The sequence below is a fragment of the Mustela lutreola genome, chromosome 8 (genome assembly GCF_030435805.1).
Source record: "Mustela lutreola isolate mMusLut2 chromosome 8, mMusLut2.pri, whole genome shotgun sequence".
Taxonomy (NCBI): domain Eukaryota; kingdom Metazoa; phylum Chordata; class Mammalia; order Carnivora; family Mustelidae; genus Mustela; species Mustela lutreola.
Window position 1 is genome coordinate 141,227,977 of NC_081297.1, and position 64,168 is coordinate 141,292,144.

The 64,168-nt window shown below is 58.7% G+C and overlaps 4 protein-coding genes across 8 annotated transcripts; 3 read left to right on the forward strand and 1 right to left on the reverse strand.

Moving 5' to 3' along the window:
• Positions 1-228: 228 nt before the first annotated feature.
• GGA1 (golgi associated, gamma adaptin ear containing, ARF binding protein 1) lies at positions 229-18,876 on the forward strand. 3 transcript variants are annotated; one of them, XM_059186913.1, is made up of 17 exons: positions 234-596; positions 4,336-4,420; positions 5,628-5,703; positions 6,692-6,790; positions 7,754-7,877; positions 8,287-8,387; positions 9,052-9,132; positions 10,150-10,290; positions 10,374-10,455; positions 11,575-11,688; positions 12,457-12,609; positions 15,156-15,220; positions 15,625-15,827; positions 16,287-16,480; positions 17,243-17,412; positions 17,657-17,767; positions 17,855-18,876. In XM_059186913.1, the coding sequence occupies exons 1-17, from the start codon at positions 554-556 to the stop codon at positions 17,963-17,965; spliced, it is 1,953 nt and encodes a 650-aa protein (XP_059042896.1). In that variant the 5' UTR covers positions 234-553; the 3' UTR covers positions 17,966-18,876. The 3 variants fall into 3 exon arrangements, with proteins under 3 accessions (XP_059042898.1, XP_059042896.1, XP_059042897.1); XM_059186914.1 differs by having other exon boundaries at positions 236-596; positions 15,661-15,827; XM_059186915.1 differs by lacking the exon at positions 17,657-17,767 and having other exon boundaries at positions 229-596.
• Positions 18,877-22,017: 3,141 nt separating this feature from the next.
• On the reverse strand, positions 22,018-24,942 carry LOC131839454 (uncharacterized). Its single transcript, XM_059186921.1, has 2 exons — positions 24,529-24,942; positions 22,018-22,966 (listed from the first exon to the last, which is right to left on the reverse strand). Exons 1-2 carry the CDS (start codon positions 24,925-24,927, stop codon positions 22,763-22,765), a joined length of 603 nt encoding a protein of 200 aa, XP_059042904.1. The 5' UTR covers positions 24,928-24,942; the 3' UTR covers positions 22,018-22,762.
• On the forward strand, positions 24,820-46,659 carry LOC131839450 (chronophin). 3 transcript variants are annotated; one of them, XM_059186912.1, is made up of 18 exons: positions 24,820-24,960; positions 26,149-26,191; positions 26,434-26,538; positions 27,555-27,631; positions 27,948-28,059; positions 28,149-28,225; positions 28,690-28,834; positions 29,350-29,418; positions 29,580-29,670; positions 30,030-30,172; positions 31,326-31,437; positions 31,809-31,890; positions 31,981-32,061; positions 32,718-32,834; positions 33,728-33,825; positions 34,359-34,554; positions 35,597-35,691; positions 45,264-46,659. In XM_059186912.1, the coding sequence occupies exons 1-18, from the start codon at positions 24,902-24,904 to the stop codon at positions 45,578-45,580; spliced, it is 2,019 nt and encodes a 672-aa protein (XP_059042895.1). In that variant the 5' UTR covers positions 24,820-24,901; the 3' UTR covers positions 45,581-46,659. The 3 variants fall into 3 exon arrangements, with proteins under 3 accessions (XP_059042895.1, XP_059042893.1, XP_059042894.1); XM_059186910.1 differs by lacking the exon at positions 45,264-46,659 and adding an exon at positions 37,013-37,931; XM_059186911.1 differs by lacking the exons at positions 24,820-24,960; positions 26,149-26,191; positions 26,434-26,538; ... (12 more) ...; positions 34,359-34,554; positions 35,597-35,691 and adding an exon at positions 40,392-40,991.
• An 8,030-nt stretch (positions 46,660-54,689) lies between these two features.
• On the forward strand, positions 54,690-58,040 carry LGALS1 (galectin 1). The gene is made up of 4 exons (XM_059186922.1): positions 54,690-54,828; positions 56,095-56,174; positions 57,411-57,582; positions 57,836-58,040. The coding sequence occupies exons 1-4, from the start codon at positions 54,820-54,822 to the stop codon at positions 57,980-57,982; spliced, it is 408 nt and encodes a 135-aa protein (XP_059042905.1). The 5' UTR covers positions 54,690-54,819; the 3' UTR covers positions 57,983-58,040.
• Positions 58,041-64,168: the final 6,128 nt, after the last annotated feature.

The following is a 64,168-nucleotide window of genomic DNA, read 5'->3' on the forward strand; positions in this document are numbered from 1 at the left end:
AAAAGTGCTTAGAACAACGCCTGGAACACTGTAAGCCCGCAACAAACTTTGACTTGTCATTTTCGCCGCGACCAACGTACGTCATTGCCCTTTTAAGGGCCCCTCCCACTTTCGCACCTAAGCGGAAATAGCCCCTCAGGGTTCCGGAAGTGACCTCAGAGCCCCTCAGAAACATGGCCGCGGAGCGTTCTTCCGGAAGCGGTCACGGGCATCTTCGTGACGCAGAACGAGTTACAGCGTCCCGTGAGGTTTCCATGGTAGAGCTCTCGGCCCCCAGTCCCTGCGCTTCCTCTTCGACTTGAGCGCCCTGAACGGGAAGGCAGGCGCCGGGTCCCTCCCGCGCCGTCAACTCCACCTGGGGGGAGAAGTTAGGGGAGCTGGTGACGCTCTAGGCGAGCTCGTTCACGTCTCTATGGTGCCGAGCACTCCTGTGCGCCGCTCCCGCGCGTCGGGGCGGACGTTGCCCCTTTAATCGGCGGAGGGCGGTGCCGAAGAGGTCCCGCGAGAGCAGCGGGGGGCGGGGGGCGGTGCCGAGGCCGGGGGCCCGTGGCGGATGGAGCCCGCGATGGAGCCGGAGACTCTGGAGGCGCGAATCAGTGAGTGTCCGGGAGGGGCGCGGGCCGGACCGGAACCGGAACCGGGGGCACGAGGCGGGCCCCTTCCCGGCGGGGGCGGGGTACGCGGCGCCCCCTCCCCACGCTCCGCCTCCGGCCGAGGAGAGGCGGTGCCGGGAGCCGGTTCTTCCGACCCTGGGGTGAAGGAAGACCCCACTAGCAGCGCGGGCCCGCGGTGGGAGCGGGCACCGCCCCCCCATCCGACCTCTGGGCCGCGACCCTCGGGGAGGAGTGAGCTGCGCCCAGAACCCCCAGGACGGAGACAGTAGTGTCTAAGCCCCTGAGGCCCAGACTTCTCCACCGAGTGTCGGACCCCCAAGTCTTTCCTTTAGGCCCGGGAGGGGGAAAGCCAGCGGCCTTAGGGCTGCACATCAGCAGCCCTAGGGCTGCATCTCCCCGAGGGAGGGACCCTACTCTCTCCGGGCCCAAGTCCTCCACTCTCTGGCTCTGCATGGCGTGATTCCCTCCTATCCGTTCCTTGATCCTGGAGCTCCTCTCAAATTTGCTCGTTTCCTCGCCCAGGAAAGGAGGACTCACTGGCCCATCAGATCCTCCAAGCTCTGGCCACACAGTGAGAAACCCTTAAACCACACAGGCTTAGGAGGGTCCCATTTGAGACTCCAGAAGTAATGTCAAGTTCTCTGTCACTACCCTCAGCCCAGCCCCTCAGGTTCTGTACCTCCACCCGAGACCCCATTCCCAGCCCTTGCTGACCTTCCTCCAGAGGCCCCTGAACGCTTTTCTGTGTGTGTCCTCAGGCAATGGTTCCTACTAGTCAGACCTCCTATCCCATATTGCTGATGGAGCTCCACGGCTCTCGCAGCCCCACGCAGCCCCACGCTGGACTCTCCCTGGGCTAATGACAGCTCCCTCCCAGGTCTCTTCTCTCCTGGGTCCACGTCAGTGTCAGGGCCTCAGGGACCCGTCGGTCATCTACCTTCAGTTCAGCTCCTTGGCCCTTGGCACACCAGGGAGCTATGCAGGGTGATTTGAGGTCACAGTCAGCCCTTTTTGAGCTAGTCTTGAGCAGAATTGAACCCTGAGGTTGGCCCTGGAACCGCCGCTTTTCCAGGCATGTTTCAGAGTCAGTCTAGTCAGTGGAGGGGGATGGCGTGGAAAGGAAGCACTAGGTGGCCCTCGAGACTGTTCCAGAATGCCACAAGTGTCCAGCTCCCAGCAGCAGCTTGGGAGGATGGGCAGGGCCCTGGCTGACAGATCTGACAAACCTCAGGACTTGAGCTGAAGGTGATGCAAAGCACTGTCAGGTTTAACAACAGTGGGGATTTTCTGAGAGTCCCAAGTCTCATCTGAGAAACAGGAGTCAGGACACCCGGGTTTGGCAGTAGGCTGGATTTTCAATAGACTGAGGCCACAGTCATTCTCTCTTTTTCTTCCCCTTTGTGCCCCACCCAAATTATAAGCTCTTCCCTCAGCATTGGTTTGGAGGTAAAGAGTAGTTTCTGGTAGATAAGTGATGATATTGTCACCACCGTGGAGTGACAGGGTAGAGTCGTGCCCTATTGTGAAAGACTTCCCTCTTGCCCTCCCTGGGTGTTCTCCCTTGCTTCCTGCCAGGGAAAGTGCTCCCCCCAGGTGGAGGTAAGAGGGCTGGGGGTTGGGGCCCCAGGCCACAGAGGTTGGTCAGGCCTTCTTGGACCCAGCAGTTCTCACTCTGAGCCAGATGCAGGGGAGAAAGCTGATGTCTCGTGATGCCCTCGCTTCTTCCTCACTGGCTTCTGACTCGGGAACAGTTTCTAGAATTAGCTTCTCTGTCCTCACTCAGACTCATGTGTCCGATACTTGTACGGGACTTCCCGTTTTAGGGTCTCCCTGCCAGTCCCATTCTATCTTTCTAACTCCAGAAGGGTGTGCCCCAGCCTCTGTCCACACTAGAGGACTAGAAGGCAGAGTAGTTGGGGTAGATTGAGTAGATTGGTTGGGGGTGGGGCAAGAGCGTCTGTTCCTGGATCCCTGGGCAGTCAGCAGGGGCTTCATCGCCCAGGGACAAGAGGGCTCTGCAGGGCTCCTGGAACAGAGATTTGTACCCAGAGAAAAAATGTTTCATTCAGATCTCTGCTCAGCTGTGCCTCCTCCGAGAGCTCTGCCCGAGAGAGCAGCCGCCCCCCTCCCAATCAAGACACCTTCTATACGTTCTCCTTGTTTTGATTTTCTTTATGGTGCTTAACAGCAGCATGCAGTGTCCTGTTTATTTGTTTGTCTGAGTCGTTGGTGTTTCTCTTGCTGGGCTCTGAGCTCCTGGAGAGCAGGAATTTTGTCTTTTTCACCTCTGTGACCCCAGCCCTCAGAATATTTCTTGAATAAATAGGAATGGACTAAACGGCTGCCAGGCACTGGGATCCCAGAGCTCTGGGCCTCCCACCACAGCATAGAACCCAAGTGGGCAGGCGCCACACGCTGGGTCCCCAGCCTCCTGCCATCCACAGATCCTTCTCTGTCCCACCTGCTAGGCTGTGTTCCCTCCACACCCCGGCTCAATGTCAGGCTTGGGCAGAAGAGGCCAGGATAGGGAGAAGCTTAGAGACAGGCTTCTGGGAAGGTGATAAGGATCCAGCTCTGGCTGTCGCCATGGCCCCACTTTATGTCACGAGTTTTGTCCTCTAAATCAGTCCACGTTTCACTCCAGTTTTACAAATGGAGAAATAGAGGTTCAGGGAAGTTATATTAGCTACTTGATTGTTTTCTAACCAGCGCTGGGTGTCAGGGAGGTGACTGTCTGGCCTGGTGTGTCACCCTCTCCTGTAGGCCTGTATCCTCTCCTGGCCACTGCCTGTACCTGGGTTCAGACTCCCCCAGACCCCGCGCCCACCTGCCAGCAGCTGAGCTCTCCTTCGTTCATTCGGTTGCCGAGGGGAAACGGGCTTGTGCCCAAGAGGCTGGGATGCCGCACAACGGCGGGCTTGGGCCCTCTGATGAAGGTCAGAGCTGAGGCATGCACGAGAAAGAGCTGATCCGGCCGTGCCCCCCTGGGCAAGAGCCTGGGTTAGGGAAGACTTCGTGGAGGAAGTGATATTTGAGCCGCATTCTTTACCAAGGTCCTTCATGCCCTGCTCTGTGCCCAGTGATCCACATCTCACCTCTGCCTGCACAGCCCTTGTGCTATCCCCAGCCCCGTTAACTCCTGCTTGAGTGTTGCCTCTTCCGGGCAGCCTGCCTGGCCTCAGGCCCAACTGAGTCCCCTGCTCGCGGCTCCCTCACCTCCCTTTTTTCACACTGTGTTGAGAACCTAGCTTCCCTTGGCCCACTTCCCAGCCACATGGCTCCTTGAGAGCCAAACTATGGTTTTGTTTTTTTTCTTACCTCTGGATCTGAGTGTGTAAATTCCATGAGAATTGTGAGGACACTTTCTGAAGCAGAATCAGAGGAGATACAGGCAGGCAGACGGACAGGCATGCAGCTGCGGAGATGGGAGCCCTGGGGAGCGGGGGAACTCCACCCCGAGCACCATCTCTACAAGTAGGGCTCTCCGGGGGGAGGCCACAAGGGGAAGCCCATGTACGGGAGCTCATCTGTCCACTGATCCAGCCGAAAGATAATCGCTCAGGTCTTGAAGCTTTTGGGCCAGGAAGCCAAGGGGAGTCTTTTTGTTTTGCTCAGTCCTCTCTCCCCGTCCCCTACCTGCCAACCTTGCTGCCAGAGTAGGGAGCGGGAGAGGCAAGAACCCTTTCACCAGGCTGCGGGGGCCCTCTCTCTCCTCCTGCAGACAGAGCCACCAACCCCCTAAACAAGGAACTGAATTGGGCCAGCATCAACGGCTTCTGCGAGCAGCTTAACGAGGACTTTGAGGGGTAGGTGGCCTCCTCTTTTGCTCACGTACTCAACAGAATCCACCGTGCGCCTGCGTGCCCACTCCACACCCTGGCCTGAGGCAGAGACTTGAGTGGGTTGCAACTCCATTTTCATTCTCAACGAGCTCACAAACTCAGGATGGCACCACTACTGTAAGGCGCGCCCCCTGTAAACCGGGCCTCGCTGAACCCATCGTACAAGTGAAGAAGCTGAGGCCCAGGGGACTCGGGGGTTCCCCACAAAGAAAGTGGTAGTCCTGGACCTAATTAAGCCCAGGTCCGCCTGAGCCCTAGCCAGTGTTTTGTTGGGACATGCCCCCCAGCTGAGAGGAGGCCAGCGGGCCGTCTGCGCAAGGGAGAGCGAGAACCACCAGTGTTAGAACCACCAGCGTTAGAATTAGTGCTTGTCATTAATGCACATTTGGGGTTTGGTGCAGGCAGGGGCTAGAGTGACAGGTAGCATGGGGTGGCTTTGCTAGCAGGCTCCCCAGGTGGTGCTCAAGTCTGGGGAGCACAGCATGCCACCCCGTGCAGGCGCTGTGCTCTGGGAGGCCGTGCATACAGCATGATGGGCGCGACCCGGAGTCTAGCTGCTGGGGTGCGAGTCTTGTCCCTCTGTCGGCTGAGTCAGCCAGGCAAGCTTCCATATTTTCTGTTGTAAAATGGGGGCGAGAGGGCTGTCGACTCTGAAGGGCCCCACTGAAGGCTGTGCAGGGAAAGGCATCTGGGGTGCTTCATCCATTCTAAGCACTCTGTCCATGTTCAGTGTCATGGTCACCGGTGATGGGTCTTTTGTGATCTAGTAGATGGTATCACCACCTCCACTGTGAGCTGCTTTGCCTTCGCCCAGCAAAATGTCCCAGGGAGCTCTGTCTGCCTGTCTTTCATGGTCCATTGTCATGGTGTACTCCCAGACCAGGCCCTTGGAGGCCGTGGCCCCCTCTCCAGCTCACAGTTCTCAGCAAAGCCAGCTAAGAGGCTGAGCTGATGCCTTTTGAAGGTCCCCGGCTCTGCATCCTTGCTTGGTCCTTCCCTGTTGGGCCGCCATCTCTGGCCCCATCAGACCAGAAAAGAAGCTGGGCCTTTGCATCTCCCTGCCCCGCTGATGCAGCCAAGGACTGCGGTCCCAGCAGCGTGGTGTGGCAGCCCTCCTCTGGGGCGCCTCGGACTCTGGCCATTTGGGATCTGTGCTGTTCCTCTTGTCCAGGCCTCCACTTGCCACCCGGCTGTTGGCTCACAAGATCCAGTCACCGCAGGAGTGGGAGGCGATCCAAGCCCTGACGGTGAGAAGGGGAGAGAGGGTGCCATCTGGGCCCTGACCATGGGGATGGCACCCGGGGAGGCCACGATTGAGGTTGGTTTGGGGTCCCGACAGGCTCTTCTTTAGAACCCAAAGGAGTAGTGCCAGAATGGCCTAGACTGGGAGTCTGGGCCAGCCCCTAGGGGCCCATGGCCTCCTGCGCCAGCCCCTACACAGTTAGGCTTCTTCTTGGGGGGAAAGGCCCTAGGATCGTCTGGCCCAGGGGTTCCCTGCTCGAGACCTGTGTCAGATCTCCAGGAGGCTGGGCAAATGCTGAATGAGGGCTGCACCCCAGGCTCGGTGAACCTGAACTTCAGTATCTGCTCCCAGGAACCAGCATATTCATAAAGGTCCCAGGAGCAGTGTGCAGCCTGTGGAGCCCATCAGGGGTCTCCAGACCCAGGACGGTGCTGCCCTTCCCATGACAGTTTGAATGCTGATGCTGGGCTCAGGCCAGAGCTTTCAAAGCTGTATCAGCGGAAGACTGGGTTGGGGGGTGCGCTGTGGCCCCCAGGCATGGGCCACACGGCAGCCCACTGTAGAGCATGGCTGATCTTGGCTGGTAAACAGTTTTTCTTTTCATAGTTCCGTATTTATTTTGATGGAATAGGGTTTTCTCAGATATATCTGAGGGCACGGATGTGTAGGATAAGGCAAAGTAGATGGTGCCTGTTGAACTTTTAAAAAAATCATCAAAGAAAAATCACAGGAAAATCATTTATAAGCAGTGCTGCTCCATGGGCAGGCTAAAGCGGGGCTCCCCTGGCACTGCTATTAGGTATCACCAGCCCTCGAGGTCGCGTTGGGGTGTGGCAGTCAGGCTCAGGGCTCTGACCCTCAGAGTCCTCTGGTCCTCAGGAGTCATTCCCCCCTACCTTCCAAATGCCCACCCCTGAGCTCCTGGGCCCTGGCCAAGGTGTGAGGGGAGGCTGTCTCCTCTGACTTCCCTCCCTGGGATCCCCCCAACCCAGGTTCTGGAAACATGCATGAAGAGCTGCGGCAAAAGGTTCCATGACGAGGTGGGCAAGTTCCGCTTTCTCAACGAGCTCATCAAGGTCGTGTCTCCCAAGGTGGGTGCTCGGAGCCCCAGCTCAGGCCTGCACTGTCGCTTGGGGGAGTTGGGGAAGGAGGACCCCTGCTCGGCCCCCGTTAGAAGTTGGCACAAACACTTCACAGCGAAGTCCGGGGCAGCGTGGGGTCTGGGACGGGGGCTTCCAGGCCACCTGCTGGCCGGCGGCTCTGGACCTGCTCACAGATGGGGCTGCCCAGGCTTGGTGAGGGGTGACTGCAGGGCATGCACATAGCTCGGCCACCCCAGCTCTGCTCTCTCCCCACGGACCTGACTGCAGTGCCCCCCACAAGGGTCTAGTGGAAGGTCTCCCTGTCCCCACCTCAGGATGCTGAGGCCCCACACCTAAGTGGGGAGCCGCTAATGGGCCCAGCCCCAGCCTTGGCCTGGGGGGTCCTCCCATAGTACATGCACCTGTTTGAGGCCCCTTGGATGAGACCCCAGTCCTTCGGCCCCTGCTTCGCTCGTACGCCCCTCTCGACCAGAGCAGCTGAATGTCCCTGCCAGCCCCGCATTCTTTTCCCACAAAGCAACTGGTGTGAGAGCCAGCTGCCACAGCCTAGTCTGCTGCTAAGAGACTGGGAGTGGGACCCGCTGAGTGGTGCCACACCTGTCCCTTCCCTGGCCCACCCCCAGCCAGGTGGCTCCTCCTTGCCGAGGTCGCAGGGTTAAGCCCTAGATGAGCTGGCCTCGGGCACTGGGCTCTGCGCCTTCCCCGGGTCAGCCTGCATCCTCGCTGTGGTGCCGCTGCTCTCATCCCTGCTTAGCAGGTGGGCCAGCGGCGCTCGGAGGTGAGCTCAGTGTGCACTGGGCCACTCGGGGGCAGGGAGGGAATGCCAGGGCCCTGCAGGCTGAGCTTTCCAGAGGGAGTCCTGGGGAGGCGGCCAGCTCAGGCCGGGGGTTGGGGCTGCAGCGAGCGGGGCTGGACAGTGGCAGCAGCCTCCTCTCCCCTTGGTCTCTGAAGTACCTGGGCTCGAGGACGTCAGAGAAGGTGAAGAACAAAATCTTGGAGCTCCTCTACAGCTGGACGGTCGGCCTGCCCGAGGAGGTGAAAATCGCCGAGGCCTACCAGATGCTGAAGAAGCAGGGTGAGGGCCCAAGGGTGAGGTGTGGGCAGCGCCTTCGCCCCTCCTCCCCGAGCTGGGGCTTCTGGCAGCTTCTGGCAGTGAGGTCATGGGGCTCTCCTTTACCTTTTCAAGAAGCTTTAGCTAGTGGGGCCTTTCTATGGCTCTGTCTGAAGCTAGGTTGGGTGGAGGGAAGGTGAGTTTGGGTCAGACTTCTCCTCAGAGAGTGGCCCCCACAGAGTGGCCTCAAAATATGTCTGCCTGGACTCCGCCACGCAGTTCGACACTGTAGTTCCGAGCCAGCCCTGGCCCACCAGAGTCCAGAGCCGGCAAGCTGGAGAAAGACCCCTCCTGCCCTCGCCTGCTCCCCCTTCCCATCCCCCACCCTGGCCCGAGGCCTTTTTCACAGCCTTCCCACCACCGTCTACTCCAGGGATTGTGAAGTCTGACCCGAAGCTTCCAGATGATGCCACCTTTCCTCTTCCTCCTCCACGACCCAAGAATGTGATCTTCGAAGACGAGGAGAAGTCCAAGGTGCAGCTCCAGGGGCGGGTAGGAGGGGTACAGGAGGACCTTCGGGGCCTACGGGGTCTGAGCTCCCGGCGCTGGCTGCCCCGCCCCGAAGCAGGGGCTCATGAGGGCCGGGTCACCGAAGTGGGTGACAGGAGGGTCGGTGAAGCACTTCTGTGCTCTGAGCACATCCCACCCAGAGTCCTAGCGTTCAGTAGACACGAGCGCACGTCTGGTGTCCCTGGGATTAGTTTGAGGGCATTTCATAGGTTGAGCAAGAGTTTGCATATTTTTGTCTTGAGTCCTTGTGATGATAATTTTACTAACTTCATGTTAAAGAAGCATGTGCTCACGGGCAAGAAACTAAACACTATGGAGGAGGTAAGATAAAAAGCAAATATCTTATCTCATCCTGACCTAGAGAGTAAGCACTGTTGAGTTCCTGGTACATCCTTCCAGAAGATTCTCTGGTGAGAATAACATAACATTCTGTACCATCTGTCGAGGATTTTCTCGGGGAATATTCACATGCAGTGTTTCAGTGCTCCCCAGTTAGGCTTCGGGAGATGCTCACTGTCTCACAGAGAGCTTAGTACGTACCCCACAACCCCCAGCGAGGACATGGGGAGCCGGGATAAGACCCCAGGCCCAGTACTGGTGTCCCAGGTGTGCCCCTCTGTCCCTGCAGATGCTGGCCCGCTTGCTGAAGAGCTCCCACCCCGAGGACCTCCGAGCAGCCAACAAACTCATCAAGGAGATGGTGCAGGAGGTGATCGCCAAGCCCACAGTGCGGGGAGGAGGAAGAGGCGGGATTTGAGCTGGGCCACTGAGGGGGGGTTGTGTATGTGCATACGAGAGCCCTGTGGTAGCCCCGTAAAGGGCTGTGCCAGCCAAGAAAGAGCTCACTGGGGGAGCCCAGTGGGCAGAGCCAGGACCCACGTGGAGGGAGAATTTCCCAGCAGCCGAGCTAGCCTGCTCTAGCTGGGCTTCTGGGAGGCTGACGGCCTCTTCCACAAGAGGTAGAAATAAATGAGGCCTCTCTCTATGTAAGGTACTTCTGTACGTATATTTATCACAAAAGAGAGAAGCGTGCGTGTTTAAGTTCTAAGTGAGTGTACGGACGCTGAAGGTGCGCACTGAAACTTTTTGTGTGGACGAGGGCAGGTCATCCGAGCTTATGGTCTGGAGACCCACAGGGCAGGAGTCCCAGGCTGTCTTCCAAGGGCCAGCTGTGCGCCCTGACAGTGCAGCAGGAGGTCGGGGCGGCCCCCCACAAGGAGGGTGACTGTGGCACAGCACAGCACAAGCCCACCTTCCATCCCTCAAGGAAGGAGCTTATATAGTCAGCACAGGGGGCCTGGGGTGGGAGGTTCCCTGTCCTAGCTTCTGGTTGTACTGGATGGCCTAGTGGCCCCCGTTTTCTCTCTTGAGTGTAGGCTCCTCCTTTCAAAGGACAAACGCAAGGAGGGCAAGGGTCACGGAGAGCCACACGTGTGGTCTGCAGCTCTGGTCCTCCAGAAGCACCTGGGCCAGATTCCTGAGTGATCCTGGAGGTGGTGTCTGAGGGCCCCAGCCGTTCTGACAGCCTCATGCGGAGGCCGGGGGCGAGGGACCGTCGGCAGGATGAGAGGAAGTGGGCATAGGGTTGGCAGAGGACTTCTTGGTCTAGAGGGCCCTGTGGTGGGCACGAGCCCCGTGAGCAGGGTCACAGCAAGCCAGTGCGAACTCTAGAGTGCGTGGCTCAGAGCCGGCGTGACCTGGGCTCCCCGGGTGGTGGCCTCCCTAGGACCAGAAGCGGATGGAGAAGATCTCAAAGCGGGTGAGCGCCATTGAGGAGGTCAACAACAACGTGAAACTGCTGACCGAGATGGTGATGAGCCACAGCCAGGGCGGGGCCTCAGCCCGCAGCAGCGAGGACCTCATGAAGGTGCGCCTCCTCCTCTGCCCAGCCCCTGCCCTCTCTAGGCCTCTGCTGGCCTGACCCCCCCGCCCCCAACCCTACTGCCCCAGGAGCTGTACCAGCGCTGTGAGCGGATGCGGCCAACACTCTTCCGACTGGCCAGTGACACAGAAGACAATGACGAGGCCTTAGGTGAGCCCCTGGCTAAGTCGGTCCTGTTCCTCTGCCTCCTTCCCTCTCCTTTCCCAGGCCTTGTTAAGTATCTGCAGTTGGCAGGAGCTGCCACCAGGGGGCCCCCTTCTCCAGCCCTGACCTTGGGTTCCTCCACATCGAAGAGAAAGCAGAGAGCAGGGGCTGATAGGGTGACGGGACCGCCCAGGGGCCAAGTCCCTTCTCAGGCATTTCATGTGCTGCTCCTGAGCTGAACAGCCTGGAATGGGGAGAAGGGACTGGCCCAGGTCACCGAGCCTGACAGTGGCGGAGCCAGGGTATGCTGGGGGCTCTCCCCAGACACTGCCTTCCGGGTAAGGGCCAGAAGCTGAGCACAGATCCCACAGACCAGAGCAGTTCCAGAGCTGGGCCCCGTGACTGCTGCCAGGGCCACGGATCAGGTTCTCGTCCTTATTCTCTGCTGCTGTGTCAGCCAGAGTCTCTGGGGCCACAGTCTGGGGACCATCTCAGCCCCTGACTCCTTGGAAGCCCACTGAGGGCCTCCCTGTGCCAAGTGCATGGTCCCTGCCCATGGGACTCACTGCCCGGACCCCTCTGAGCCCGGCCCCTGAGGGCGTGATGTTGGTACGGGCCTAGTCTATGCCGGGTGCTATTTTAGTCCCTGGGGACGTGGTGTGCTTAAAATGGACCAAAGCCACGTCCTCAGTAGAGCGTGTAGCCTAAGGAGAGGGGATGGACAAGAAACCAAGGCCGTGAGAATGGTCGTTTCTCAGGTGGTCATCAGGGACGCAGAGACCAGCCAGCAGGGAGTGGGCAGAGTGGGGAGGGGTGAGGAAAGGCCTCCTGAGGGTACTTAGCGTGAAGACCTGAAGGCAGGCAGGAAAGAAGCCACGCAGAGATGCACGGGGCATCAGAGCAGCAGAGCCAGTGCCAAGACCTGGAGGCCAGAGCGTGCTGTCATGGTCAGGGCGGCAGGGACACTGGACAAGGGGAGGTGGCAGAGGGTCCGAGGGAGCAGAGCCGTTGGGCTGCTCCCGGCCCCACACCCTCACACGAGGGTTCGGATGGGCACAGGGTGTTCTTCTCCCCCAAGAGCCCCCCACCTTCCTTCAGCCTAGTCTCTCCTCCTGCGTGTTCCAGCCGAGATCCTGCAGGCCAACGACAACCTCACGCAGGTGATCAGCCTGTACAAGCAGCTGGTGAGGGGGGAGGAGGTGAACGGCGAAGCGGCAGCCGGCTCCGGCTCCCTGCCTGGTGAGCGGGCGGCGGGGGCGCCCGGGAGGGGCCTGGCAGTGGAGCGGGGCAGAGCCCAGAGGGGAAGCGCAGGTTCTAGAGCCTGGGGCTGGGACTGCCAGGGTGACCCTGCCCCCTTAAGATGGGGAAGGCCTCTAGGGAGAGAGCTGGAGGGCGTCTATGCCCAGGCTGCAGCTGTTGTGGGGAGGAAAGTGTGGACGTGGGGCAGAGGGGGTTGGGAGCCAGGTTTTGGCAAGGACAGAAGAGGGAAGACATTTCTTTCATTTGATAAATCTGGTACCTGTTGTGCAGGGCTGGATGGCGCCCTCCAGGCCTAGTCACTTCTCAAAAGGTGGTTGGTGTGAGGGAATGACACACAGAAGTTGCGGGCTCGGCTCCAGTCAGGGTGAAGGGACAGCCATGGGGGTGTCTGTTCTCTATTCTAACCACAGAGGTTAGAAGAGGCCCTGTTGGGGCGTGGGAGGTGCGGCGGGGGGGCACCACACAGAAGCAGCAGAGTTCAAGCAAGATCTCAAAGGATGAGAGGTCGTTGGCCAAGTAGAGGGAAGGAGGAAATAGGTTCTGGACAGAGGAACACCATGGGCTAGACAAAGGGCCTAGTGGCAGATTTGGGAGCCAGGGCAGTGTGGCCAAGAGGGGGAAGGAAGCAGGAGGGCTGTGAGGGGAAGGGGTGCAGCTTGCTGCCTCCCCCCGCCCCCCGCAGGCACCTTGGCTTCCAAGAGCCTTACTGTCCTTCATCCAGGGCATGCCTGACTCCTTTCCCCACAGGGAGCACCTCAGCCTTGTTGGACCTCTCTGGCCTGGATCTCCCTCCTGCGGGCACCACCTACCCTCCTATGCCCACGCGCCCTGCTGACCCGGCCAGCCCTGAGCAGCCTAGCACCTCAGTTTCCCTGCTTGACGATGAGCTCATGTCTCTGGGTGAGGAGGGGGCGGGGCCTGGAGGAGGGCGGGGCAGCTGCAGGAGTGGGTGAGGCCTCTGGAGGCTGGGGTGGGGGTTAGGCCCATTTCACGACTGAGGAGACTGAGGCTCAGGGAGGTTAGAGAGTTGACACAAGTTCTCAGTCCGTGGGCGAGGCCAGCCAGCTTCTAAACCCACCTCCGGTGAGCCTGTCACAGCTGGGCTCCTGTGGCCCCCGGGAAACCAGTGGGACTTCCCTGCAGCGGGTTAGAGCCAAGAATGGGGCACAGGCTGGCAGCGGACCCGCAGGGAAGTGGGGAGCCATAGCTGGCCCTGTCACACCAGAGCCCCAGGCACCTTGTGCCCTATGCTGGTCCTAGACCATAGGCCACGCACAGGGCTCCAGAGCCCATGGGGAACTGGGCGCACTCCTGGGGAAAACAGTTGTCAGGAGTCTAGCTTTCTGGTGCAGCGGCCCCATCTGAGGGCTTGGAAGTAGAGGACCGTAGTGACAACCTGAAGTTATTAAAGGCAGAGAGAGCTTGAGCTCTGTCAAAAGAATCTGGAAGGTTTTGTTGGGGCACCGATTTGGGAGGCAAGAGTCAGACTGTGTTCTCTTGAGCCAAGTCTGAGGTTAAAAATCCAACCTGACGGACCGGAAAAAGTGCTCATGTGCCGGGGTCCTGGGCAGGGTACTGGGCAGGGGGCTTCCCTAACAGCTGCTACCGCACCGTCGTATCACAGACCATCCTCCAAGGAGCAGGGGCCACCGACGTCCCCGCTTCACAGATGCGAAGCAAGGCTTGGGAAGGTGGGGTGACTTGCCCTAAGGGGGGCGCGCAGGTTAGAACGAGGCGCTCTGATCCTAAGGCCTCTCACTGAGCCTCTCTGCTGCTTGAACTCCCCTCCTCGGCCAGGAAAGGGACATAGGGACTTGGAATGGGACACAAAGGAGGGGGACAGTGGACCACCAGCAGACACCCTGCCTAAGAGGGTCTGACCACAGGATGTCCAGGCTCAGGTGGCCCAGCAGGGCCGGCACCCGGTGGCCGGTGCCCCACGGGGCAGTTGGAGAGTGGGGCCTGGCCCCTCGGTGACCAGCAGGGACCGAGCTGCCACCTCATGAGAAGCAAGGTGTGCCTGGTACTTCCTGTCCAGCCACTGAGCGCCTGCAGCAGAGCCCTGAGCCTCCAGCTTCCGTTCATTTCTACTCAAAGGCAGAGAAAATGTGGGAACAGGAACCGCAAGTGCCAGGGCTGCACCCGCCTGGCTTGGCGGAATAGAGGAAGCCCCAGGACCACAGAGGGGGCTTGTCCTAAACGGTTCTTTGTGGCAGGAAGGGTGAGGGCTGGGGGCAGGGGAAGCCACGCGGACTTCCCACCCGCCAAGGAGGGTGTCCCGGCCCTGCTCAGGCACTTCCTCTGAAGGGCTGGTTTGTCCTGGTCCCCTCGTGCAGACGCTGTCATCAGCTTGGTTTTACAGATGAGGTGCAGGGAGGTTGTCACCAGCCTGAAGTCACACAGCCGACTGGCCGGGCTGCGTTCCAACCCCTATAAGGAGGTTACAAACTCCGTTCAGGCCCCGATACTGCCCCTTGCCGGCCGCATGGCCTGGGGCAGATTCCCTGACCCCTCTTGGCATCCGTTTCCTCAGCCTGGAAAGAGGGGTGATATCTCTACACCGGCTTCCATGGCTGTTCGAGGAGTCAGTGAGCCCCGTGCCTGAGGAGCCTGACGTGTCAGGGGCCGGGGGTACGCGTGGGAAATGTTAGCGGCCACCCCCGTGTCGTCCCGGTTCTCGGGGCCGTGCGCCCGGAGGAGACCGAGTCTTCTGAGCTGCCTGCGCCAGGCTGCAGCTTGCTCCTGCAGGATTTGCTAGAAACAGGATGACTTGTCTTCCCTAGGTAAAGCCTGTGGTGAACTTGGTAGAGGTTAGACTGGTTGGTGACCTGCCGTACGGCAAGCCGGCGAGCAGAGCCATGCGGAGGGCTGCCGGCTCCCCTCAGCCCCAGCCAGCCCGCGCTGTGGGCATGGGCCAGGGCAGAGAGGGCCTGTAGGGTCTGCGCCAGCTCCGCCGGCCAGCATGCACGTGGGGACACCCCAGCCCAGCCAGGGGAGCTTGTTCAGAGTCTGGGGCACCACCTGCCCCCCAACCCGGACGCTCAGAGGCCATTGTGGGGGGTGGGGGAGTGCAGAATGGTGCCTCCTGTTCGTAGCTCCTCACCTGGTGTCTCCCACCCTCCCTCCCTCCCCACCACCCCTACGCTGGCCAGCCGCCAGCGTACTTTGAAGACAGAATTCTGGGGTCCAGTGGTGGAGATGGCTTTAGAGTGGCAGGCACGGAAGCATGAAGGGTTGCGGGGAATGGGCCTTTGGGCTCTCTGGTTTCTGCTTCTGCTCTGCCACTGGTTCCCTCTAAAAGTGGGTTCTCCCCTTTGAGCTAAGCCTCTCGGGGGGAATGCAGGCGGGCAGGCGCCAGCGACCCCCAGGCCAGCACGCAGCACCCCCAGTTCCTGTGCTTCTGCTCAGGAATCTGTCTCCTTCACCTCCGTCTCGCTTCCTCGCAGGACTCAGCGACCCCACACCTCCTCCAGGCCCAAGCTTGGACGGTGCTGGATGGAACAGCTTCCAGGTAGGAGGGCCAGGAAGCAGCCTGAGCCGTCCCAGGGGGAGGATGACTGGGCCAGGCAGCCTGCAGGGCTCAGTGAGGAGGGAGGACCACGTGGGGGCCCTGGGCTAAGGCACTGTGCGCGGATGGTGGAGGGCCGGCGTGCTTCCTCACCCCCGCACCCTCTCCCTGTGTCTCCGTGTTCAGTTGTGATGGGGTTCCCCATTCTTTTTCTCTTGAGGGCGACTTTAAGGTCCTTGGAATATGATGGTTTCTAGACTAGAACCCCGGATCAGGCCAGCCCACGAGAGGGGTGTGGGCCAGCAGGAATGTTGTCCCCTTCCGTGCTGCTGCTTCCCCAGATGTCACCTGCCAGGTGGAGAAGGGGCCTCAGGGCAGTTCCAGTGACTGCTCCTTCTCCAGCACAGCTCTACCCGTCTGCACGCTTTGTATATGCCCAACAGTCCTCCGATGGCGCAGAACCCCCAGCCCCGCCTCGGGTCCCCAACACGGACAGCCAGCCCTCTGCGCAGACGCCCCTGCCAGCGAGCAGTGGTCTGGACGACCTGGATCTCCTGGGGAAGACCCTCCTGCAGCAGTCACTGCCCCCAGAGTCCCAGCAAGTGCGGTGGTGAGCGCCACCCCCACCCCCCCGGGCTGACGTGGGGTGGGAGTCACACCCATCCTGTCCCCCACCCATCCCCATGGGTGGCAGCTTCGGGGCTCTCCCAGGCCCAGCAGGGAGAGACCCGGTGCCTGTGTGCTCCTGTGAGCAGCAGCTGCTGGAGGACCACCATGTGCCTGGCTCTGTGCTGGGCTAGAGGAGGTGGTGGTGCCCAGGGCAGGTGCAGGGCCCCTGTCCCGTGGAGCACAGAGGTTATGGGAGAAGGGGGATCTGCGCCCTACAGGGCAGGGGTGGTGGGCAGGAGAGCAAGAGCTGCCTGTTCCAAGGTAAGGAGACCAACGCCCAAGAGACAGGAGGCATCTGAGCTGGCTATTGGGGATGGTCAGGAAGCACAGCCTTTCCTGTGCCCCTGATCTCTCAGCCCCCCCCCAAGATTCACACCCCAATGCCACATCCCCCAACAAGGGAGAAGCAGCAGCCGGCCCCCCGGCTCACACTTCGGGACCTGCAGAATAAAAGCAACTGCAGCTCACCCAGCTCCAGCGCCCCCAGCCTCCTCCACGCCGCCTCCCCCGAGCCCCCCGGGCCTCTGCAACAGCCCACGACGACTGATTTCTCACTGGCCAGCATCACTGTGCCCCTGGAGTCCATCAAACCCAGTGAGTGGGCTGGGGGCGCCGGCGGGTACGGGCTGGGCCGGGACCCCCTCGCCGTCCACTTGGGAGCTCTGGGCAAGGCCCTTGCCCTTTTGGGGCCTCTGCCAGAGTGAGGGCAGAGCACTGCGCAGAGCCCGGGCTCCCATAGGCAGGAGGACATTTTTTGCTATGTGCGCCTTCCCCAGAAAGGCAGGGCCAGGACAGAGAGGTTCAGGGTCTCTCTAAGATCGTGAAACTAAATGAGGCTCAAGCTGGAGGCCCAAGCCTGAGCTGCCCCTGCCCAGGAGCAAGAGGGAGGCCAGCCTAGCCCAGGCCGTGAACAGACCGATGAAGACGGGCAGGTCTTCTCGGCTTTGTCCCTCTCGTGACGACTCTGTCACCAAGAGCCTCACCCCCAGTGCCCCCAAGAAGTGGGGAGTGGGAGCACCCTGAACAGCAGGGTGACCATCCCGGGGTCGCGTGGCGAGAGCGTGACCCCAGCTAACCCCTTGGCCTGCACTCCAGCACTCCGGGAGTCCTAGCTGCGACCCCGTCTGGAGTGGGTGTCCTGCCACCACCAACACAGTGAAAGTGTCCCTGCCCCATCTGGGTGCCAGCCTGCAGCCCCTGGCCGCCCTGCTACCCAGGGACCTGAGCTCCCGGACCCATCCACCCCTTCCCAGCAGCTCGGCGAGTGCCTGCGGGGAGCTGGGTGTGAGGAGTGGGCTGGTCTGGCCCGGGCTCGGGCCTAGCACCACCCATCAGCCCTCCCTTTCCCCCTGCCAGGCAGCATCTTGCCAGTGACGGTGTATGACCAGCATGGCTTCCGGGTCCTCTTCCACTTTGCCCGAGACCCGCTGCCCGGGCGCTCGGACGTGCTGGTGGTGGTGGTTTCCATGCTGAGCACCGCCCCCCAGCCCATCCGCAACATCGTTTTCCAGTCAGCTGTTCCCAAGGTGACACACGCATGCCTCCCTCCTTTGGAGGCAGGGTGACTTGGGGCTGGAAGGGAGCCAGCTGGCGGGGCGGGGGGGTGGGCAGGGGACAGGGTCCCTCTGGGAATTAGGGGATAGAAGAGAACCAAAGGACAGAGCCCCGGGACCCCCAGAGGAGGAGCTGGCAGGTGGACTGGGCCCGGCCCACCAGGATGGGGCCAGGAAGCCGGGCTAGCCGGGTGCCGTCCTGCCCTACGGTCTGCAGGTCATGAAAGTGAAGCTGCAGCCGCCCTCAGGCACGGAGCTGCCAGCATTTAACCCCATCGTCCACCCCTCAGCCATCACCCAGGTCCTGCTCCTTGCCAACCCCCAGAAGGTGAGGGGCCTGGCTGTGACTGCGCACCGCTGTGGGGGTGGGGCGGCCTCTTCTCTCCCCCTGACTCTGCCTTCATCTCTGCCTCAGGAGAAGGTTCGGCTCCGCTACAAGCTTCTCTTCACCATGGGCGACCAGACCTACAACGAGATGGGGGATGTGGACCAGTTCCCCCCACCCGAGACCTGGGGGAGCCTCTAGAACAGGGAGGGGGCGGGGAGAGGAGAGGGCAGCGGGACCGGGCACCGTCTAGCCTGGGTGGGAGGCTGTGGTGGCCTCGGACACCCTTTATTCCCGTGGTGAGATCCCTTGGGCCTGGTGCTTCTCCCCTCACCCCTGTGGCCCCCCTCCTTCCTGGTCCCCCTCCCCTGCGGAGCTGAACCCAGCAGGAGGCTGGGCCTGGGTTTTCACTGCTAGGGACCTTCGCCACAGGGGGGAGCGTGGAGCAGGGAGCAGCTGTGTGGCCCTGGAAGGACCTGGGGTCATGGGGGAGAAGCATGGCTGTCAGGCAGAGGCCAGGACGTCAGGCCCAGCCCCGACCTCAGCCCGGGGTGGGGTCATCCCCACCTTTCTCTTATGCCTTATGGGAAGGCCCAGCCATAACTCGGGGGGCCATGCTGGTGCAGGAACCAGCTCAGGTCTCCTCCATAGGAACCGGGTGACTGGGGGGGTGACGCCTGCTCCCCCAGCTCTTTGCACTCTGTGGTGTGTGGTTTGACTCTTTGCTTTTCTTTCTCCGTGGCCCTGTGGTCACCATCTCAGGAGGCCCAGTTGGGGGAGCCTCATGTGCCCCCCACTTCTCATGGGGGTTTCACTCCACTCACCTGCCCCCTTTGCCGTCAGGCCTCCTGAGGAGCTGTGGGGGCTGTGGCTGCTGGCGCAGAGGTTGTGGCGGAGCCGGGTGCCCCAGGGCTCCTGGGCTCCAGGGCTCCTGGCCGAGGGAGGCCCTGCACTGGAGCTCCTCAGTGCATCTCCTTCGGTCGCCAGCCTCTGCTGGGGCCTCCCATGGGTGCCTCCCCTCTGCCCATCCATCTGTCGGGGGGCTGAGTGGGGTGGGTGTGTGAGTGAGAGCAGGAGTATTTATGGAAATAAAAACGTCCTTTTTTCCTGTACCGGCTGCCCTCCTGGCCTTTCTGAGGTGGAGGGAGATGAGGGTCCAGGAGCTGGAGGGCCCTGGGGCTGCCCCGCAGGCTTCTCTGGCTCAGTGTTTGGAGCTCCAGCCCCCCCCCCGTCTCCCCGCCCCCCATCATCCCTGAGCCTTTCACCGGAAGAGGCCCTGCGTGGGGGCCTGTGGTGGTGCTGAGTCACCAGAGAGGGCCCAGGGCTGCGGTGGGCCCAGAGCCGTCCCAGCTGGAAGTGAGTGGCCGCTCAGGCCTGCCAGGAGCCCCAGCTGCTGCAGATGCTGAGTGGGAGCCGAGCCCCCCCCCCCCCCGCCCCGGCTGCTCACAACTTCCTCCTGCTGCTCTCAGCCCTCCAAACACGACTTCGTGGAGGCCCCAGAGGGCCCTGCCTCGCCTTCTCTTCTCGCTTTCCCCAGAGGCCGCTCCCAGGAAGCAGGGTGCTAATGGCAGCTCAGTTCTAGAGAGGCCTGGGGATGCTGCACTGGGCCCCCTGCCAGGCCCAGCTGCGGCTGGCTCACCCCCCACCCCACCCCCAGTGCTACCAGAGTCCTCTCTTCCCTCGGAGGCTCCAGTCCGGTCCCCGGGAACGACTCAGCTTCTCAGCCAGCAAGGATCGGAGTAAGGGGCGGTTCACTGGGGGGGTTGCTGAGCCGTGTGGGGCCAGCCCTCCCGTGCTGTTCTGCAGGCAAGGCTTCCCCTCGAGCCTGGGCAAGGCCGCCCACCATTTCCCCTACCAAGCACATGATGGGGAGTCCTATACTTCAAAAAACCAGTTTCACTTTGCCTTACTTGTTGTTTCCCGGGCTGAACCCCTTCCGGCAGACGCCACTGGGACGTCTTCCCAGAGCCCAGCATGCTCACTTTTCCATCCAGCAGGTGAGGAGGGCTGCCTGTCTGCCCCAGGTCTTGCTGGGTGCGCGTGGGAGAGCTTCACGTCCCCGCAGAACCCCCACCCCCACCCCAGACACAGGCCTCCTGCAGTGGGACTTCCGGGTGCCCTGACCCCTGCACCCCCCCAGCCGCGTGGCTGCTTCCTGTTCCCTTCCCCAACAGGCCAGACTCCGCGCGGACACCTGTGATGTCCCTGAAAGACTAGTAGGAGGGCTCTTGTAACCCAGATGAAACCCTGCTCCTGGCGCTCCTGCCCCGGGGTCCCGGAGTACCAGCTGGGGCGGGGGGCGGTCTCGTGCAAACCGTGCTAGGGCTGCAGAGTGAGATGGGCCTGTGCACAGCCTTGGGCTGGGAGTCTCTCTGCTCCCAGTGGGGGCCCTGGCGCACTATGTGACTTTGAGCGAGGGGCTGCCTTTTCTCGCCTTTTGGTTCCTTGTCTGTAGTGGGGAGGGACCCAGGGAGCTGTAAGGCCCCCTGAGGCCTTCTCAAAGAGCCCTTGAGCAAACTGGTTCCCCAAGGTGTTGGCCTAGAGTGACCCAAAGGTGACAGAGACAGGGATATCTTTTTCATCTTCCCGACCTACCCCCTTCCCTTTTCCCTAGTCAGTCCGGCCATCTGCCATGCTGCAGGGGCCTCTGAGTGGCCCGCATGGGAAGCAGGCCCCATGGTTAGCTCAGAGGCCAGCATGGAACCCATGAGCCGGGAGCTCAGCATGTCACACAGCCCGGAGGGACGTGGACCCAAGGGACCCACCACGGGAGCCCTGCTTCTGTCCGAGGGGCTGGGGTCTGATGATGGGTGATGGTCCTCAGGCTCCACTTGTGGAGGAGTCCTAACCAAATAACACGTGTCAGCTTGGCCCACGGTCGGGGGCACCGAGCAGCACACAGGAGACCCAGAGCCTCTGGAGCCCTCAGGCTGGAACTCAGAACAGGGAAGACGCATTCTCTTGTCTCTCAAAGGGTGACCCCCAACCCCCACGCTAGGGGCAGTGGGACTTCCCGGACCCCAAAGTCACACTTCCACTTCTATTCCTGTGGCTAGAAGCTGCCGCTCGTTTGGGTTTCTCTTTTGACAACCGCAGCACACTGCTCCTCTGTTGGTGGCCGCCACTGGCCACGGAGGGGCCGCCACCCGCCGGAGAGCCTGTCTCCACCGCCATCCTGCTGCCCCTGCCCCCAGTCTCAGGCCAGGCGGAGACCATAGGAGCTGGAGCCTGACCAAGGCCCGGCCTAGCCCTGTGGCAGGCCTGCTGCTCAAACCCTCCCCTTCCGTCCTCAAAGGCCTGCAGCGATGAGAAATGGAGGCTCTTGGAGCTTGCCAAGTGCCCAAGGACACATGCTAAGGCTGAGGCCAACCAGCAGTCCCGCCAGGTGCCCCTGTGGCGGCATGTTGCCCCCCCCATCTCCCGAGCCCCCTCTCCTTGGCCCTCCATGGGCTGCCTTCCCTTGGAGCCAGGGTTAAGGCTTGAGGGCATGGGCTCTCAAGGGCTGTCAGGACTGGGATGTCCTGGCTCCGCCCCACCCAGGGTTTCCTTCTAGGAGAGCCCTTCTGCCTTGAGGAGGAGACAGGCAAGTTCTCAGAGCCCCAGAAATCGCACCCCCATAACTGGCTGCCCTGGGCAGCAGCCTCTGCTCAGAGCTGGGCACCGAGAGGACTAGACCACAAACCAGTGACGCGTCCACAGTGCCACATTCTTGCTCAGTCCTGTGGCTGCGCAGCTGACCCCTGCTCCCACCCACCCCACCCCCCAGCCTCTGCACCAGCCACCGGGCCTCCCAGCCCGAGTCCTGCTTGAGCTTCACCTGCGGGCACTTCCCAGACTGTCCCTGGTCGGCCCCAGCCCTGGGGATGAAGGAAAGGGCAGGGGGCAGCCTTTCTGGAGCCTCCAGACTGCGCCACCCCACACAGCAGGAGAGCACGTAGGAGCTTAGAAGCCTGTCAGATCAGCTTTCTAACTTGGCCCCTACCCCTTAACCAGCGAGGGCCCTGGCACCCTGAGCCTTGGTGTATTCACCTAAAAATGGTAATAATGACTCCAACCTTGCTGTCAGAGGGGGTGTGCTCAAGTAGGTGACAAAGCAGCCTACTGTCCCCAGAAGGCAGCAGGACACCTGGAGGGGGCAACTAGGCAGGCCCAGGGGCAAGGTTCTTTTCAGGCCAGATAGTACAGGCTGGATAAGAAGAAGCAGAGCCTGTTCTACTCTTGTTTTTGTTTTTGTTTAAGATTTTATTTATTCATTCCACAAACAGCACAAGTAGGCAGAGAGGCAGGCATAGGCAGGAGGAAGCAGGCTCCCTGCTGAGAAGAGAGCCCGATGCGGGGCTCGAACCCAGGACCCTGGGACCATGACCTGAGCCAAAGGCAGAGGCTTTAACCCACTGAGCCACCCAGGTACCCCTGTTCTAAGTATTTTACATAGAAACTCTGGTCTACAGAGCAGGTCAGGTCCCGGTTCTCATTCTTCTCATCCGACCCAGGACACTGAGGCTCAGACAGGTGAACTCCCCGGCCCAAGGTCACCCAGCTAGCTAGAGGCTGAGCCCAGCTGGCCGGCTTCTTCCACACACACTCAAGCTCTGTTCTAGCTGTCTCTGGGCTGGAAATAAGCGTCCATTGATGCAATGCCTTCACTTGCATTCAAGTCAGCCCTGTCTGTTGAGCTCCTGTGCCCCTGGCACGTCGCTAGACCATGCAGGATTCGGCACAAGCAGAGGAGAGCCAGCCAAGCCAAAGAGCCCTCCCAACGCCCAGTGGAGAGGTCTCCTGATCGGAGATGGTGTTGGCCGGTGATCTCTGATGCCCCCTTCCTGCACCTGCAGCTCTCAAACTGTGATCTTGACATTTCCCGATAAAACCTCATAGTCCAAAAGTCTCTGATTACAACATCCTTCGAAGCCTATGATCCAACCTTTGGGGCTTCCAACCCTTTATGATTCAGCATCCAAGTGTGCTCAAGCTTAAATATAACCTAAAACATACCCCTCACCCAAGCCAAGAGGCACAGCAGCCCCACCCAGGCCAGTCAGAGAAGAGCTCTTGGGTCAGGCTGGAGGGGAGCCCGGATCCTGGGTGAGAGGCCCAGAGCTCCACTGGGCTGATCAGACGGCCCTTTCTGGTGGTTTCCAGCCGCTGCTTCTCCAGGTCGGGTGTCCTGACCCTTGTGCTTGGGTTTAGGCCTGGGCAAGCCTAGAGGGGATAAAGGTAGAAGCCAGACCATGCCCTCAGGCACCTTCACAGCAGCTAGGGAAGTGGACAAGCCCAGACCCAGTGTTCCAGGCTGGAGGCAGGGCTGAAACAGGGTGGGGACACCCTGTAACCCAGGATTTCCCAGACAGCAAGGCAGCGGCACCTGGTGTCAAGCTGCTGGCTTAGGAGCCTTCAACTTCCTAATTGTGTACACAGTAGGCTCTGCCCTTTGCAGAGATGGGGGAAACTTAAGCCACCCTGGTGTTCTGGGATCTGGCCAGTGAGGAAGGCGGAAAGGCCAGGAGTAACACCCAGGCCTTGCAAACCCCAGCCCCACGTTTTAAGAAGCCAGGTCTACACTGGACTCTGATTGCTCCTTCCATCAAGGCATTCCTCAAGCCCTGCCCTTTTTCTAGAATCCCCTCCAGGGGACTTCCAGTTGGGGAAAAAGAGGTGGGTTAGGAAACCTTGTCTGGGGTCTCCTTATGCAAGCTTGAGCCTTCACTCCAGTGGACTCCACGCTCAGGTGGCCTCCCAGCTGGGAGGCTCTGACTCAGCAGCAGCAGCTGGGGGGTTCCCTTCTCAGCCCCTCCCGACTCCCACTGGGCTGGGTGTCCCTTGCGCAGGGGGTGGCGAAGAGCAGCCAGCATCCCGTAAGTGCTCACTGTGTGCCAGATCCCTTGTCTGAGGCCATTGGTCCTGCCCTCGTGCAGTACGAAGTCTGCCCACCCACACACAGTAGGTGCTCAAGTAATCCTCAAACTGAGTTAAAACTCAAAGCAAAGGGCGGGGGGCATGGCAGACCACACGGATGTCCCTCTCCCCCCACCCCTGGGGCCTGGAGGGTACGGGGGTTCAGAGTAAGCAAAGACTACTGTGTGTGGTCCCTCATCTTGTTTGAACAGATATGGAGCACCTACTGTATGCCCAACTGTGATTCGGGTGGAGGGCCAAAGAAAGAACTACTACTGAGTCTGGGGGATGAAAGCAGCGCCTCCATCACTGCCTTACAAGAGGAACGGCAAGGACTCCCAAAGTTCGCTGAAAGGAGAGGCTCTACAGATGGTGGAGGCAACTGCTGGGGCTGGGAGGGAGCCGGGTGTCAGGGCGCTGGGAAGGAGGGTGGGCCACCCTCCTTAAAGGGAGACAGGAATAGGCAGGGTCATGGTTCACTCTCCAGGATGGGCAGCTGTCCGGCCCATCAGACCATTAAAGGCAGCAAGTCCAGAGTTCCAGGGACTTGTCCAAGGGCACAAAGCAGCAAGGTGGCCCCAGGAAGCCAAAGTCCCCCAGCCGGTCTCCAGCAGGGGAGGAGGGAGGGGTAATCTTTAGCTCAAGTTGGCCAAGAGGTCCTCTGGAGAGGGAGTCCAAGGCAGCATCCTTGGGCAAGCCCAGATGGGCCAGTACGGGCTGGAGAGGCCGGTCCTTGGCCTCTGGCTCCCAAGCATGGAACCCTCCTTGCCTTTAAGAGGGGTGCAGAAGTTACTGAAACCCAGGGCCCTCGGGCCGGCGGGAGGGGTGGAGCCCGGAGTGCGGCCGCGCGGTGGCTGGAGCCGGCTTACCTGCTTCCCGCCACCCGGGTTGGGCGGGGCGGGACCGGGGGGCGGGGCCGCCACACAACCTGTGGACCGCCAGGCGGCCGCCGGCGCGACCGTCGCGGGGACCGGCCGGGGGCCTGCGGGGCGCCCGGAAGCCGGGGGCGAACGAGAAAACAAACTTGGAGAGAGGAGTGACCTGGGGGCCGGGGGCGGAGTCGCGCGCGGAGGAGGAGGGAGCGAGCGGCCGCCGGAGCGCGGCTGGCCCAGGAAGCGGAGAGCGCCGCCCACCCATCCGGGGCGAGAGCAGCGCTGCGGGCGCAGGCAGGCTGGGCCGGGGGCTGCCGGGCCCTCGCCCCCTTCCCCCCCGTGACCCCGCGGCCCCCAGCCCGCGCCCAAGATGATGAAGAGGCAGCTGCATCGCATGCGGCAGCTGGCCCAGACGGGCAGCTTGGGACGGTGAGTGTCAACCCGCTCCCTCCCAGCCCCACGCTCACCCCCGCCGGATCCTCGGGGACGTGGAGGGGTGGGAGAGGTCGGGGACAGCCAACCTCGAACTGGCCAGAGGTCTACTCTCATTCCCATGCCTCTGAATGCCACCCCCACCCCTCGGCCAGGGCAGGAGGGGCAAGGTCCTTTGGGGAAGGGGGCACTCCCACTCCTTTGCCTGCCGGGGAGGATCTAGGATGCTGGGTCTTCTCGGCCTCCATGAGCCTCTTGAGCGAACGGTCTTCCCTGGCCTTACTTGTCCCCTCTGTACAATGGAGACAGCTAACCATCTCTGGTTGCCTGGGGGGAAGGGGCAGCGGTCAGTGCCCTAGACTTTGGGGGAGGGGAGGAGACAAGGTCCCGGAGTGGTGTGGTGGGAGGAGGGGCCTGCTTGTCCAGCTTTGTGCCTCTCCCCCACCCCGCAGCCTGGAGGCCTCCAGCTTCTCTATCTTGCTTCTGCTTTTCCCAGCCTCAGGTGGAAACATCCCTGGGCCTCTTTGCTCTCACCTACCCCCCCCCCCGGGGGGGGGGCTCCAGAGCCTATGGGGTGGAGGCCAGAAGTTTGGGGAGCTCCCAGGGCCCATCATCTCTCCTCTTCCCCCTGCATTGGGAGTTTCCCATTCTCTGGGCCCCGAGGAGGGGACCGAGTGTCCAGGCTCACATAGGCATCTGTGCCTTGGGAGACTAGAGCCAGGGAGGTCAATCCCCCTTGCTCTGGGCCTCAGTGTCCCCATGTGTCCCTGGGCAGAGGGCCAGGGCCTGCACACTACTCCAGTCCAGAGTCCTGTGTGTCTGACAGCCCAGGAGTCTGAGATCTCACACTTCCCGTTCTTGGGGCCGGCCCGGCCTCCTCTCCCTAGGGTCAGCGCAACAGAGGCTGGGGTGGCTTCCCAAGCCCGCCGCTTAGGGTTTCATCCGCCCTCTCTCAGGACACAGCCCTGGGTGGAGGAGGAAAAAGCCGAGTATCCTATTCCCGCCCCCATGGAATGTGCTCCGACTGGGATGAGGCAGACAGGCCGGCCACCCAGGGCGGGCCCCTCGAGGAGAGGAGGGGCACTGGAAGCGACCAGGGTCCAGGTGCCCTCTTGAGGGGCCAGGGGGAGGCAGGGGGTTTCCTAACCTGGGCAGCCTCAGCAGAAGCTCCTCCCTCCCTCACAGCACCCCGGAGACCGCCGAGTTCCTGGGGGAGGACCTGCAGCAGGTACAAGCCTGGGCTGGCAGCGGGTGGCAAGGCAGGCCCGCGCAAGCTGTCAGCGGAGGACCCGGCCAGGACGCCACCTGGGGGGGGCCGGGCTGAGTCATTCCCCAAGCTGTTGGCTATGGGGTCTCCAGGAGGAGGGAAGGGAAAGGTGGTTCCTGCTCTGGGAATGAACGGGGGTGTGTGGGGGGGGGGGACGACAGCAACCTCCCACGAGCCACCAACTCTGAGCACCCCCCACCCAGGTGGAACAGCGGCTGGAGCCGGCCAAGCGAGCAGCCCACAATGTCCACAAGCGGCTGCAGGCCTGTCTGCAGGGCCAGAGCGGGGCGGACATGGACAAGCGGGTGGTGAGTGGGGGTCCCAGGAAGTTGGGGCCCACACAGGACACCTCTACCCAGTGGGAGAGTGAGGTCAGGGCTGGGGTCTCCCTGCTAGTTTGAGCCTCTGGCACACCGAGAGGGTGAAGCCTGCGCTGTCCCAAGACCCCTCGGGCACCCCACTCACGAGGCTCTGTTTTTACCCCATCCCTTCTCCACCCTGGCCCCCGCAGCACGGATCCCCTGAGACAAGGCCAGGCCTCTGACAGCTCCCAAACTTCTCTGTCCTGTCAGCCCCCAGAGCGGAGCAGAGCAGGCCCTCTGAACTGAGGCAGTGCCTGAGGACTTCCTGAAGGAAGTGGCATTTAAGCTGATACTAATACTCACTGGTATTAATCAACGAGTCTGTTGCTAAGCTCTGTTAGCGTATTGCCTCATGTCCCGCTGACGACACCCCTAGGAGGAGGCTGCCTTTATTAGTACTTTGTACAGACGAGGAAACAGAGAGGTAAAGTCTTAAGGTCACACAGTGCGTTAGTGGCAAAACCGAGGCTTGATCCCTGGTCTTTCTGACTCAAGCTGGGGCTCTTCCTAACTCTAGATGGGAGTGTTTTGAGTTTAGCAGTGACTAAGTGCAGAGCCACCCATGCCCTGGGGCAGGGGAAGAGCCCCACCCCCAGACTGCTCCCAGGGCCTCCATTCGTCCTCGGTCCAGCTGTGTGACCTTGGGCCGGCTGCCTGCCCCCTCTGTGCGAGAGTACTCGATGGTTTCTTCAGGCCCAGTTGATTGGTTTCTGGGAGAGGGTAAAGATGGGGTGGGGTGACATGGTCACAGGGAGATGCCACTCTGCCCTGCCTGGCCATCCTCCCTTCTCCACTCCCACTTAAGACTGTGGCCCTCTTGGCTTCCCTCCTCCCCTGGCCATACCAAGAGTCTCAGCAGGGGCCCTGTCCCCAAGGAGCCCTTTGTGTGCTTAGGTGGGGTGGAGGGAGACCCGGCAAGTGAGCACATTCATGCTCACAGCCAGACCCTGGCCTTCCTGCAGAAGAAGCTTCCCCTCATGGCTCTGTCCACCACGATGGCTGAGAGCTTCAAGGAGCTGGACCCCGATTCCAGCATGGGGTGAGCATGGACCGGGCCCCAGCCCTCACCCAGAGGTGCCAAGGGGGGCAAATCTGGGCTGGGAGGGGGTCCAGGCGAGGAAGGGCATCCCCCGTGGAAGGATGACCAGGCTGAGGGTCAGTTAGCATCTGTGCTAGGGATAGGGGGGTGGTCAGTGTCCAGGTCAGAGAAGGCTGCCAGGCCTGGGAGGGGGGGTGCTTAGCTGACAGATGAAGGAGAGCTAGAAGGGACAGGGGGTGATGGGGAGGGAGGAGGCCCCACCCAGTGTTTCTGCGTGGGTGTGAGGAGCTGGGCCCAATGGGTGCTGTGTCCACAGGAAGGCCTTAGAGATGAGCTGCGCCATTCAGAACCAGCTGGCCCGCATTCTGGCTGAGTTTGAGATGACTCTGGAGAGGGATGTCCTGCAGCCGCTCAGCAAGCTGAGCGAGGTGATCCTCCCGACTACCCCCCCCAGCCCCACCCCCTCCCCAGCCTCCTCTGCCCGCTGACCTCCACCCTCCCCGTGCCTCCCCCCTAGGAAGAGCTGCCAATCATTCTTAAGCACAAGAAGAGCCTGCAGAAGCTGGTGTCAGACTGGAACACCCTGAAAAGCAGGTGGGAGCCAGAGCCCCTAGGTGGGCTCCACACCTTGGTCAGCCCCCATAGGCAGCCGCAGAACCCACACTTGGAGGCTGTGGCAGGGCCCGCTGGCGACAGTGTGTGCCCTCGTGTACACACCTAGTCTCTGTGAACATGTGTGTGCACGTGCTCATGCTAGCTGAGGGTGACCCCCCAGAGCCTAGGAGAGCCAGAATTGATCCTCCAAGATGCCTGGACTGCAGGAAGGCCCCGCCCACCTGGGGCTGGCTGGCTGCGATCACCAAGCCCGCCACCAGGGGGCGGCCTCGAGCACTCATGGCCCCCCAGGCTGAAAAGGAGGCTCAGGGCAAGTGGGGCTCTGGGATGTTAATCCATAAATCCCAGAATCCTGGGCGGTCAGGCATATGGAAGGGACCCTTGGCTCTGGACAGGCAGTGTGGGGGACACTGACCACCCCACCTCGGGATCGTTGTTGCCAGGCTCACTCAGGCAGCTAAGAACTCAGGCGGCGGTCAGGGCCTGGGCGGCGGCACTGGCAATTACGGTCATACTGCCACGGCCACCAAGATGGAGACGCTGAAGGAGGAGGAGGAGGAGCTGAAGAAGAGGGTGGAGACCAGCAAGGTGAGTGGCGCTTGTGGGTTCCCAGGATGGGGGTGAGGGGCGGCAAGGGTGGGTCCTGTCCCCATTTCAGGGAGGGGAAGCTCCGGGAGGTGATCTGCCTCACCCAGGGCCACACAGCTGGCAAGCGGCAGAGCCGGGATTTGATCCCAGGGAGTGAGCCTCTGAGCTCTTAGCCTCCTGTCTATGCCGCATACTCGGTTCCTGGGAGGCAGGGACCTGGTGTCCTGGCCGCCATCCCCGCAGGCTTGCTGAGTGAGTCAAGGAGCGAATGGTCAAGGACATAAGCACCTCGCGAAGGGTGTGGCACAGAGATGAGGGCTAGAAGCTGTCAACGTCCCTTGGGAGTTCCAGGGGGTTCCTGTGGGCCGTCCCCAAGTGCAGACTATACCAGAGAGAAGAGACGTGACCAGGGCCCTCCACAGAGAGCTTGGACAAGTCATTCACCCCTCTGGGTCTCAGTTTCCCCTCTGGGCCCCAGCCTCACCGGTGCGAGCCCCCCCCTTTCTGTCTCCAAGGACGAGTACTTGGCCGACCTCTACCACTTCGCCACCAAGGAGGACACGTATGCCAACTACTTCATCCACGTGAGTCCCTAGACGGGGCTCCAGCCACTGGAACTCAGGGGTGGACACCAGGGGCCACTGGGACACCCTTCCAGATGTGGGAGGGAGGAGTGTGTTCTTAGGGACTCCAAGGTGGCGTAACTTCCCTCACTCCCTCTGGGGGTGCCCCCCTGTCTCCGCAGCTCATGGAGATTCAAGCTGATTACCATCGCAAGTCTTTGAGCTCGCTGGACACAGCCCTGGCTGAGCTGAGGGAGAACCACAGCCAAGCAGGTACAGACAGAGGCAGGGCCCGGCCCCACACCCCCAACCCCGGCCCTACTCCGGGCCTGTTAAGAAGCTGGCAGATTAGTTCCAATGAGATTTGTGATAGAGAGGTCGTCTGCTACGTAGAGGATGGAGTGAAGGGGCAGGACTGGAGTCAGGAGAACTTTAGGAGGCAGAGGGAGGGAATGGTGGCCTGGACTGGGGTGGCATCGGTGGAGTTGGGGGGGTTCGGGAGAGATGTTGGATGATTTCAGGATCTGTGGTGTGGGTGATTGGGCAGGAGGTGGTACCATTGGCTTTGCGGATGTCTAGGGGTACCCTGGCCCAGGAGGACCCTGGGCCGCTGATCTGTCTCATCCCTGCAGACCCCTCCCCCTTGATGACGGCCACCCCCCTCGGGGTGTATGGGGTGCCCCTGGAGACCCACCTGCAAAATCTGGGCCGGGACATCGCCCTGCCCATCGAGGCCTGTGTCATGATGCTGCTTTCTGACGGCATGAAGGAAGAGGTGGGACCCACGGGGGCAGGTCGGGCCGGAGCCCTGGGGCCCTCCCTCTGTCCACAGCCCCCTCAGGCTGCCCTGTGCTGGTGCTGTGACCCCACCGTTAGAGCCCAGGTCCCGTGAGGCCACGGCCTCCTGCTGCCAGGCTGACACTACCACCCACTTGGGGATGCCCGTGAGGCAGCCGCTGTGCCCTAAGGCCTTTACGTTTTTTTCTCCGTTTAGTAATCCCAGAAACCCCTGCAGGAAGCCTTTACTGGCTGCCTTCTATAAGGGGGAGACGGAGGCCACGAGGAACATGTGCCCGCGGCACAGGGGAGGGTGTCAGGAAGGCCTGGGCCCCACCGTGCGGCCCCTGCTGCAGGCCGCCGCATCCATCCGCCTGCATCAGGCGGTCCCTAGTGTGTCAGCTCCGTTCCTGAGCCCAGACCCTTAGGGGGTAGATCCTGCTCGAAGGCCAACTTAGGCTTCTTTTTTTTTTTTTTTTAAGATTTTATTTATTTGAGAGAGAGAGAGCATGAGAGGAGAGAGGTCAGTGGGGGAAGCAGACTCCCTGCCGAGCAGGAAGCCCGATGTGGGACTCGATCCCAGCCTCCACGATCATGACCTGAGCCAAAGGCAGTTGCTTAACCAACTGAGCCACCCAGGCGCCCCTTAGCTTAGGCTTCTTGACGGCGCTGCCTGGCCTCTTCTCTCCCTCCCACTCCTAACCAGACCTCTGTCTCCCCACCTCTTTTTTTTTTTTTTTTTTTTAAAGATTTTATTTATTTATTTGACAGAGATCACAAGTAGGCAGAGAGGCAGGCAGAGAGAGAGAGGAAGGGAAGCAGGCCCCCTGCTGAGCAGAGAGCCCGATGTGGGACTCGATCCCAGGACCCTGAGACCATGACCTGAGCCGAAGGCAGCGGCTTAACCCACTGAGCCACCCAGGCACCCTGTCTCCCCACCTCTTCACCAGCTTCTCCCAGATCTCCCACTTTGGGCCAAATCCTAGACCTTGAGAGCAAGGGCAGCTATACACACCGTGGGCCCCACACCGCCCATCAGACTGGGGGGGACATGTGCCCCGTGACTGCCGGGGGCCCACCCCAAGTGAGCCAGGGCATCCTCCCCTGCCCACCCGTCCGTGACCCCCTGTCCATTTCCTCTCGTACCCCAGGGCCTTTTCCGTCTGGCCGCGGGAGCCTCAGTGCTGAAGCGTCTCAAGCAGACCATGGCCTCGGACCCCTGCAGCCTGCAGGAGTTCTGCTCTGACCCCCATGCCGTGGCAGGTGCCTGCTCCCTGGAGCCCCGGGAAGAGGGCTTTCCCCCCCGAATCCCTTCCTCTCAGCTGCCTGGAGCACTCCCGCCCGTGGTAGTTTGGCTGAAGGCCTGGTGATCGACACCTCAGGACACACAGGGGTCCGTGGAGGGGGAGGGGAGGGCTTGGTGATGAACTCCCTTGCATGCGTGGACATCTGTCTGGGAACAAGTCTGCCAGACGTCATCATTTTCTCCAAAAGGCCCAGGGCCCAAAGAAATGATCAGACCTGGTCACATCAGTGTGAACAGGGCCTGGTTCCTAACAGATGCCGAGTGCCGGGCACCGGGGTGGAGGTGGGGGCCTCGGGAACCGTGTCTGAAACTCTTGCCACCACTTCAGGTGCCCTCAAGTCCTATCTGCGGGAGCTGCCAGAGCCCCTGATGACCTTTGACCTCTATGATGATTGGTTGAAGGCAGCCAGGTGAGGTGGGAGGCAGATGGGGATGCTGGAACGGTGGGCCTGTGGAGGTGGGTTCCTGGACTGGCTCACCAGGTCTCTCCCCATCCCCAGCCTGAAGGAGTCAGGGGCCCGGCTGGAGGCCCTCCAACAGGTGTGCGGCCGCCTGCCCTGGGAGAGCTTCAACAACCTCAGGTGAGCCCAAGCCTGGCCCCTCATCCTAGGCAATATCTCGGAAACCACAGCCAAGACGGGCTAGTCATGTTTTTCCTACTAGACACTGAGCTAAACGCACTCCTAAAACCTTTGAAGCCATGCCACTTGGCTTGAAGTTCCCACCTCTGCTACTGTGTGGCCTTGGGCAGGTGGTCTGACCTCTCTGGGCCTCCGTGCCCTCATCAGGAAAACACAGAGCACACCAGTTCCTACCTCACAGGGCAGGGAGGAAGATTCTCAGCTTAGCTTCGCACCCCACACATGTGTGGCACTCAGCAGGTCAAATCATTTAGCTATTAAAAAATTTTAGGGACACATGGGTGGCTCAGTCAGTTAAGCGTCAGCCTTCAGCTCAGGTTATGATTCCAGGATCCTGGGATTGAGTCCCACATTGGGCTCCTTGCTCAGCAGGGAGCCTGCTTCTCCCTCTCCCACTCCTCTTGCTTGTGTCCTTCTCTCGCTGTGTCTCTCTCCGTCAAATAATAAATAAAATCTTTAAAAAGAAAAAAAAGGCATCCTGAGGGGGGCCTTTGCCACTCTTTGGAAACCCCAGGCTGAGAAAGTCTCGGGCCTCAGGGGCATCACTGGGTGTTCGTGGCCCTGTCCGTGACCGTACCTACCTTCTGCCTCCCCAGGTACCTGCTGAAGTTCCTGGCACGGCTGGCCGAGGAGCAGGAGGTGAATAAGATGACCCCCAGCAACATCGCCATCGTCCTGGGGCCCAACCTGCTGTGGCCCCCAGAGAAAGAAGGGTGAGGGGAAGAGGGCAGTCCCCCCGCCGACCACAGCCGTCTGCTGCTTACTTCTCCCCTGGGCCTCAGCTTCCCCATCCTTGCAGTGGGTTGAGTTCCCCATCTCAAGGCTTGCCGTGAGCAGCGGCCCAAAGGGAACGTGGACCCCACAGGGTTTTGGAGCGAGGCGTCCCGGGTGAGAGTGATAATGGGGAGCTTGGAGTGCAGGGAGCCCGGAGATCTGGTTGTAGCCCCACCCCCTCGCCCTTCCAGAAATGCCTTCAGACATCACTCTCTGGCTCTCCATTTCTTTATCTGTAAATTGGAGAGAAATTATACCGACTCTGAAGGGGTTTTGCTTTGGGAATTAGACAATGAATGGAGAAATGGTTTCCAAGCTGTGAAGTGCCGTGTGTGCTATGGGAGGGGTCGTTTCAATGCACCTGGCCACAGAGGGCAGAAAGATTTCATTCATTTGCTGAGGATGGTTACTCGGTAGAGGCTCCCTGGATCCCAGAACTGTGAGGGAAAGGGAACCATCCTGCCTAGTGAAGCCTGTCACGGGAGAAGGAGGGGGAACGGGCCTATGAGCGACACACTGGCCGCCCACTGGTGGTCTGCGAGTTTTCTTTTTTTTCTGAAGATTTATTTATGTGAGAGAGAGAAGGTGTGTGAGAGACAGAGCACGAGCGGTGGGGAGGGAGCAGCGGAGGGAGAGGGAGAAGCAGACTCCCCGCTGAGCAGGGAGCATGACCTGAGTTGAAGGCAGATGCTTCACCCCTGAGCCACCCAGGTGCCCGTCTGCGAGCTTGGTGAGAACAGGCACTTGATCTCATTGGGCCAGAAAGAGAATTGGGCTCATGAAGACTTTACTTACGAAATGGACCGCTCGCTTTTGTTCCCTTTTGCTCCAGGGACCAGGCCCAGCTAGATGCGGCCTCCGTGTCCTCCATCCAGGTGGTGGGCGTGGTGGAGGCTCTGATACAAAAGGCGGACACCCTCTTCCCTGGAGGTAAAGCTCCTGCCTTTGTTTGGTTTTGTTTTAAGACTTTGTTTATTTGAAAGAGAGAGAGCTTGAGAAAGCAGAGCTGGGGCAGAGGGGCAGAGGGAGAGGGTGAAGTAGACCTTCCCTGCTGAGCAGGGAGCCAGATACAGGGCTCCAGTCCCAGGACCCTGGGATCATGGCCTCAGCCAAAGGCAACACTTCGCCCACGGAGCCACCCAGGCGCCCTGAAGTGCCTGCCTTTGTGAACGTGTCCCTCTGCGCCCTCCTCTGCCCAGCTCGGTGCCCTCCAGACTCAGCTCAGTCCCTGGCAGCTCCATGAACTCACTACGAGACCTGGAGCAAATTGCTTCTCTGTTCCGAGCCTCAGTGTCTCATCTGTAAAATGGGCATGATCCTGCCTACCTTGCGGGATTATTGTGAGGCTCGTGTGGGAGCGGGAAGGTGAAACGTGGGCCACGGAGTGTCAGGGGAAAGGGAAGGGAGGGCCTGACACTGGCTGAGGTCCTGGAATTTAAGACATGGCTTCCTTCTGTCCGCAGACATCAACTTCAACGTGTCAGGCCTGTTCTCAGCCCCTGATTCCCAGGACAAAGTCAGCCACAGGCCAGAGGCTGAGGAGCTTCCAACGATTGCTGTGGCCACCCCAGGCCCTGCTCCGCCCCCGGCCCCTGCCCCTGCTCCTGCCCCAGCTCCGGCCTCGGCCCCAGCCCCAGTCTCAGTGGCTACCAAGGAAAGGTAAGGACTGACAAATAGGAATGACCCCGTCTTTGCCCGAAGACATCAGCCTGAGGCATCATCTCAGGGCTTCCAACAATACCTTAGGAAATGTAATTATTGTGTTTTAATCCCAAATACCAGGTTTCCCCAATTGGAGGGGGTGGGATGGAGACTCGGGAGCGATATTCCTCCCCGCCTCTGATGTGTTCCCTTGTTCATCATATGGCTCTTTACTGAGCACCTACTGTGTGCTGGGCACTGTTTGGGGTCCTGGGGATTTAGGGAACAAGGGTGCTGGTTAGCTGGAACTTATAAATACCTTCCAGTCTTCTCTTTGAGCCTTTCGATCTGGAAGGGCTGCATGGTCCCCTGGAAGTACCCTGGCTCTGTGCCAAGCAGGCATGGCTTGTTATCGCACAGTGGGGGCCCAAACGGAGACCTTCCCTAGATGAGCAAGGCAGACAAAGGTGGCCCTTAGCACTTGCTTTCCCGGGGCAGGGGAGAGAGAGTCACCAAGCCCACCGACAGATGGATGCTGTCATGCCGGGCAGTGACTCGTGCCCTCATAGGAGAGGGGAGCAGGTTGGGGAGCTGGACTGGGCGGCTGCTTTAACACAGGATCCCTAAGAGGAGCCAGTGAGCAGAGAACTGGAGGGAGCCAGGAATGAGCCGTGGCCTCCCCTTCCGCTTCTCAGCCGCTCTCTGACTTCTAGTGGCTAAAGCATCCAGTGATGTTCATTCAGATGGGGCTTAAAAGCCCATACAGGCCCTGCGCTCCACCCACCTTCCTGGCCCACGGGAATCCAAGGACCCTGTCACAGTGTCACACAGAAACCAGGGCTTCCCTAGATGCAAACCCTGGCCAAAGCCAGAAGCATCCTCTGGGGGAGAGGGGGGCAGCCTGGGGACAGATCCCAGGCCCAGCCACAAGGTGGTGGGGGACAAGTCTTGGGAGAACCCAAACTCAGCCTGTTGGCTGGGAGTCTCCCCACGATTCCAGGAGACCTCCTGGGAGGTGGCCAGGCCTGACCCTGACCCTGACCCTGTTCTTCCTTCCTAGGGCAGAGTCTGAGGTGCCCCCCAGACCAGCCTCCCCCAAGGTCAGTAGGAGTCCCTCAGAGGCAGCCACTCCAACGGAGGACATGGTTCGGAAGAGTAAGTTGGCTTGGGGAGGGCGAGGGGAAAGGCGGGCAGGGAGCGGGGCTGTGTTTTCAGACAGCTGGCGAGGCCAGGAGTCCAGGCAGCCAAGAGCTCAGGTTTGCTGCCTGGCACTCTGGGTTCAGATTCCAGCTCTGTGACCCTGGGCAGGTGACTTCACAGGCCTGCCCCTCCTCCCCTGCGTCATGGAACAAGACCCACACCTGCCTTGTAGGGCTGTTTGTTAAACGCTGCTGCCTAACCCTACCCGGCACACAGCTCTCGCTCCGTGAAGCTTAGCCATCTCGGGGTGGGCGGCTGAGGGGTCCAGTCTGTCAAGAAGTCCAGAGAGTGGAGCCAATACGAGGGAACATGGGGTGGAGGCTTCCAAGGGCAACGAAGTGGGGGGAGGCAGTGGTGGTGAGAAGAATTCTGGAGTTCCTCTGCATCCCTGTGGTGCCCACACCTGTTGACTTGGCCTAACGCCAAGGCCCAGGGTTCCGATGGGGAGTCACTGCCAGGGACCAGGACCCTTGGGAGGGCCCAACCAGCCCATGAGGCCCTGGAGTTTTCTACCTGGGGGTACAGTGTAGAGCCAGGAGCAGCCGTCAGGGCCTCTGGACCAGCAGGAGTTGACAGGTCACAGAGGGACTGTCCTGCAGGATGGGGTGTCTAGGGATACGTGTGCACTGGGGCACTGCACTTCAGGGGCCCGAAGGTTCTCATGCCAGCCCTGGGAAGTCCAGGCTTGCTTCCCATCTCACCGATGAGGAAACTGAAGACCCGGGGGGCATGATCTGCCCCAAACCCACAGTGGGAGTGGGAGGAGGTGAGGCTGGAACCAGAGTCCGGGCCTCCTGGCCTCAGCCATCTCATGAGGTTGGAACCGTGCAGTGGGATCTCTGAAAACTGGGCTGGAGGCCTTCTGGTGGGCTCCCAAGAGGCGAGCGAGACCCCAGAGTCAGGGGGGACTGCCAGCACTTCTTTGTTCAACAAAGACGTATGGATATCCACTCTGTGCCCCCAACACTGGGCTGGGTGACCCCACACAGGACGACCTCTTCCCGTTTACCTGCTCCTCAGGGAGCCAAGCAAAATTAAAGCGGACATGCTCCCTTCGGAGGGCAGCGAGTCCTATGAAGAATGTACAACAGGAAACTATGACAGTACCTAGAGTGGGACGGGCGAAGGGGAACTCTAGCGAGGGTGAGACCCATGGAGGGAGGCCTAAGTGAGGAGGAGTCAACCATGGAATAGAGTTCCTGGCAGAAGGAATGGCAGATACAAAGGTCCTGAGGTGGATGCCTAATCATCTCCCCACCCCATCCTTCCTCCACAGCCAAGCGCCCAGCGCCGGCCCGGCCCACCATGCCGCCCCCCCAGGTCTCCAGCACACGCTCCTCCCCTCCAGCTCCACTCGCGTCCCCTGGCTCGAGCAGCCCTGTGACCCCCCAGGCTCTGCCCCGCCGTCTGGTGGGCGGCAACCTCCGGGCCCCCACAGTGCCACCCCCATTGCCCCCCAATCCTCCCCAGCCCGCCCGGCGCCAGAGCCGGCGTTCACCAGCCTCCCCCAGCCCAGCCTCCCCTGGGCCGGCCTCCCCCAGCCCCGGTGCAAATGTGCAGGTGGACCTGGGGGTGGCCCCAGAGGATGGAGGGGCCCCTGAGGCTGTAGGCAGGGCCTCTACTCCCCCCGCTATCCCCCCTCAACCCCGGCCCAGGAGCCTCGCCTCGGAGACCGACTGAGCCTGCTGCCCCTCGCCAACAGCCCCTCAGCATTTCCTCCCTCCCACCTGTCCCCCCAGGACACGGCCCTCGCCCTTTCCCGGGCTGGGGGCCTTCAGCCTTTGCATACAAGTGCCTCGGTGCCCGCTGGGTCGGCCCCCATGGCAAGGAGGACTCAGGACAGTCCTCCACTTCCAGACCCTTTTCTCTGTAGCTGCCCTAGGCTTGGCGGGGGGGCTCTCACCCGACTCCCAGCTCTCTGGCAGGGTCCCCGGGGAGCCGCCAGAAGGAAGGAGGGGCTTGCCTGTTCCAGATAACAGGACTGTTATTTTTCTCTTGCCAACGTATTGTTTTTAAGGCTGGCAAATAAATTATTTTGGACAAAACTGGAGCAGCTGCCCCCATGATCGTCGGTTTTTTCCTTTCTGCCCTCAAAATAAAGAAACCACTTGCGTGAAAGGGAAGATATTCCCTCTTCTTTGCTGTCTTCCATCTTTCTTGTCTGAAATAAAAAGGGCCAGCGTTTTCAGCGCTTACTCTGTGCTCTTTCCCTGTGCTTTTCTGTGCGTGGTTTTTCCATAGAACCCTCTCCCGGGCAAGTGAATCCCATCACCTTTGACTGGTTGAGTAGAGACTGAGGCTCAGAAAGCGACCTGCCAGGCACACAGTAGATGAGGCACGGACTTGGAATCAGGACCCGTGTCTCCCTGATTCCAGAGCCTGGGTCCATCCCTCACAGCCCGAGCAATTCACTTCTTGGTGCTCCGGGAAACAGGACAGCAGTCTCTACCCCAGAAGTGTCTTGAGGATTACACGAGACATTCCCGTAAAGGCCCGAGCACCAACATTGCACACACAAGTGCCCTGTAAACGCTGGCCGCTGTGGATGTCGGTGCCCCCAACTTCTGCTGTTCCCAGAGTGGGGACAGGTAGGGCTCCCTCAAGTAGTAGAGCTGGATCTGTGTGCAGACCACGGTGGCTGCTCGGTGTGGGAACCTGGGCCAGGCCCCCAGCTCAGCCCTATGCCCAAGGAGCTCCTGGGAACAGACATGCAGGAGAGCTGACAGTCAGAATTAAGTATGATGGCACTGGGAGCCCACGTCAAGCCAGTTAGGGGCCCACCGGCTAACCCAGACTGTGTGTGGAGGGCACAGGAAGGCTTCATGGAAGAGGTGGTTCAAAGAGTCTTTTAGGGGCACCTGGGGGGCTCAGCTGTTAAGCGTCTGCCGTCAGCTCAGGTCGTGATCTCAGGGTTCTGGGATCGAGTCCCGCATCATCAGGCTCCCTGCTCGGCGGGAAGCCTGCTTCTCCCTCTCCTCTCCCTCCTTGGGTTCCCTCTCTTGCTTTCTCTCTGTCAAATAAGTAAAAACTTTAAGGAAAAGAAAAAAAAAAGTCTTTTAGGAGTTGTCCAGGTGAAAAAGTCAGGGAAGAAGAAAGAACAATCCAAGCTAAGGAAAGCACCTGAGACAGGAGCAAAAGGCCAGGGCATGGGGGAGCAGGAATTATCTGAGCCTCAGAGAGGGGGGACAGGATGGCTTTTTGCAGGTCTTTGGAGCTCTGATTGCTCCTGGAGGCCAGGTTTTCAGCGCCTTCTCAGAGGTTGGCTGACAACTTGGAATTGTGACACAAGCCTCCCCAGATGGGGACCAAGGCAACCAAGTCACCCCAATCACTGTCCTGGGCAACTGGGTCTTCTGTCCCCCTCCATTCCCTCCCATCCCCAGGGTGCTGAGTGACAGGCTGCCTCTAGCAGCTTGGTGACCTAGTGCCTCTCCACCCTGGCCTGGGGTGTTTTTAAAAAAGCCCAAAATATCTCGGCCCCACCCAAAACAAATCAGAATCTCTGGGGTGCAGCTACGCTTTAGTGTTTTTTAAAAAAATATTTTGTTTAGGGGCGCCTGGGTGGCTCAGTGGGTTAAGCCGCTGCTTTCGGCTCAGGTCATGATCTCAGGGTCCTGGGATCAAGCCCCGCATCGGGCTCTCTGCTCAGCGGGGAGCCTGCTTCCCTCTCTCTCTCTCTCTGCCTGCCTCTCTGTCTACTTGTGATCGCTCTCTGTCAAATAAATAAATAAAATCTTTTTAAAAATATATTTTGTTTATTTACTTGTCAGAGAGAGAGAGAGCGCACACAAGCAGGGGGAACACCAGGCAAAGGGAGAAGCGGGCTCCCTGCTCAGCAGGGAGCCTGATGCAGGACTCAATTCCAGAACCCTGGAATCATGACCCGAGCTGAAGGCCGAAGCTTAACCAATTGAACCACCGAGGCGTCCCCACGCTTTGGTATTTTTAAAACGCATTTGTCAAAGTCATCCAGCCGTGCATTTAAGATCTGCGCATCCTACTTGTATGTAAATTATATCTGAAAATACAAGTTCCCCAGGGGGACTCTACCAGCCAGCGCAGAGAACGACTGGTCTAGGCCAAGGACCCTGGAGTTTGAGAAGACACTACGTGCCTCTTTCCTATCGTCATACCAACACGCTTCTCTGGACTTTGCTCAGAACTGGAACGTCCAGGGTTCAGAGGGCAACGAGATTTGACCCAAAGGCAACAGCTCCCTTAGCATCTCTGCTTCCTCCCTAGCAACCAGCTCTCTGAAGCTTCTGATTGGCTGGGGAACGCAAGGGCGGCTAATCGCTCCAGATTTTCTATTCGTAACTCTTTATTGGCCAAGAGGAACGTTAGTCCGTCCTGTAATTGGCCAGTCGGGGTCGAAACTCGGCGGCGACTGGCCTAGCCGAGTTTGGGGACGAGGCGAGGGCTAGGTCTTCATTGGTCCCCTCCCCTCGGCGGCGGCCGAGATTTACCCTTTATTCCAGGTCCCGTTAGGTCGAGGCCGCGCTCCTCTCCGAGGTACTTGCCCCCATTGGCCCACGGGCCAGGCCGTAACTCCGCCCCCCGGCCCTTCCGGCGCGCCGATTGGCCGCTGCGGGGCACGGGGCGGGCTGCGGGCCGGCGCTCCGTGCCCGCGGAGGGAGAGCGGCGCGGCGCGGCGCGGGCGTGCGGGCGGCCAGCCGGCTGCATGGCGCGCTGCGAGCGGCTGCGCGGCGCGGCCCTGCGCGACGTGCTGGGCCGGACGCAGGGGGTCCTGTTCGACTGCGACGGGGTGCTGTGGAACGGCGAGCGCGCCGTGCCGGGCGCCCCGGAGCTGCTGGAGCGGCTGGCGCGGGCCGGCAAGGCGGCGCTGTTCGTGAGCAACAACAGCCGGCGCGCGCGGCCCGAGCTGGCCCTCCGCTTCGCGCGCCTCGGCTTCGGGGGGCTGCGCGCCGAGCAGGTGTTCAGCTCCGCGCTGTGCGCCGCGCGCTTGCTGCGCCAGCGCCTGCTCGGGCCGCCGGGCGCGCCGGGCGCCGTGTTCGTGCTGGGCGGCGAGGGGCTCCGCGCTGAGCTGCGAGCCGCGGGGCTGCGCCTCGCGGGGGACCCCGGCAAGGACCCGGGCGAGGCCCCGCGCGTGCGCGCCGTGCTCGTGGGCTACGACGAGCACTTCACCTTCGCCAAGCTGAGCGAGGCGTGTGCGCACCTGCGTGATCCCGACTGCCTCCTCGTGGCCACCGACCGCGACCCGTGGCACCCGCTCAGCGATGGCAGCCGAACCCCCGGTGAGCTGGCGGGGAAACCGAGGTGGGGTGGCGACCTGCGCTCTCCCTTCCACGCCTGGGGAGAGGGGCGGGGAGGGGGTGTCTACAGGTGACAGGTGGGGACCTGGAGAGACGTGAGGGCCGGTCCCACCCTGCAAGAGCCCGGGCGAGCTTTGTCATGGCCACGTCTGTTAATTCTTCAAACTGCCACCACTGGAGGGGCAGCAGAAGGGCCCCTATACGGCAGCTGAGAAAACTGAGGCCTGTTGTGGTTCAGGGGGTTGCAGGCGGATACCCAGCCCTTGCCTTCCTGAACCTGTCTCAGGGACCCCTGTCATTTTGTCCCCCTCACCAGTCAGGGGTTGAGGCCGGAGTGTTGGAAACAGCCTGAAAGGACTGTGTCCCCCCGCCCCGTTGAGCTGTTGGAACACCACTGGCAGCCGCTGATTGTAGGGGGGTGTGTGATGAGCATAGGGAGGTGGATGGAGTTTGACCTGAGTTCCAGTTCGAGCTCCAGGGCTCAGTAATCTGAAGTTACATAACCTCGGAGCATCGCTGTCCTGGGTGTAAAATGGGAAGGCTCTCCATGCCAGTTTCCTCCCAGAGAAGAGTGATCAGGGTGACTGCCAGGCACATAGTAGGTGTGGGTTGTACCCAGACCCCTCTCCTAGTATTACAGAGTTTTGTGAAGTACCTTGCGGTTTGTTCTTAGTTCCAAATTACTCCGGAAGTGTCCCATTTCTCGGTTAAAGAAACTGAGGCCAAGAGAGGGGAATTGAGCTGCCCCAAAACAGGAGGACCTGAACTTGGCTCTTGTGGCCACCCCACCCCCATCCAAGGCACCCTTTACTGCTGTCATCTGGGTATTCAGGCCTTCAGAGGAGGCAAGAGCAGGTGGAGGCTCCCACATTTTGGAGGGTTTGAGTTAGTCAAGAACAGATGGTAGCAGCAGCTAACTGCCAGGGGTAAGTGTGTGTGGACAAGTCAGTGCCCCAGCCAGTAGGCTGAGGGTGGGGACGATTTCCATCACGCCCTGCTTGCTGGCCACTGATTTAGACTGTCACTGATACCAAATCCTGGGGGAGTGGGTCTGGCATTGACAGAGGAATAGACATGGTATTGTGATGGGGTGGCAAGGAGGGCCTAGAGTCAGGCGGATCTGGGAAAGGTTCCTGGAGGAGGCATCCTCCAGGGCAGGGCAGTCGGGGATGAAATGTGGAGCCGGGCGTGGGCCATGGCAGAACTGATTCCAGGCCCAGAATCTATAATTCTAGGCTAGTTCTGTCCTCGCTTTGTTGCAGACCTACTTGCTGCATATTCCGGTCTCCCCAAAAATCCAAGCTGAGGGCTCTGGTCAGGGCTTTCTGCTGTCGCAGCTGCTGCCTGTCCTGGGCCATGCTGTGCAAAGCGAGTTACTCCCTGAAGGCTTCAAAGTTCAGGTTAAGACTGTGGGTTAAGAGGCCCCCGACTCAGGAAAGGTGGGTTGGAGGAGCTGCAGACCAGCCAGGCCCTGCCCATATGGCTCCGCCCCTTTCATCTCGGTCCCCACCTGCTGTGTCGCACAGGCCCAGTTGATCTCTCCCACGACCTAGAGGGGGTGGTAGAAGCTTGGCTATAACACGGATGTCCTGTTTGTACATAGCTGAGTTATGTGGCTTTGAAACAGTGGTATAAAAATATTAATAAAGGCCCCAATATGTATAAAATCTGAAAGAATGCAAGTCTGTCACCCCAGTGCCTCCATCCCCATCCCCTGTGGGTCTCCTAAATTGTGTGTTTACCCTCTTGCTGCATGGCAGCCACTTGAACTGGCAAATAGAAGTGCCTGCTGTCTTAGAAAGATGTCACCACCAAAACGTGTCAGCCTTGGATTACAGGATGTTGTTGTTGTTGTTTAAAGATTATATTTTAAGGGCGCTTGGGGGGCTCGGTGAAGTCTCTGCCTTCGGCTTGGGTCATGATCTCAGTCAGGGTCCTGGGATCGAGCCCTGCATCAGGCTCTCTGCTCAGCAGGGAGCCTGCTTCCCCCGACCCCCCTGTCTGCCTCTCTGCCTACTTGTAATTTCTCTGTATCAAATATATAAAGAAAATCTTAAAAAAAAAAAAAAAAAGATTTTATTTTAGAGAGCATAAGAGCAGGGAATGGGGCAGAGGGGGAGGGGCAGAAGCAGGGGGAAAGGGAGACCAGACTCTCGGTTGAGCACAGAGCTGGACATGGGGCTTGACCTCACAACCCTGAGATCATGACCCGAGCTGAAACCAAGAGTCAGACACAAGTGAGCCACGCAGGCGCCCCACATTACAGCATGTTCAGTGAAGTAGCATAATGGTGGTCTGAGGACAGAGCTATGTTCTTAGATGCTTCTGCTAGGACGCTCACTCCCCTAGGGTATACACCGTGTCCCTTGCGCTGCTCTATGCCCAGTGCCTAGCAGAGTGCCTGGAGGGTAGTTGGGCCTCAGTAAATATTAGCTGAGCAGATAAAGTGGGACATGGGGGGCGCCCAGGGTGATCAGCTCCATGGTGGTGGGAGAGGGCATTGCTGATGCAGCTGAGACCATTCTGGAGGTGAGAAAAACACTTTGGGGTGACTCACTTGAGCCCTACCCATCCTGGAAGGAATTTCTAACCAACAGGGCAAAAGGCTTTTCTTCCCTACCCACTTACCCGAGAAAACAAACAAGCAAGCTCTAGGTCAGATGTCAGGCAGAACCTCCGAGCAGAGTTGCCCTGGGCCAGCTCGTGACCTGAGTCAGGTCATGTCCTGATCTCGTGACACTGGGGAATTTCCCCCTCCTCGTGTGGGGGCTGGGCGGGCAGAGGATTCTTGCTATTTGTGCCCACTCTTCTGTTCTGTAACTTTGACTTAATGCCACGAATGTCCTCCCCTGTGAAGGGAGACAAGACCCAGAGCGTTCGGGGGGTCTGCCCCGTGTTGTACCGATGAACGTTTGATAACTGGGGGGGGGGGGGGGACTTGATCTATACCATTTCCCAATCTCTGTGGTGATAGCCAGGTTCAAGTCTGCAACATTAAGTCACTGAATGTGGAGTTGGGAAGATCTCTGCACAGCATTATATAGTATTTCCATCATTATAGATGTAAAGAATCTCCAGAGCATAGATAATGGCAAAATACTTAGGAAGTAATGAGCTTTGAGACTTTATTCTCTTTATTTTAAACATAATTAGACCATCAGTTTATATAAGTTGACTTTTCATAGTGGCTTTCACAGCGAGCTCATGAAATCCCTGAAAATGAAACATTCGGCGCTCCCAAGCCAGGACAAACTGTCCCAGCACATGACTGGGTCGGACGCATCTGAGCACGTACCCTGTCTCCCATTATGAGGCTGTGCAACCCTGGATAAGTTACTTAATGGCAATGAGCGGTCAGCTTTCCCATCTGTATAATGGGCTTCCGTGAGCAGCCAGCACAGCCCCTGGCGCGTTAGAATGTGCTCAGTAAATTGCGATCCTCATCATCATTGGTTCAGGGACATTAATGTGAAGGCTGAAACTTGCAGCACAAGGACGGGCCTGTGGGACGGACACAGTGGACTTATTGTGCAGGGGGCCGCATGGTCCTGGGCTGAGAGTCAGGACTGTCCTTTTCTAAACAGTCTTCCTATTGTTAAACACTTGGGCGTGTTCACAGTTTTGCTTATTATAGCTACTGGGGCCACGGACATCCTCAAGCATGTCGCTTTTTGTCTCCAGCTTGAATTCTCTCCCTGTGATCACTTTCCCGGCCACCGAGGCTGACTGGGGCCAGGGGATGAGCATTCCTGTGCCCTGCCACGTTCTAAAAGGGCTGTGCCCGTCTCTGCAGCCAGGAGCCCCCATTCTCGCAGCAGCAACCACAGCTCCTGTTTCCCACGCACTTGCCCCTTCAATGCCCACAGCTCCTCTTTGAATGTAGGCCTGACTTGGATCCCCCTGTTCCAAGCAAGGACTGACTGAGCCAAGCCCAGTTACATACCATATGGCTCATTCAGCCCCTGCAGGGCCATATTAGAAATGGGGAAACTGAGGCACGGAGAGGCACAATGGCTGGCCCAAGAAGGGTGGAGATGATGAGGTCTGAACTCAGGCAGTTGGTTGCAGGGTCTGTACCTATACTTAGCGCTATGCTAAGCCTTGGAAGACTTTTAACTCATTTCGGTGCCTCCTCTAACCCCCCATGCCAAGCGACCTCCCTGGAAGTCCAGCGTCTGAGCCTGACTGCCCCTCCCCCACGCCCCCCCCTCCCCTCTGCCACTGGGCACTGACCACGTCTCCATCTCCCTGCAGGCACCGGGAGCCTGGCTGCTGCAGTGGAGACGGCCTCGGGCCGCCAGGCCCTGGTGGTGGGCAAGCCCAGCCCTTACATGTTCGAGTGTATCACCGAGCACTTCAGCGTGGACCCCGCACGCACGCTTATGGTGGGCGACCGCCTCGAGACCGACATCCTCTTCGGCCACCGCTGTGGCATGACCACTCTGCTCACGCTCACAGGCGTCTCCCGCCTAGAGGAGGCCCAGGCCTACCTGGCATCCGGCCAGCACGATCTCGTGCCCCATTACTATGTGGAGAGCATCGCGGACTTGATGGAGGGGTTGGAGGACTGAGCCCATGTGACCGGCACTGCAGCCCCATCCCTCCCCGACCCTGATCCTGTAGATGGAGGCAAGAGGCCAAGAGCTGCCGGCTCCCGGGCCCCGTTTACTGCAGCCTGGTGGGGTGGGGACCCAGGGAAGGAGTTAGGGCCCTCGCATCCCCTCCCCGTGGTGGGTGGGCACTCTGCTGTTCCAGAAGCTGTCTGCCCCATCATCCACCAGTTCGCACTGGCCTGACCCAGCCAGGTGGCCTTATTTCCTCCCTTGTGACCTCCCCCCTTGGAAATCTGGGCCTTGATGCTCACTGAAGATTTCCCCCAACCCTGAGCACTTAACCCCCTATGCCCTCCCAGACTGGGGTGAGGGGGGCGGGGTTTGCCTCTAGAGCTGTACCTGCCCCTCCAGCGGCCTTGGGTTCCTGTTGACCAATCAGAGGCCTAGGTAACCAACCTGCTCCCTGAATGGACCAATCAGAAGGCTAAGTGAGAGTGACCCATCGATGGGTCTGTCCTGAAGGGTTTCATTGGGAACCCAAGTGACAATGACTCTTTGAAACCCGTCAGAAGGCTAAGTGACAATGCGCCTTTAATGTCCCTGGTCCTGAGTTGGACCAAGCAGAACACCAGGTAATAATGACCTGTTGGTCTCTTAGATCCTGAAGAGAACCATTCAGAAACGGAGACATCGTGGTCCCTTGACAATCCGGATCTCACTGGACCAGCTATGGGTCCAGATTTCCGTCTGTAAGGGTCCAAGGGCTGAAGACACCCCTCCGCAAAGGCGGTGATCATGGGGTCCACACAGTGGCTCTGCGGGGGTCTGTAATGGAGCGCCCCGCCCTTCCCTGATGATGGTACCGGTCCAGCGTAGACGGTGGCCATGGCTCCAGAGGGCGGGGCTTCTGTGTCCCTCCCTGTGCCGTCCGTGTTTGCTGTGCCACCTGCCCCTAATGCCCACCCCCCTATTTATTTATTTATTTGTTTGTTTATTATCGTGTGCCAGTGATGGTGGGAGTGGGGGCTGGGCCTTCCCACTGCTTCCACCCGTTGTAACTCGTCCTCCCGTACTTAATAAAGTGCGAGCGGAATGTCTGTGTGGGCTCCCGTGTGTGTGTGTGTGTGTGTGGGCAGCACTGTAGGAGGAGGACCTGCTCCCCATGCCCAGTCTGCACAGACCTGGCCCAGTGAGTGCTCCTTTCTCCTGCGGGAAATGACCCACCAAAGGCCCAGAGCATTTTTCTGTGTGTAGTACTTACTGCCCTAACCCCACGGCACTCTGGGCCTCATGGGGGCTTTAGATACCAATGTGTTTCAGGCCTTCAGAAGACAGCGAGCTTGTCTTACTGGGCTCATTTTACCACTTGGGGAAGGAGGATTAGAAATGGCGGCGTTAGGGGGCGCCTGGGAGGCTCAGTCCATGATCTAGGCTCCGGTCTTGATCTCAGGGTCATGAGTTCAAGCCCTGCTACTTAAAAATGATGAGGATACTCTAAGAATGTGGGGTTAACTTACACAGTGGCACATATCTAGAAAGCCTGATCTCCCGAGGCAGGATTTGAACTGGAGTCGGCTGATCCATGAGGGGGCAGCTCCCACTCCGCCTGGACTGACGGGAAATGGTTCTGTAAATGTTTCCCTCACTTTTAAAGAAGTGCCTGGGTGGAGGAAGGAAGCATTCTTCTGGGCTTTGGGTGTGGAAGCTGTTGCAGCCATTCTGTGATCGTGAGGCCAACCCCACATACTTCTCCCCTCACGCCTCTGCTTCAGGTGGCAGAGCAGGAAGATGGGAAGAGCATGGTGGGGACCAAAACTTTTTTTTATTTTTTTACAAGATTTTATTTTTAAGGAATCTCTACACCCGATACGGAGCTCCAACTCACAACCCCGAGGGCAAGGGTCCCATGCTCTACCCACCGAGTCAGCCAGTGGTCCTTCCCCAACTTTTAATTCAGAAAACTTCAAACAGGTAGAAAAAGTGCAAGAACAGCACAACACCCGTATGCCCTTCCCGCGGATTCCCAGTTAATATTTCAGGAAGCTGATGACACCAGTCCACAAAAGGAAAGAACTCCTTCCCACTCCACTCCCTGGTCTCAATTGTTTTCCTGGTTTTGCCATCCCCCTATTGACTCGCCTCTTGGTGACCAGAGGCCTTAGAGGGAATTTCTGTTGACTGCATACATTTTTCCTATGGAGGTGGCTTTGAGGCTAGGGGCTGAAATGCAAATTTGTTGAAATCAGCTTGGTCGAGCACCAGCGTCCTGCCCAGCACTCCCTTGATTTCATTTTAGCTAATACGGATAACCATGACCAGGATATGATCTATGGGGCTCTTTTTCACATTTCCTTACATGTCCGGTACACTGAATGGGGAGTCGGAGCCATCTCTAAATTCCATTGGTCACTTATACCATGAGTAACAGTTCAGCACCGATGCCACGCAGCTCTGTGGCCACCCGGGAATCAGAGGTTCCCCTTCCCAGCCCTGCCTTTCTCTTCCCAAACCACATCTTTCCATGAGCCTGGGCAGTTCTAGCAAATCCCACTCTTCTGATGCCAACTAAAACGGAAAACTTTCCTCTACCCACAGAACCCTTCTGCCACCAAAGGTGTGGGTTTTCTGCACCAAGCAAGTCTGTAGTTTTAGGCAGACCCCCGCTACGTGTCCTAGAATTCAATTCAACTCTGGCATTAAGTCAAGTTCATGCAGGCCCCCCAGTTTAAGGGTTCAATCCCACAAGACTCCCTGCCCATCCCCCTTCAGATGCCATCCCTAAGTCCCCAGGCATCACTTGTGCCTCTGACCAACTAGCTATAAATTGGAGATTCCCAAAGCCCCCTTCTCAGATTCAGTCATTTGCTGTTACAGCTCAGGAAACTCAGGGAAACATTTGTGTTTACTGGTAACAAACCAGTAACAAACGGGATATGGAATGATACAGATGAAGAGCTGAATGCAGAGACGATCTAGAAGGGCAAGTTCCAGAAGGGTGCCTAGTGCAGGAATGTCTGTCCCCATGGAGTTAGGGTGTGTCGCCCTCCCAGCATGGACATGGTTCACCAGCCCACAAGCTCCAAACCCTATAGCTTAGGGAGGTTTTTTTATGGAACCTTCATCACATAGATATGATCAATCATAGTTCAATCTTCAGCCCCTACTCAGCATCAGAGCCACTGAATTAACAGCTATGGAGGGGCGCCTGGGTGGCTCAGTGGGTTAAAGCCTCTGCCTTTGGCTCAGGTCATGATCCCAGGGTCCTGGGATCGAGCCCTGCCTCAGGCTCTTCCCCCCGCCCCCACATTGGGCTCTCTGCTCAGCAGGGAGCCTGCTTCCTCCTCTCTCTGCCTGCTTCTCTGCCTACTTGTGATCTCTGTCTGTCAAATAAACAGCCGTGGAAATCTCCTCCTTCCAAATTTGTTCATTTTAAAGCAATTTCCTTTGCATTTTCTGTGGCTTGCTGCCCAAAACTCTCCTGATATGCAGGCCTCAGGCACCTTATATAAAACAGTAAAATGCACCCACTTCCCGGAAAGTTAAATATATGTGGGCTTTTTTGGCTATACAGTTTCAAACTATTTTTCGACGTTTATTTTTTTATTTTATTTATTTATTTTTTAAAGTAGGCTCCACAACGAGCCAGGAGCCCAACACAGGGCTTGAACTCACAACCCTGAGATCGAGACCTGAGCTGAGCTCCAGAGCCGCTCATTTAACTGACTGAGCCACCCATGCACCCCTGTATGTTTGTTTTAAACATTATGTGACTTGGGGGATCTAAGGTAGGCGTGCCCAACCTCTAGGAAGACTTGGACACACTTTGGAAATAAGAAAATTCAACCCTGGAGAACTGGTCTCCAATGTTTCCACTTTGATGATGAGCAGGGTTTACGTCTGAGCACCGTAAATGCTGATTGGCTTCAGCGTTGCAGTTTTAACCTTTTGGAGCCAATGTATTTTTTTTTTCTTCAGGTCTCAAATATTTTATAAGCTCTCAAAAAGCTCTCAGCTTCCTGTGAGTCTATAATTATGTCAAAAGAGAAACATGAAAAAAATTAAACGACTCCTGCCAGAGCCCTAGTGGGCTGATGAATGGTACGATCCCACCCAGACCTCGTATGAGAGAAGGGATGGCTCCCCAAAGATGACTGAGGGTCTGTAATCAGAAGGGGGACAGACAGCAGGTGGGAAGGCAAAAGAATGCCACTGTGTTTGGGGAGATGGCTGTCTGGGCAGGTAGAAGAGCACAGCAAAGGCCGGGAGGTAAAAACAGACACTCAAGGTAAGTGGGGGTTGGAAGAGCCCCTAAGGTTGGGGGCCATCTCCCTCCCCCGCCCCAGTTCTTTCTATACTTCATGGAGCAAGTGGAAAAAAAATTTTTTTTTTTTTTTTTTTTTTTGAGATCCAGATATCCCAGGACCACAGTGTTCTTCTCTCCTTAGCTCAGGAGATGGAAAGCAGGTCAGCCCTGGCTCCCTGCGTGACCTTGGCCAAGTGGCCAGCCTCTTAGGGTGGTTTCTGCATCATTAAATGAGGGAGTGGGTCAGGTGCAGAATCTCTGGGGCCCATTCCCGCTCTGACTTGTAGGACTCTGGAGCTGGCTCTGATCAGCCCCACCATCCCTGGCTGGGCCAGCCAGGTTGGCTGAGGGGTGTGGATGGTGTTTCCGTGGGCCTGGCAGCCCTCCCAGCCACTGCCCACTGGAGGAGGAGGCACAGCCTTCCCGTGGGCAGGGCAGGCAGGAGTGGGCAGGCTGGGAAGGGCCATGCTGGCCCGGATCCCCTGTCCATGGGTATGGAGCTCGAATCTCACCACAGCGGCCAAAGTCCAGCCTGTAGGATGGAGGAATTCCACAGAGTTCTCTGCCTCCACTGCAGGGCAACGAGGGAGGAGGAGTCCCAGGACGGGGGACCCTTGACCTTGGGGGAGCAGAAGAGAGGACAAATGCTGAGCCCCCCCCCCCCCCCCACATCACCTCTGTAATCCAACCACTAGGGAATGGTAATGTTCCCACTTTCCAGGCCTGGAAACAGGTTCAAAGAGTTCAAGGACTTTGGCCACCGTCACAGCCAGGCAGCCCCCAAATTAGGACTTGCCTTCCCTTCTGATTCATTTCAGGTTCATTTCAGGGCCCAGAGCAGCTTCACTGTGCGGTCCCTTCCAGTTGACAGGCACGAGGCCTAGGATGGTGGTGGTGGGGGGAGGCGTAGATGGAAAGAGGTAATGTTTGAAAGCAAGGAGATAAGGTGCCCATTTATCCGCGCAGGGCCTGGCAGATTAAGAGGGTGCCACCTCTAAGAAGCCCTGAGGACTGGGTGGGGGTGGGGTGCACAGGGGCCCCTGTCACCCAGGAAAACCATGGTCCCTATTACAGGAAGCTGGGGAGACTTGCTGCCCCAGAGTAGGCAGGAGGGCACTGTTGGGGATGAGGTAGCGAGGGGTGAGGGGGAGACCTCCCGGCAGTGTGGACCCCAGGAAGGTAATCTCAGCCTAGGAGAAGAGACAAGAGGGAAGCCAAACTCTTCTGAGACTGTGGGGAAAAAAAAAAAAATCACTATTTCGTTCAACAGCCATGAACTCCACCCTGGACTAGCTTTGTGCGGGGAGCAGGGTTTCACCTCCCCCAGTTTCCAGATAGGGAGGCCACCTTGGGAACGGCGTGGCAGGGCTAGGACCCGAATCCAACTCTCGGGACTCCGCAAGGGGCTTTTCCGGAGGCCTGTTCATGCCATGGCACCCCTCTACCGGCCCAGAGCCAGCCAAAACTGCCCATCGTCCAGCAGCATGCACTTCCTGACACTGGGCCCATCCTCCAGGTTGGAGGAAGCATGGGAGCAGCTCCGGAGGCCCTGAGAGCTCAGGACTGGACCTGGACCAGAGCAGCCTGCCAGCCCCACGTCACAGCAGCCAGGCTAGGACCGTGCCCACACCACCTCCGCTCCTCGGTCAGAGCTCCCCAGATGCCCGCATTCCCTGATTCAGGCAGAGAGTGCCTGTGGCACTTGGAGGGGAAACACAGAGGAAAAGCAGCCCAGCAGCTCGGCTCCACGCATCCCTCCCTGTGCTGAGGTTGAGGGGAGGCCCCGGAGGAAAAAATGAAAGAGCTGGGCTTGGTTTCTGAGGCTTGGTCTTGGAGGAGGGATGAGAGCCTGCCTCAAGGCCTAGGGCACTCCCCACCACTCCTCCTGTGCCAGGGTGGGGATTAGTCATCTGTGGGGGCGTGGGGGGCAGGGGAGAGGGCAGTGGAGGACCTGGCTTCCAGATGTGAGTCCCTCCTGGTCCACATCTTCCTCCCTCTTCAGTGCTGGCAGTTTCGGAAGGGAGAGGGCAATGTGCAGAAGGAGGTCCCGGTGTCAAGTCTCCTAACAAGCGCCCCCCCCTTGCCCAGTGCTCCCCACACCTCTCTCTCCTAGTTCCTGGCTATGAGGTGAGCACCCCTCTAACCCACCCACGCTCAGTTCTGTTGCTCCAGCGATCTTCCCCGCACCCCACGTCTGCTCTCAGTACTTACCTTCCCTACAACCTTCCATGGCTGCCGCTTCCTGACGGCACACGGGAGAAGAACGAGGCATGAACAAGTCAGGTACAAGAGAGAGGGGAGGCGCCTGGGTAGCTCAGTGGGTTAAAGCCTCTGCCTTCAGCTCAGATCATGGTCCTGGGGTCCTGGGATCAAGCCCCGCATGGGGCTCTCTGCTCGGTAGGGAGCCTGCTTCCCCCTCCTCTCTCTGCCTGCCTCTCTGCCTACTTGGGATCTCTGTCTGTCAAATAAATAAATAAATCTGAAAAAAGAAAAAGAGAGAGGGAGCAGGGGGCGACAGGCCCGGAACAACTCCTCAGTCCCGTATTTATTAGACAGAGACAGCTCCCACAAAGGAGCCGAAGAAGGGTGTACATTAATCATCTGCCTCATAGATAAATAAGAAGGAAGGCAAAATATATCTGGCCAAGCAGCATAAAGTTTGTATTTGAGCAGCACATTCAGAGGGAGCAGCTGATTAGCCACAGGTGCTCTAACGGAAAAATGCAGCAGGCGGCATTCCGCCCTGAGCAGGTCGGGCATCCCCGGCCGCTCAGCCTCAAGGATGGATATTGTCCTCTCTCCCAAAGGCCTGTTGCCTGTCCATGGTTTTCTTAAGGCCATATCTAAACATGCTCGTAACTAGTATAATTTCTCATGGGTCCTGATGAGGGAGCAGGAGGCTGGCTGAGGACAGAGCAAAAGCTGGCGCCTTGCACCCCCTCTTCACCCGCTCCCCTCCATATGTGTAGCGTTCCTCAGGCACCCCTGACTGCCATAAAACAATAAATAGTTCACTTGCAGGGATCGCAATCCTGCAGAACAGGAATCTCCCTTGCTCTACAGATGTCCTAGAGACCTAAACAGGGAGGTTACCTTATCAATAGCACAAATTTCCAGAGGCAAAGAACTCTTGGTTCCTGAAGCCCTAATGTCTCCCTCCCCACCGTAAACCGGAGGAGGCTGAGGTAGAAGGGAATGTAAATGATAGCCGGATCATAACACCCCACCAAGAATCTCCCAATTATCTTGATGTTAATGGCTGACCTAAGGACGACATTGATCAAGCCATAAGGGCAAGGCCTCCCCCACCCAGCACCTTGTAGGCCCTCCCTAGCATGTGAGAACTCTGTTGAAATCTCCCATCCCTTCACCACCTCCCCCCAACCGTGGGGTATATAACATGCCGACCCTCACAACCCGGGGCAGCAGCTCTTCCTGCCCATGGGTCCTGTCCCCGTGCTTTAATAAACCACCATTTTGCACCAACAACGTCTTAAGAATTCTTTCTTTAGTCGTCGGCTCCGAACCTCCTCACCCCACCGAACCTGACTTAGGTTCTGGGACTTCATCAGGTCCTATTTTAAGTAATACATTATTCTGAGGGACAGTTACACATGGCTCCCCAGCACCCTCCGTTAAAATAATGGCCCAGCCCCTGGAATGAGGCCCTTCCTGATCCAGATGCTGTCGGCCTCCCATCTCATGCCCCGACTTCCCCAGCATACCCGAAACTTCAGCCGTGCCCAGATGCTCCCCGTTCCCCAGACGTGCGCTTTCTCACGTCTGAGCCTTTGCTCATGCTGGAATGCCAGCTCTCCTTCTTCACCCATCCTGCAAGACCCACCTCGGGGGCACCTGGGTGGCTCCGTTGGTTGAGCGTCTGACTTCAGCTCTGGTCATGATCCCAGGGTCCTGGGATTGAGCCCCGCATGGGGCTCTCTGCATGGCGGGGAGCCTGCTTCCCCCTCTCTCTCTGCCTACCTCTCTGACTACTTGTGATCTCTCTCTCTGTGTCAAATAAATAAATTAAAAATCTTAAAAAAAAAAAAAAATGAACAGAGAAGGGAAAGCCCGGGCCTAGCCTTGGAGAGAGAGATGTGAAGAGGAGTGGAAGGGAAGGGGGCAAGAGCCAGACACCCAACCCCTCCTGGCCTGGCCCACCCCGGGGCCCCCTCTCAGGCCTGACTCAGGCCTGACGCTGTCAGGCAGGAGCCCTTGGAGGCTCCACAGCAGGCCCCTCAGGAGGGCTGAGGCATGAAGCCTGAGGCCTGGCACCCGGCCCAGGCTTTCTTTAGCGCTAAATGAGGAGCGCCAGCAGCAGCCACAATCCCAGCTTCCGGGGAGGCCCGGGTGGGGCCAGGGCCTTGTGGTTCAAGGTCCCGGGCCCTCTGCAGAGGCCTGCAGTGCAGGCCACGCCCTGGTCCCTGCAGGGAGCAGCCAGATGAACCCCAGTTCTAATCCGCTGAGGGACCCTGGATCCCTTCAGCCATCTTCTCTGGGTAGCCCCTGAGCTCGGCCTGCTGGCCCTAGGCCCCCTTCCCGCCAACTCTAGTGCCTAACTCATCCTCAAACTATTTTCCACTGGCTCCCCCCACCCCCAATCCCTGCCACAGCACAATTTTTTTGGTGGGGGTGGGGAGGGATGAAGGGGAATGGAAGGTGGAGCCTGGACCCTGGGGGAGTGGTTAAGGAAGACGGCGGGGGGGGGGGGGGGCTTGCCACTCTGATTGGTCACCTCTGCTCCAGAAAGTCTTCAAAATTCCATTGACCCCGCCTCCAGTGGGCCCCCATCCCTGTCCTGCCTTACAATTGGCTGGGATTCTAGGGGGCGGGACTTACCGGAGCCCGGTCCCGTTAAAAGGGTGGGAGCGGCCCAGGGTCCCACCTCTCCCCTTGAGTCTTGAGACAGCTGGTGTGGCAGGCATTCCGCGGGAACATCCTCTGGTCCTCAGTCATGGCTTGTGTGAGTGTGGGGATCCCGTCCCAATGCCCAGGGATGGTGGGGGGGCAGACAGCTGGGGGGGGGGGTAGATGAAGATCTGAGTTTTAGTCCCTGGGGTGTGGCTTTGACCGAGTACCTTCTCTTTGCTGTGCCTCAGTGGCCGTGTCTGTAAAATGGGGGTGGGCGCCATGGCCCCTAAAGGCCCTTCCTGGCCTAAGAATTATCTGAGTTCCTCCGGAGTCTGACAGCACAGTTATTTCCGCCTGGATTTGACAGTCTGCAGCACTCCGATACTGGGAGAGAGAAGGGTGTGGCAAACTGGTGGGGTGTTGACTTTGATGACACCCAGCCTCCTGTCCCTTCCCCCTCCTTCACCCCGGAGAGCCTCCTGTCCCTTCCCCCCCTGCAGCTGTCCCCAGTCACTGGGCCAGGGCAGAGTCATCCTCTGCTCTAGAGAGCTCTGAAAAGTCGCCAAGATTTGACCGGCTGCCCAAGAGGGCGCCTGCTTGGGTTAGTGGGTGGAGGGTGGTTCTGTGCAGGGTAGTCAGGTGGGGGCTGGGTAATTCCCATCCCCCTCCACACATACATTCCCCATGCCTGCAGATGGGGTGCTAAAGGGAAGAGAAGGAGGCTAGAATCTTCTGCAGGCCCCAAGGAAGGGGGTTCAAGTTTGTAGCAGAAGGAACCACTCACACCAGTTAGCCTGTGCGGTCAATCTTGATATTGCTGAGCTGGCCGGGCTACCGAGTCTGGCCCTTGGCCGCTCACTCTTCCTTCTGCACAGGAGCCTGGCTGCGCCCCTTAGGGGTCTCCTCTCCAACCCCTGCGCCTTTCTGTACGGAGGGGCTTGAAGGGGATGGTGGGGGATCTCCCAGCCCCGGGTTGCCTCTTCTCCAGCAGGGGGGCCGACCCAGGTGCCTTTCTTTGCCACCCAGTCGCAGTGTCACTCATTCTGAGTCCGATTCTCTCCATCCATCTATTAAATGAAGGAATGGAACATATCATCTCACCTCCCAAGCCGCTCTGAATCTAAAATCCCCAAGCTGAATCGCAAAAACTTCTAGATCTTGCCTTCCACAACCTCGGCAGTGGTAACAGACAGGAAATGGACCCGGCTGGGAGCAGGGACTTATCCGGGACCACACGGAGAAAGAGAGTCTAGAACTTGCTCCAGATTCCCCAGGCTTCCCGCGGGCGGGGCCAGAGGATCCAGGGCGGGCACGCCCCCGGCCCTCCCCCTCCCGCACTGTGTCCTCTAATCCCGCTGGGTGGGTCTCCTCGTTGCAGGGTCTGATCGCCAGCAACCTGAATCTCAAACCTGGGCAGTGCCTCAGAGTGCAGGGCGAGGTGGCCCCCGAAGCCAAGAGGTGAGAGGGTGAAGGTTGGGGTAGCAGGCCGCAGGGGCCCGGGCTGCGGAACCGGGCGGAGCCGGGCGGCGGAGCGGGCCCCGCTCTGGGAGGGGCGTGGAGTCCCCGGTCAGACTGCCCAGTCCAGACCACCAGCTGGGGGACTCACTGAGCCGGGAGACTCTAGTTCTGGCCCTGCCGCCTCCTGGCTGTGTGACGGAGGCCCCGCACCTCCCTCCCGCGGCGAGGGGGTTAACGGCAGCCGCGTTCTCTGGGTGAGTCACTTCCTCCGCGCGGGGTCTGGATGCCCCCACTACAGTCGCCCCCATCCCTCCCCGCTGGAGCCTCCTAAGCTAAACCAGCTGCAGCCTCGGCCTTTACCTTGCCTGCCCCGCCCCCACTGTGGGCGGGAGCCGAGGTCCCTGGGGGCCTGGGAGAGGGAATGGGGGCGCCGCTCCCCTGCTGGTCCGCTCCCCTGCTGGTTCTAGGAGGTCCTCTCCTCTTGCCCCCACCCTCTTCACATACTCAAACTTTCACTCCTTCAGCCCTTCTTCCAAGCTGCCTAGTCTCTCCGCAGCCGTGTGACCTTGGACCCGTCAACCCACCGCACTGCACTGCGCTCCAATCAGTTGTCAGTTCCCTGCTTGGGGAGGTGGTTGTGTGGAGAAAGTGAGATGCTGGGTCGCTCGGTGACCAGCTGATCTTAGAAAGAGCCGCACACATCGTGTGCTTTATGCTTTTCATGCCTACCAAACCCTCCGAGGGACATACCGCTCTTCTCTCCACTTAGCAAATGCGTTTTGGATGATGATGATGGGTTTGCTAGCCACCCCCCCCACCCCCCACCCCACCCCCGCTCTTGAGCACCTACCGCGGGCCGTCCTGCTGGGCACCAGGAGCACAGAGATACACAAGGCAGACAGGACATGCGCCCTCCCAGAGGTCACCGTGCGGAGGAGGTCTGTCAGTCCGTGACCAGAGGGACACAAAGTCATGTCTGTAAGAGTCTGGGCTTGGCCATCCGCACAGTCAGACCCTTAGCGATTCCTCCTGGACAGCCCCCATGGGGCAGATGAGGAGACTGAGGCCCAGAGAAGGGCAGGGACTTGCTCAAGGTCACACAGCCAGGAGGCGGCAGGGCCAGAACTAGAGCCTCCTCCCTGCTCAGTGAGTCCCCGAGCTGGTGGCCTGGACTGGGCAGTCCGAGGGGGGACTGCGGTCGGCTGCAAAGGTCTCAGTGCCCCCTGCTCCCCGCAGCTTCGCCCTGAACCTGGGCAAAGATGGCAACAACCTGTGCCTGCACTTCAACCCCCGCTTCGAAGCGCATGGGGATGTCAACACCATCGTGTGTAACAGCAGAAGCGAAGGGTCCTGGGGCGAGGAGCTTCGAGAGTCTAACTTCCCCTTCCTGCCTGGGAGCCCCATGGAGGTGGGCTGGGGCCTGGGGCCAGGGGCGGGGTGGCTGGCAGAGCAGGCCTTAGCAGCTACAGACCTAGGTCCCACCCTGCCCTCCCTCCCATCCCCTGTCCCCTCTCTCCCCTCCCCTGCTGTGATCAGGCCGGTGAGCACCAGCCCCTCTCCCAGGGAGCCTGTGTCCTGGGACCTGCAGGCCAGCTGTGACCGCAGAGCCCAGGCTCCCGATTCAGGGTCCCTGCCACTCCCTGCCCCTCTCCATCCTCCAGGTGTGCGTCTCCTTCGATAATGCTGACCTGACCATCAAGCTGCCGGATGGATACTCCTTCAAGTTCCCCAACCGCCTCAACCTGGAGGCCATCGAGTACCTGTCGGCTGATGGGGACATGAAAATTAAGTGTCTGGCTTTCGACTAAGGGCAGCCCGGATGTGGCCCCTAATAAAGGCAGCTGCCTCTGCTGCCTCTGGACCAGCCTTCTGTGTGTGTGTTGGTGGGGAGGGGCGCGGTGGAAGGGGAGGTTGCCACCAACTCCCGCAGGCTCCCCCTCCTTTCCCTCCATTTGCATGGGAGGGAGCTGGAGGCTGATGAAAGAAACCCAGTCACAGCCCTCCCAACGGCTCCCAACCCAGGGAGCCCCAGCACACACTAGGTACTCAGAAGAGAAGAAATCAACGAAACCAGGGGGAAAGAGGCAAGGGAAGACTGATGGGTGCCGTGGTAGCTGGCGGCAGAGAGGGAGGTGGAGGGAAGAATCATGGGCTCCTCGACGGCTTTCAGGAGCTAGAAAGAGATGGGGTTCAGAGCTGTGTGTCCTGGTGCGTGTTAACTGACCTCTCTGAGCCTTTGGTTTATGTACCTATACAAGGCAGGGTTGAGAGCACGTAGCCTATCAGAGGGCTGTCTGAGAAGATTACATGAGACCTGAGAAGCAATTCAAGTTCAATGCCTGGCACAGGGCAAATGCCCGATGATGGACGTTGGCTTCCTGTCCCTGCTGCATTAGCACACGATGTTATCGATGTGGTTTTGGAATATAAGTGAAGTTGGGTGGGGTGGGGCATGGAGCTGGCCCCCAAGAAAATTCTAAAGACGTATTTGGTGTGAAAAGCACGGTCCCATGAGCAGAAAGAGATGCCCTGGGGTTGTGAGGAGTGGCCCATGATCCTTTCAAGTTGGGAGGGGGTTAAAGTCTTAGTCATAAGACCCTTCAGATGTATATCAGTGGGCCATATGCTTGGGGATGATTGTCAACACTTATCTTGGAGGGGTTAGAGATAAAAGGAAGTTTCAAAAGGAATTTTTTTTTTTAAGATTTTATTTATTTAGTTGACAGAGATCACAAGTAGGCAGAGAGAGAGGAAGGGAAGCAGGCTCCCCACTGAGCAGAGAGCCCGATGCTGGGCTGGATCCCAGGACTCTGGGATCATGACCTGAGCTGAAGGCAGAGGCTTTAACCCACTGAGCCACTCAGGCGCCCCACCAAAGTAATTTTTATATGGTAAAGTAGACCTGGGGGTGGGATGTGTGTCAGTCAGGCTAGGTTTGCCTTTTGCCCTTAGCAGAGTTTTAACATTGAGGCAGTTGTGTCCCTGGAGGAATGTCACTCCGCCTATTTCAAGGACTTGTCAGTGGGCTGTAGTTAGAAAGGAATTTTTTTTTAAAGATTTTATTTATTTATTTGACAGAGATCACAAGTAGGCAGAGGCAGGCAGAGAGAGAGGGGGAAGTAGGCTCCTTCTGAGCAGAGAGCCCGATGATGTGGGGCTCGATCTCAGGCCCCTGAGACCATGACTGAGCCAAAGGCAGAGGCTTTAACCCACTGAGCCACCCAGGTGCCCCGGTAGTAAAGAAATTATTTTTTCTTCTGCCTTTGTTCCTCACATCAAAGAGGACCTACAAGATAACGCTAAAGGGAACCTACAAGATACTGCTAAAGAGGCCTTGCCACTGTCAAGTTAAGGTTGTTTGCCCCTCTACAAAGGTATTAACATTAAGATAATTGGGAGCTTTCTGGAGGAATGTCACACTACTCCCACCCAGGCGTGGGAGTTGGGGGGGGAAGGTTGTAGAGTGTCAGCTCCTGTGTCTTCAGCCAGGCTTCTGCTCCCTCATCCATCAGCCCAGTTTGAAGGGAAGGAAAACCGCTCTGCAGGATGGCATGGCTGCCTGGTCTGCACCGGCCCCGCTGAGAGCTGCGAGGCGGCCCAGACAGCCCAGCCTTGTGGTTCCAGGCCACATGCCACCACGCTGGAGCCCAAGGGCGACCAGGTCTGGAAGCTGCTGGTTCTGTGACCATGGCAGAACCCTCATCCTGACACTGGGGAGAGGGGCTCAGGCAATGATGCTGGCTCAACTCCTGGCCCGTTCCCCCACCCACCCAGAAGTTTGTTCATTTGCTTATAATCGCTGTACCCAACCTGGGGCTTGAACTCATGACCCCAAGATCCAGAGTCACATGCTCTGTGGACTAAGCCAGCCGGGCACCCCTGTTGGCCAGGTTCTGTATAGGAGGAACTGGGGCATGGGGTGTGGGGGGGACATGCCACCCCCCCCACCACCACAAGGAACTGGGTAGAGGCAGGCAGTCTCCCTGCTCCCAGAGGTCCCTTTCGTGCAGAGCAGAGGAGTTCAGGGAAACTCAGTTGGCCTGGGAGGAGGTCTCCAGGAGCCCCTCCTCTCTTGGATTCCAAAGAGGACATGTCTTGCAAGACCCACCAGGCTCTACTCCCCCAGAGGGCATTGATTATTATTTTATTTTATTAAATATTTTTATTTATTTATTTGACAGAGAGGGAACATGAGCAGGGGCAGAGAGAAAGGGAGAAGCAGGCTTCCTGAAGAGCAGGGAGCCAGACGCGGGGCTAAATCCCCGGACCCTGGGATCAATCCCCGGACCCTGGGATCATGACCTGAGCCAAAGGCAGATGCTCAACAACCAATCCACCCAGGCGCCCCAGAGGGCAATGTTTAACCCAGCCCAGCATACTCATTTATCGTAAGTGATGGGACCTGGGATGAGGGCCAGGCAACCCGGCAGACTGACCATCCCCTGGCTCCTTTTTGCTTCCTGCTCCCTGTTCCAGGGCCCCTACCTCCCTGGGAAGCAGCCCCTAGACCTGAGCCAATGTTCAGGATGACTTAGTATGAAAACGTCCCACGGGCTCCCCCCAAACCACAGGGCGCTGTCACCTGATGTGTGGAGGGTGGGAGCCTGGCCAATTTCGGTCTCCAGGAGAGCCAGCACTAGGTGGGACCTAGTGTGGGACCTGTGGGACCCAGGGTGGCGCTCCTCCACCCACCCCCCAGCCTTAGTTTCCTCATCTGTAAAATGGGGGTCGTTATTTGCACCTGAGCCCTTTTGGGTGGATAATCCCCATCTCAGGGGGAAGCACATCTCTAGAGGAGAGCCCAGGAGGATGGAGTGTACACGCTGGGAGCTACCCCGAGCCTCAGGCAATCTCCAGGCTCTCCCAGGGCCAGCCAGAGAAACGGCTTTGGAAGTCTGGCTGTGACGGAGCGCCCTCTGCTGGACGTCGGAGAAAGTGTCTCTTGGACCTCCTTTCTCTGGTCCTCTTGGTTCAGCGCCACAGATTCTGGACAGACCCGCTGAACTCCCACAATACTCCAGGACTGGGAGGGACTACAACCTGGCAGAGGAAAGTCCTGGGGCAGAGAGGAAAGGAAACCACCGTATCTGGGCTCGGAGTCAAACAATCTTGTGTTCAAACCCCAGCTCCATCCCTGTGTGCCCCTGGATCAGTTAGGAGAGAACTCTCTGAACCTCAGTTGCCTCAACATCATGTTGCATGAATACTCTTATCTACCCCATGGGGCTGTTGCAAGGATTAGCTGAGATAAGGTGGAGAAATGCCCAGTTCCTAGCACACAGTAGTGAAGTAGGAAAGACGTTAGAGTTTGAAGCCAACGGACAAGAATTCTTGAGATGTCTTTAGTGCAAAAAAGGTGTTGTTGTTTTTTTTTAAAAAAGATTTTACTTTTTTATTTGACAGACAGAGATCATAAGTAGGCAGAGAGGCAGGCAGAGAGAGAGGAGGAAGCAGGCTCCCCGTTGAGCAGAGAGCCTGAAGCAGGGCTTGATCCCAGGACCCTGGGATCCTGACCTGAGCTGAAGGCAAAGGCTTAACCCACTGAGCCACCCAGGTGCCCCCAAAACGGTGGTTTTATTAAAGCACAGCAACAGGACCTGGGGGCAGAAAGACCTGCACCGGAGTCATAAAAAGTGGCCCACTATATACTTTCTAGTTGGTAGGGGGTTAGGGAAAGCTTAAGTCTCTAAGGAACTTGGAAGCAAGGTTTCCAGGACCTTGAGGGGGCTAGCTATTATTAGGAAAAAGGTCATTTTACTGTCTAGTAAAACCTTAGTCATGAGACCCTCCAGATGTATACCGGTGGGCCATATGCTTGGGGATGATTGCCAACACATATCTTGGGGGTTTAGAGATAAAAGAAATTTTTTTTCTTTCTTTCTTTCTTTCTTTTTTTTTTTTTTTAAAGATTTTATTTATTTATTTGAGAGAGAGACAGTGAGAGAGAGCATGAGAGGCGAGAAGGTCAGAGGGAGAAGCAGACTCCCCGTGGAGCTGGGAGCCTGATGCAGAACTCGATCCCGGGACTCTGGGACCGTGACCTGAGCCGAAGGCAGTTGCTTAACCAACTGAGCCACCCAGGCGCCCAAGATAAAAGAAATTTCTAAAGGAATTTTTGTATGTTAAAGTAGACTTATAGGTGGGGGAAAGAGTTGGGCTAAGATTTTGTCCTTAGCAAAGTATTAACATTGAGTCCCTAGGAACTGTCACTCTGCCTGTTCCAAGGACTTGTCAATGGGCTGTACCTAGTCAGCAAATTTAGTAATTTTTTTCTTGTGCCTTTATCTTCCACATCAAGTAGATGCTCAATAAACAAAAAAGTGATTCAAGGCGAAACCAATTCAAAGAATTATTATTAAGATTTATTAATTTATTTGACAGAGATGCCCGCGTGCCCAAGTAGGGGGAGGGGCAGAGAGCCAGGGACAGAAGCAGACTCCTGACTGGGCAGGGGTCTGACCCAGGGCTCAACTGGGGCTCCCTCTCATGACCCTGAGATCATGACCTGAGCCCAAACCAAGAGTCAGACACTTGACAGACTGAGCCACCCAGGCGCCCCCAAAGAGTGGTGGGTGTTTCAGACCAGGAGCTGCAGTGTCTTTCTGGAGTCTGGAGTCTGGGTGTGGTCCCAGTCCCTTGGCTCCTCTCCTGGGGCAAGGGGATCTGAAATCCCCTGGGAAGTGTGAAGCAATGGTCCCTGCCTGAGGTGGAGGGCTTCACGCTGCACTGGGTGGGGGCTTTTGCACAGGAGGCCTCCCGGAGCGCTCTGCCACCCCCACCCCGGGGGGAGGGCAGGCAGGCAGCGAGGGCTAGGTGGGCTACAAGGCCAACCAACCGCCCAGAGCTCCCCGATCTCCCTAGCCTGGAAGCTCAGCGAGGGCAGCAGCCGGAGAACGGCTCCATACACCGCTTACCTACTGGGCGACTTCCCCGCCTGAGCCTCCCTTTCCTCACCTGTATAACGGGCTTGGAAACAGCACCAGGAGGGTCAGTTGGCTGGCTCGGGGCAGCACGACACTCTTGATCTCTAGATGGTAAGTTCAAGCCCCACCTTGGGTGTAGAGATAGCTAAAAAAAAAATAAAATCTTTAAAACAAAAGAAAGAGGGCCGCCTGGGTGGCTCAGTCGGTTAAGCCTCTGCCTTCAGCTCAGGTCATGATCTCATGGTCGTAGGATCGAGCCCTACATGGGACTCCCCGCTCAGCGGGGAGCCCACTTCTGCCTCTCCCTCTGCTTCTCCCCCAGCTCCTGCCTGCACACTCCCTCTTTCTTTCTTGCTCACACTTTCTCAAATAAATAAATAAATACCTTAAAAAAAAAATAAAAAGAGAGAGAGGAAGGAAGGGAGGGGAGGAGGGAAGGCACAAGCACCGACCTCACAGGGCCCTTGTGAGGATTCACTGGAATAATCCACGGGAGACCCTGAGAACATTCCTCAGCACAGGAGGAGACAGACTAGTCCTGTAACCCCTGACAAGTTGCCTCCACTTTCTGAGAGAACAGGTAGGTCCCTTCTCTGGGTGCCTGGCACACAGTAGGTGCTCAATACATGTATACTTACTTATCTCCCGGCCCAGTCACTTGTCCAAGGAGAAGGGGGGGGGTGCTTTAAGAGTCTGATAATCTTCAGATATTCCTACTCTCAGGCCGTTCTGGGGTCACTTCCTCTGGTGGCCCTCCGGCAGCCTCCTGGGCTCCCCGCGGGAGAGGTACCAACCCCTGCGCAGTAATGATCACCAGCTCTACCAGACTGGCCAGTCTTTCAAGGCGAGGGCAGCCGTCCGGCCGCAGCGCTGCTGCAGGGATGAAAATTGAGAGTGGGGCGTTCAGGCATACGATCCCAGTTACTAAGATTCCCCTTCAGGTGGTGGTTTACTGAATGCCTTCACACACCCGCGCTCATCTCCCGTAAAGGTTGTGTTATTATGACACCCCCAGGCCACACCGGGGGAAACGGAGGCACAGAGAGGGGAGATGGCTTGTGTAGCAAACAC

Coding starts and splice junctions, on each gene's coding strand:
- LOC131839450 (XM_059186910.1), top strand. CDS start 24,902: ATGATGAAGAGGCAGCTGCATCGCATGCGGCAGCTGGCCCAGACGGGC. Junction 29,419..29,579: donor ATGCCAACTACTTCATCCAC/GTGAGTCCCTAG, acceptor CTGTCTCCGCAG/CTCATGGAGATTCAAGCTGA. Junction 31,438..31,808: donor TGACCCCCATGCCGTGGCAG/GTGCCTGCTCCC, acceptor CCACCACTTCAG/GTGCCCTCAAGTCCTATCTG.
- LGALS1 (XM_059186922.1), top strand. Junction 56,175..57,410: donor GTGGCCCCCGAAGCCAAGAG/GTGAGAGGGTGA, acceptor TGCTCCCCGCAG/CTTCGCCCTGAACCTGGGCA. Junction 57,583..57,835: donor TGCCTGGGAGCCCCATGGAG/GTGGGCTGGGGC, acceptor TCCATCCTCCAG/GTGTGCGTCTCCTTCGATAA.
- LOC131839454 (XM_059186921.1), bottom strand. CDS start 24,927: ATGCGATGCAGCTGCCTCTTCATCATCTTGGGCGCGGGCTGGGGGCCG. Junction 22,967..24,528: donor ACCCGGGTGGCGGGAAGCAG/GTAAGCCGGCTC, acceptor TATCCCCTCTAG/GCTTGCCCAGGCCTAAACCC.
- GGA1 (XM_059186913.1), top strand. CDS start 554: ATGGAGCCCGCGATGGAGCCGGAGACTCTGGAGGCGCGAATCA. Junction 10,456..11,574: donor AGACAATGACGAGGCCTTAG/GTGAGCCCCTGG, acceptor TGCGTGTTCCAG/CCGAGATCCTGCAGGCCAAC. Junction 11,689..12,456: donor CGGCTCCGGCTCCCTGCCTG/GTGAGCGGGCGG, acceptor CTTTCCCCACAG/GGAGCACCTCAGCCTTGTTG.